The sequence below is a fragment of the Phocoena phocoena genome, chromosome 10, assembly GCF_963924675.1.
Source record: "Phocoena phocoena chromosome 10, mPhoPho1.1, whole genome shotgun sequence".
Taxonomy (NCBI): domain Eukaryota; kingdom Metazoa; phylum Chordata; class Mammalia; order Artiodactyla; family Phocoenidae; genus Phocoena; species Phocoena phocoena.
In genome coordinates, this window is record NC_089228.1 from 70,300,968 (window position 1) to 70,359,330 (window position 58,363).

Consider the following 58,363-nt stretch of genomic DNA (forward strand, 5'->3'; position numbering starts at 1 on the left):
ACTGGTTTAGTATGAAATTTCTGAGCCCCACCAAATGGCTAATCCTAAAAATGGAAGCGGTTGGCTTTCAGTTTGGATTGGGAACCCTGAGGGATGCTGAACCTAGCAATGTAGAATCAGGTGCTCCTAGAAATGTTATTCAAAGGGCTGTTTGCAGAATGCTGGGAGAGGGGGAAAATGAGAGTTCGGCCCTGGTCCCAGCCTGAGATCCTGTGGGGCTGGACCAGGTCTGGAGCTTGGTGTTTAAGAATGAAACAGATGCGCCTGAGGCATTTTGGAGAAAAGGTAAAAAATGCATTAACAGGATGGGGCGTTAGGGCGGGACGAAAAAGAACAACGGAAGGGGACTTGGAGCTTGGGAGACTATAGTTTTGTGAGGGCAGGAGCTATATCTGCGTAGTTTGCCCTTAAATCCCCAGCACCAGGAGCAGTGCTAGGCTTAGAGTAACTGCTGGAAACAGTGGAGGTGGAATGAATGAACAACTGAATGAAGGATGAACTCATGGAGCTCAGGGGATAGGATTCCATTCAACCAGCGTCATTTAGCACCTCGTGTGTTCTGTGGCACAGAGCCTAGTGTCTGGCGTGGAAGGAACTCTGGAAAGCGTGTGGTTTGACCTCCTCATTCACAGACAAGCCTCAGAGAAAAGATGCTCTTAGCCAAGGTCATTCCTGTCTTGCGCAGGTAACCTGCTGGGGCAGAGTTGGGACTCGAACCTGAGTCTCCTCATTTTTAGTCTACTGTTTATCTTCTTCTTTTAAAAATAATATTATCTTTTCTGATGAAAAGAATAAACGCTCATCGTAGGAAATTTGAAAAAATCCAGAAAAGGATAAGAAAAATAACCCTAAACTCCAGCAACCCAAAGATAATTACTTCAAGCTGTCATACGTGTGTGTGTGTCTGTCATCTATCTATCTATCTATCTATCTATCATCTATCTATCTATCTATCTATCTATCTATCTACATATCCACACTTTACGATGTTCATTTGAGTGTCTCCCTTCCCTGCCACATTGAACTCGTTCACCCTTGTATTTTTCCAGCTCTTATTAGCAGGGTACTTAGGTGCTCAACAAATATTTGTCAGAGTGAATGAATAGATGGGTGTAATTGTATGAACAAGAGTGAGGGGCAGGTGAGGGGTCCACCTGGGTCTGCCTTTTCAGTCACTTGCGTCCAGGAGTTAGCTCAGCCCCCCTCCCCCGCCCCTGTCCTCCCCTACTCTTCCCACCCTGGAGAGCTGGAAGGTGCCTGTGGTCCAGGATTCATGTCCAGCCAGGCCCCGACACACACGCAGGGCCTTTTCTGGTGTGAGTGCAGGACGCAGAGTGGGACTAGCAGGTCTGTAACGATGGCACTGCACCTGGGGAAGACACAGCCCAGGGTCCAGAGTGTGACCAGGTGCACAGGCCCAGCGAGGGTCCCAGGGCCGGCTTGCCTTGACGGGACCTCGAGGTCCCACCTTCATGAGTGACAGAATGCCTTTGTCTGGGACCCCAGGAGGAGTGGGCAGTAGGGAGCTTCTCCCAGGCCCCGGGTTGCCTAGAATGGTGTGAGTCCTCGGCACACTGGGCGCTCTGGTGGGAGACCTGGCAGGATGGCCCAGGAGGAAGCTGCGGGTAGTTTTCCCTGCAGCCCTTCAATAAAGCAGCCCCATTGGTGTGGGCCAGGGGAGGGGCTCGGCTTCCCGGAAGCAGAAGGGGGTGAGGATGGGTTGTCACGTGTTGGGTGGTTTCCCTTTGGCCGGGAGCCCCGGGCCTCTGGCTCTAATGGGTAGCAGAGACTTGGGTGTTGAAATTCCTTCATCCCTTTTACTTCACAGCTGTGGCCCAAAGAGCTCCCCACAGCTCCCTCCCCTTCTCAGCCCAAGTCCTTGCTTTCTGTGCCCAGTCTGTGTGTTGCCAAAGCCCCCTCATGCAGTCACACACGTGCGGGCATGCACGCCCCTCCGTGACATCCCCGGCATCTGTTCCCTCCTCTCCTCTTTGGCAGCTCAGGGCCTCATTAACTCTGAATCAAACAGAACTGCTTCCAGACTCTTCCCACTCTCCCGTCTCTCCTGTAATCCACCCTGATACGGTGCCACCAGAATTGTTTGTCCAAATCCCAGCTCGGATCACGCCTCACGGGCTCTCCTTTACTATAAGCCAATCAACGAATCAGCCAATAAACCAACCATCCTTGAGCTGCTTCCTCCTCCCCCTCCCCCTTGGCCTGCCGTTCAAAGCCTGCCTTTATCTGGTCCCCAGCCTGTGTTCCACTGCACCTCTTTGAGCCCTGCGTCCCAGCCTGGCAAAGCGACTTCCTTTGGCCCCTCACTCACCTGGATGCCGGGTCCTCACTCTCGCACGCCTTTGTCGTGAATGGGTTTCTTGGACCCTCCCACTGGCACGTGTTGACCTCTTTCCTCTGAGACCTAGCTTCAATGGCACTTCCTCTGGTGAATGTTCCAGACCACCCCGGCCAGAAGCCACTCTCCCCTCCTTGCAGTCCCAGAGCCTGGAACTCCCTCCCTCCTTCTCTCCCTTGCATCCTGGTGGTTTCTACACGTGCCTCCCCAGTAACACTGTAAACCCGGTTGAGGATGGGATTTGATGTTTGGCTCATCTAAAGCGCCCAGAAAATTGCTTTGTGAATGGCAGTCACTCAGGGAGTGAATAGACGGATGAATGAACGAGTGAGTGAACGAATGAATGAATGCATGCTTGACCATGGCCTTGGAGAGCTACTATCTGCTTGTTTTCTGTCCTGGTGAGACAAAGAAATCTGTTCTCTTTATCATTTCTCAAAATGAGAAAACCAATTGGAAAATCCACAACTTCCACACTCACCCCCAAGTCAGAGAAACGTCACTTTGGGGACTTTTTCAGTTTCACTTTACCAGCAAGACACCCCTTTCTCTCCTTCACCCACCCTGCAGCGGGGACCCTGGGGCTACAAGAGTTTACTTTTACTTTCTTGCCTTTCCCAGAGCAGAGGGGAAACCATAATTTAGGCGGCTGCTAAAAATAGCTCCCCAGTTCTGGAAAGAGAGCTTGCTTATTTTTGAAAGTGTTCCCCGCCCCCTCCCCAGCCCTGCCCGAGGCTCACAATACAAGTCAGATTGTTCTGAGTTCTGTCCTGAGAAGGACAGGGAAGTCACGACTGGGCCCTGTCCACCACGTGGCCGAGCGCTGTCTAGGAGTGCTCACAATCTCCATTTTTTTGTCCTAGTAAGAGGTGGATCTCATTCCCAGCAGCCTCTTAGACGGCACCCAGTGGGGACAGTATGGTAGACATGGGGTCTGGAGACCTGGTTTGAGTCCTAGGCTCACACTTTGCATCTTTCTGAGTCCCAAATTTCCCCACCTGTAAAGGAGGGGAGCAGGGCGGTGATCGCGTTTACCCTACAGGAGTGTGGTAAACGTTTGAGATAAACCTTGAACATGGTAGATGTTCAAAAACTGATCATTATAACTTTATTGTGATCAGAGTCACTGGATTTAAAGCGGGGCACTCCTGTTTTAATGGGTAAGACAGGATTCGTGGTGAGCTCGTATGCTATACTAAGTTGAAACATGAAATTGATGGTTTTGTAGATTAAAAAGAATTGGACACTGTCAGCTACATAGGATTCAGCCTAATAACATAGGGATCAGTACACTTTCTGTAGAGGGCCAGGGGGGCAATATTTTTGGCTTTGTGGGCCCTAGGGTCTCTGTTGCATGAAGCGGTCGTAGACGATGAATAGGTGGTGTAGCTGTGTTTTAATCACACTGTATTTACAAACACAGGCTGTGGGCTGGATTTCACCCCTGTGATATTTGCCAACCCCTGTAATAATATGTAAGACTCATTCACATAGAGAACCTTTCTGTAATACATACAGCCAACATTTTCAGGTTTTTTTCATAATTATAACAGTGGCTTATCTGTATAGCTATTAATAGTGTTTACTATTACTAGGCACTGTTCTAGGTACTTTACAAATATTAACTAATTTAATGCTTATGACAACCCTATGAAGGAAGTACTATTATTATTTCCCCATTTTACAGATGAGGAAACCGAGGTTCAGAGAGGCTAAGTAACTTATCTGAAGTCACATAGAGCTCATGGCAGCTGGACAGAACCCCACCAAGTCTGTGGGGTAGAGTTGGATGTTGGCAATTCGGGCAGCTTCAGGGTGGAAGCAGGGGCAAGCTTGTGAGGGGTCCCAAGCCTGTTTGCTGTCCACAGAGCATGAGGGGGAGGGTCTTCAGAGGCTTGAAGTGGGAGCAGGCGTGGTGTAGCTGGGTGGTGGAGGGAGGGGTAGGCAGAAGGCTCCGGAAGTATGGCCTGGGATGGAAAAAATATAGACGCTTGGGAAACCGGGTCCCGGATAAGGTGGGCCTGGGGCCATTTCCCAGGAGACGCCCAGTGGCACATGAAGGGTCAGTATGTAGGGAGGAATCTCCTGCCTGGGGAACTGGACATGGTTTACATTTCTTATGTAAAATTTCGTGCAGCATCTCTGGGCCCCATTCCCAGACCCGGACCCCGGGGGGACCTGGTCGGGAGAAGAAGGCAAAGGAGCAGGCTCCCCAGGGTGCCTGAGCTCTGCCGTCAAGTCAAGGTCCTTGGATACCCTGTTGATTCCCTTTGCATACTAGTGTAGCCACAGATTAACAGGACGCTGGCCTCACGCAGTCTTGTGCTGTTTCTCTCTCCGAGCCTTTGCTTATGCTGTTGCCTTGCCTGGAATGCCTTTTCCCACCCCTTGCACCCTTCCTTAATTCTCTTATCTCTTTCAAGACTAGGGGGCACGGGTTCGATCCCTGGTCAGGGAACTAAGTTCCCACAAGCTGCGGCCAAAAGAAGAAGAAGAAAAAAAAATTCCCTGGCAGTCCAGTGGTTAGGACTCCGTGCTTTCACTGCCGAGGGCCTGGGTTCAATCCCTGGTCAGGGAACTAAGATCCCACAAGCCGTGTGGCGCAGCCAAAAAATCCAAAAACCAAAACAAAAAAAACCCCTCTTCAGTATCACCTCCTCCTGGAAGCTTTCCCTGACTTCTTCTTTACCCCCCAGGCTGGTCCAGGTCCCCTTTCTCAGGCTCTCTCACCCCATCCTTCTGGATTGTCACTGCCTTGACTCCCTCAGCTCCCCCGCTAGAAGGGGACCTGCTCAAGGAAAGGGACCAGGCCTTGTTTACTCCTGCGTCCTCACCACCCAGGTCAGTGTCCAGCACACGGTCTAGAAACTGGTTAAAAGCGTGTATGTTCAAGGGTGACACCGCGGTCCTCAGAACCCAGCCCCTCACCCACAGGATGTGGTTGTTGGGCAAGCTGCCTGATCTTTGGGAGGCTTAAGGATCAGTAAGAAGGGATAGTCATGCTATTGGAGGGTTGGGGGCAATAAATGAGATAAAGCACAAAACTGTCAGCTCAGGGCCTGGCTCCTAGTTGGCACTTGAGAAGTGGCCAAGTAGAGATGCAGCAGCATATCCTTGCCCTGTTACCCCCACGTATGGAGCTCAGGAGAGGGGATAGGAAAAGGCAACTTGAACATCCCGAAGTCACAGCATCAATCCCAAGAGCTAAAGGAAGGGTTTATGAGTCAGCTTTGGTTCTGGGCCAAAAGCACTGAACTTGGAGTCAGAATATTTCGTTGCAGTTCCAGCTGTGTCCCTTAGCTGCTGGGTGTCGTTGATAAGCCATGTGACAGCTGCTGAAGCCTCAATCTCAACATCTGTAAGGGGGATAATAGTAATAACCACCTCACAGGGTCACTGTGAAGCTGAAATGAGATTGTGGAACCGTGAAAACACCTGGCCCAGCCCATAGGAAATGCTCAATCATGAATTATTGAGTCTGGATCTAAAGGACACTTGAGAAAGCTCTGAGCAGGTCTCAGATCAGGTATTCCTTGGACACATGCCCTATGGCTTAGTGTTTTGTAGCTTTAGAGTCAAACAGTCATGTGTTTGAATCCTAGCTATGCCATCACTAGCTGTGTGTCTTTAGGCAAGTTACTTAACTTCTCTGAACCACAGGATTTTGTTTTTGTTTTTTTCTTTAAATCACTTCTTTAAAACGGTGCCATCCATGTCACAGAATGAGAGGTAGCTATAGCCCAGTGTCTGGCAAATACCAAAGCCTCAAGTACTAACATTGTTCGGCTTTAACTTAAGACTTAGGAGTAAGCACTAATGATATGGGGATTTTGAAGCTTTAATTAATGTAAATAAAAACTGGTCTGTCGAGGAGCTGGGGCCAGGGTTTGGGGTTAAGGGTTAAGATTCTCATCTTTGCAAATCAAATGGGAGTTCTGGACTCAAGTAATAGGAAGTGCTTCCTGGCTTGGGGTGGAATGTGGGAGGAGTGCCCAGTGTAGGCTGAGGACAGCCCCTGAGGGGATCTTTGGGAAGGAGATTGAGCCAGGCAATGTGGATGGTTAGACCTGAAGGGGCCCTTGGAGGTCTTCAGTTGAACCCTGACACAGCATAGAGAGGTAACTGAGGCCCAGAGAGGATGACATTGTGGCCCCCGACCCACAGCTGCCTCGTGACTAGCCCTGTCCCCTGAGTTAAGGAGCTGTGTTTTCTCCACAGTGTGGAAGGATGAGACCTTGATGAGGTAAAGTCTGGCCGGACCCAGAGGACTGTAGACCCCGAGAGAGTTACAGGAGGGCTTATTGGTGGTGACCGGATGGTTTGGCGTCATGGGCCACTTGGTCTGGGTTTAGGGACTGATAGTCCTGGGAAGACCTTGTCCCAGTGGGGAGAAGGGGGGAGGGGGCAGGCAGACAGGAAATGGAGGGCTTGGAGCTGTTGGTGTTGGGGAAGTTTCCATAGAGAGAAAGGTGGGTGGTGGTGGTGGGGGGTGGGATCAATTTCCCAGGCCCAAGTTCAAGTCCACTGGCTTTTGTTTTGTTGTTGCTTCCTGTTTTTCCACGTCGCGTCTCAATTCTCCTTTGATGGGGAGACCCTCCATGGCTCCTCTTTGTAAAAGGATTTTGCAGAAATGAATCTCTCTGGCCACCTCCACAGTTCCACTCCCTGCCCAGGGTCAGTGACAGGGGTTTACTTTTCCAACTAGAGGTAGCTCAGAGCCCGAGGAAAAGCCCTGATCCTCTGGTTCAGACGTCCCAGTTACCAAAGACAAAGATGGGTGGCTTCTTAAATCTGGCTGAGCAAGTTCTTACAACGCCAGGCCTTGGTGGCCCCGTCTGTGCCCGGAGAAGGGCTCACGATTCAGGCTCTGGGCAGGGCAAGTCTCACTTTGCCGGTGATCGTGATATGAAGTCACAGCAGCAGTGGTGGCTTTCTTTATTGAACGCCTGTGGTGCTCCTGGCATTTTACTCACATTATATCGTTTATTCTTCACCAAAACCCAGTGAGGAAAATGCCCTTGTTACCTTGGTGTCACAGATGAGGAACCTGGGGTTCTCAGAGGTTAAGACCTCCTGCTCAGGGTTACCCAGATGGGAAGGCAAAGCCAGGAGTCAGATCCTAGTCCCTCTGACTTCAAAGCCTCTGCTGGAGTGAAGGGGGGTTAGAGCAGGAGAGAAATCAGGGCGGTGGGAGATGGAGATAGCTCCTCCCAGTGGAGGAGAAGCAGGCGGCCTTTGGAATCTCCATAACCCTCTCCTGGTCTACAGGGAACCTTGTTTATTGGAGCTATTTCTTTTTTTTAAAAAAAAATTTCTTTTTTTTTTAATACTATTTTGTTTTTTATTTTTTGGCCATACCATGTGGCTCGCGGGATCTTAGTTCCCTAACCAGGGATCGAACCCAGGGCCTGGCAGTGAAAGTGCTGAGTCCTAACCACTGGACCACTGGGGAATTTCCTGGAGCTGTTTCTAAACTGAGCTGTAGAGTCCGGTCTTCTCTGGTGGGGGAAGGCTGCAGGGGGTGCTGGGGCAAGATGGGGACAAGGGGCGTTAACATGGAAGGAGGAGCTCTGGTGAGGGTAGTGACCAGACCACAGTCTGAATGCTGGAGTCCTGGGTATCAACCCCAGCTCTGTCCCCGTAGCTGTGTGACCTCAGATAAGACGTTTCCTCCTTGGACCTCAATTTTCAGATCTCTACTGGGGTTTTAGCCTTGGATCTTCAGAAGGGGCCCCAAGAAAGGGAGGAAGGGACAGGCTTAAGAGGGGTTCCTGGGGAGGAGGGCATCCTCAGGAACATAAACACTGAGGAGCTGTGAGCAGCCCACCCTTAAAATGGCAAGTATGTGGCGCTCCCGGGGTGGGGTGCAGTTAGGGCCCTTCTCTGTGGGGATGGCACTTCCTGTTTGGAGGGTCTGTGTCTACTTCTTCCTCCTTCCCTCCTCCTGAGGCCACTCCACCTCATTTCTTGTACTCAGGGGAGACCTTATAAATATGTAAAGACAGTTATGGCCTGGCACCAACCAATCAGAGCAGTCAGAGCTGTGAACAGCTGGTGTAAGACTAACGGAGTAGGCCAGCTATATGCCAGCCCCCGGCCCCCGCCCTGACTGCCCTTGGTAAAGCCTGGCTCGGGGGCTGAAGGCAAAGAAGGGCAAGGAGGGAGAGTGAGGGAGCGAGAAGTCGAGGAAGTGAAGGCAGAAGAGAGTTCACAGGTCCTCCCAGACGTCAGCCCATCCCGCCGCAGAGCCCCGTCATGCCGTCCACCCAGCCTCACCACGCCTCAGGACCTGCCCTCCCATGCTTGTGCCCTCAACAAAGCAGTCTTGCCCGCCAGCTGCAGCTGCATTTTGGAGGCTGATGGAACCAAGGGGACCTTGTCTGGACTCTGCATCGTCATCCTAAACTGACGATGGGCAGAGGACCCAGGGGAGTCCACCCCTATCTACCTACAGAATTAGTGCTTTACTGAGCCTGACAGCGGGATGCCAGGGTTTCGTCCCACCCACTCTTTTTTTTTTTTTTTCCTCAGCCGTCAGCCTATTGCAGGCCTTTGTCAACATAAACCAGGATTCTGTGCTTGTCTGCCGGCTGCTTCCTCTACCCGCAGCCTCGAGACTGTCGCCTTGTTCCATTCAAGGGTTCCTGATAGCTTAACTACTAGGAATCAGAGATTTCAATCAGTATTTCTGGACTGATTGATAAAGACCCCTCTTCTCCTTTTCCACGAGCACAGGTTGTTTGCCAATTGACCAAAAAATATTTACTGAGCACCCACTAAGCACAAGGCATTTTATTAGCCATAAAGGGGGGAGATGTCAAAGAAGCAGGAGGCATGGCCCCTGCCCTCAAGGAGCCTTCACTGTAGCTGTGGAGAGGCAATACGTAAATCCAGAAAAGATGACCAGTAATACAAGGCAACCTTGGATAGTGTGTTATGTTGGGTATTCCTGGGTCTATTAAAAAAGTCTTGTTTTTAATTGAAGTACAGTTGATTTACAATGTGCTGTTAGTTTCAGGTGTACAGCAAAGTGATTCAGTTACACATACATAAATAGCTATTTTTTTTCAGATTCTTTTCCCTTATAGGTTATTACAAAATGTTGTGTATAGTTCCCTGTGCTCTACAGTCTGTCCTTGTTGGTTATCTATTTTATATATAGTAGTGTGTATATGTTAATCCCAAACTCCTAATTTAATAGATAGATAGATAAAGGGAAGGAAGGATCAATCCCTTTGCACGAATAACCTGAGGTTTGTATATATTGTAGAAAAGATGTGTAATTCTTGGATTGTATAGGGTAATATTTCTTAAAATATCTTTGGTAGAAAATAACTCTGTAGAAAATGTTTTGAAAGTTCTGTGTTCAGATACATTTAATAAATGCTAGCAAGCATTTTTTAAAAAGTATCACAAAGTTTATAAAGAAAGAAAAAGTGGAGCCAGTAAAAAAAAACTCTTGAGTGATGACTCAAATGCACCATGTCTTATAGGAGAGGCCAGCTCAGATGGCTAATTAATTAGCTAGATTGTTAGGGCTTAGGAAATAAAGCGGTGTTCTCCTTGAGTAACCTTGGGCTCACTAGGAACAAGTTACGCCACATTTATCTTTTTTTTGTTAAGGTTCTAGAACTTGGTTCAAGGGAATGCCTTGGATTTGGCGTTTTTGGAGGTGCACAAGGACTTAGGAAACAGTCTCCTGGGGTGTCTTTAGGAAATGAGGGCTAGGGCTTCCCTGGTGGCGCAGTGGTTGAGAGTCCGCCTGCCGATGCAGGGGACGCGGGTTCGTGCCCCGGTCCGGGAAGATCCCACGTGCCGCGGAGAGGCTGGGCCCGTGAGCCATGGCCGCTGAGCCTGTGCGTCCGGAGCCTGTGCTCCGCAACGGGAGAGGCCACAACAGTGAGAGGCCCGCGTACCGCAAAAAAAAAAAAAAAAAAAAAAAAAAGAAATGAAGGCTAGATAAGCACATGGGTTCATGGGTTCAGAGCTGGTTGAAGGACTATCCCCTGAGACTGTGAATGACTACTTCTTTGGCATTCCCAGACAAAGTAGCTACGTCATCTGGGCCTGTCGCCATCCTTGCTGTGGTCAACATTTTTCGCAACAGTGTAAGTACAGACCATGGAGACATTTTGATCATTCTGTTAATGAAGCAGCTAAGAATCATGACTGAAAAATACCTTGACCCCTTTGGGCGTGTTACCCCAGAGCACTGAAAGCAGGGACGCGGAAAGATAGCTGTACACATTCATAGCAGTATCATTCACGATAGCCAAAAGGAGATAGCAACCCAAGCGTCTGTCAAGAGATGAGTGGATAAACCAAGTGTGGTGTATCCACACAGTGGGATATCATTCAGCCTTAAAAAGACGGGATATTCTGCTACAACAAGTATGAACCTTGAGGACAGGATGCCAGGTGAAATACGCCAGGATAAATGCTGTAGGATTCTACTCACAGGAGGTACGTAGAGTAGACAAGTTCACAGGGACGGAAAGTAGAATGGTGGTTGCCAGGGGCTGGGGGGAGAGGGAGATGGGAAATGATTGTTTCGTGAATACAGGGTTTCTGTTTTACAAGATGGAAAAAAGTTCGGGAAGTGGCTGGTGGTGATGGTTACACAGCAATGTGAATGTATTTAGTGCCGCCGAACTGCATACGTACAAGTGGTAAAATGGTAAATTTTATGTTCTATGTATTTTGCCACAATTAAAAAAAAATCTTGACCCTAAACCTGGGATGTGATATTCAATAAGGATGAAGGCAGAATCTTATTTATATTCAAAAAATTAGGATATATTAATATGAGGAGAATATGGCTGGGCAGCAGGGGGGTGGATAAGCCATGGTCTCTCTAGTGAACCCGCCCAGATCTGAAGCCATGTGTAGGAACCATTGGTCAGGGGTCATTTGGCCCTTTCAGGAAGCCCATGTGCAGATAATTGGGCTCAGCCTACCTGGTAGCTGTGTGACGTCAATGACTAGGGCCAGCGTTCAGTCTCATGCTGGTCACCATAGAACTAGGCTCTCCCAGTGGCAAAGACTTAACCCTTTCTGTTCCAACAACCACCCAACTGTCGGGTGGCCCTCAGTCCTGATCTCTGGCCATAGTGGTGTCCTCTGTTCTTGGTCGGTACGGAAAGCAGACTTGACCAGATTCCCTTCACTCTTGGCTGAACACTGTTCCAATGATCAGCCCCATTTCCTTACTGAGGGTTCACTCTAATGGCTCCCCCAGCTCACCCCTCCTTCTGGATGGGTGGATGAACCCACGCCCTGTTGATATTTCACACCCATCCAAACATGCCTGGCTGCAACAGACTGGGCAGAAAGCTGTGCAAGCCTTCCATCCTCTGCTCCCATGGAGGCCCCCATTCCAGGAGCCATGCCATGTGATCAGCTCGGTGTCTCCCCTGCCAGCCGACGTCAGCCCTTCTCTCCCCACTGGATGACGCCTTTAAAGCGGGTATCCCCAGATCCTGGAGTGAATCAAGTGAGTAAGGGATCCCTGCTGGAAACTGGTCTGCAGGGGACCAGAGGACAGGGAACAGGGTTCCCGTCTGTACAGTCAGAGAGAGGGTAGGCTGAGTGCCAGCTCTGACCTCCTGGGAGTTACGTTCTGTGACAACAGCCCTCCTGTCTTCTCTAGGGGCACAGAGGGAGAATCTGAAAGTATTCATGGCTGTGGGAGAAGGAAGGGGCTTGGCTGTTGGGTTGAAGGCTCCTGACAGTTGGGCAACGAAGTCATGGTGGCAGAGTGGCCGCATCCCTGTCTACCTGGCCGCCATGCCTGACCACCCTGTGCTTTCTGTTCTACCCAGATCACCATGAGGACCTAGGGCATCTGCCTGCGGACTGTCCCCCCAGCCGGAAGTGACCATGGCCCCCCGCAAGAGGAGCCGCCATGGCCTGGGCTTCCTGTGCTGCTTTGGAGGCAGCGACCTCCCTGAGATCAACCTCCGGGACAGCCACCCCTTGCAGTACATGGAGTTCTCCAGTCCCATCCCCAACCCAGAGGAGCTGAACGTCCGCTTTGCAGAGCTGGTGGTGAGTGAGGGGGTGGGAAGGGAGGGGGGTTGGCAATGGGGAGGGCCACGGCTAGAGCAGGCAGAGCCAGACAGAGGGCAAGGGCCCATGTGCCGGCATCTTCACCTCCTGAAACTCTGCTTGGGGCTGAGGTGAGCCCCGAGGACATTTCAGCTATGGGGGAGAAACAGAGTTACTCGCCGGGGTTGGCACCATGAAAGGTGGACCTCCGTCATAGCTCCACTGGATTTTAGACCTCGCGGGGTAGCAGCAGGCTCCCATGAGAGGAGCAGGTCCACGCCTTTGTGAAATCAGGCAGTGAGGGGCCTTAGAGAACATCAGAGCACTTGTCAACTTTTTCTCTTCTGCTCGCTGGAATTTCCCTGGGATCCTTTTATCTCGAGCACAGAAAGAAGAGACAGGGTGGAATTCTGTAGGCGGACACTGGGTACCTCAGAACAGGGGGTGATTTTCTTCTTTTCATTGAAGTATAGTTGATTTACAATGTTGTGTTAATTTCTGCTGTACAGCTAAGTGATTCAGTCATACATATGTGTACATTTTTTATATTCTTTTCCATTATGGTTTGTCATAGGATATTGAATATGGTTCTCTGTGCTCTACAGTAGGACCTTGTTTATCCGTTCTATACATAATAGCTTACATCTGCTCATCCCAACCTCCCACTCCATCCCTCCCCCAGCCGCCTCCCCCTTGGCAACCACAAGTCTCAGAACAGGGGATGATTAACCAGAAACAGGAAGGTAGAGATGCCTGTATCACACCTGGAACGTGGGTAGGGTCTGGGATGATGACATCCCATGTCTAGCCTGGGGAAGACAGAAGCTCTCTCGTTTATACTGGTAGCAGCTCTTCCTGACCCTTTGTGATACCCATTCAGACCACAGCAGCACCCTGTGTGTGACATGTCATACTCTGACCGCAAGGAGACAGAACAGGAAAGAAGCATGATTCCTCCCTTGGGAGGTCTGATGGTGAGACAAAGCCTGCACACCAAAGAAAGTCCCGGATTGGGGAGCAGGACCCCTGCCCAGGACTCGGGCCTGAACCCTGGCAGAGGGCAGTAAGCACAGGGTCATCTACCATTAATTCCTGGTCACTCATTCTCACGGCTGGCCTGTAGAGAAACAAGGCAGTGTGATTGGGAACGGGGTTTCATACTTGGATTCGGTCACGGATGTATCTGATTAAGGCGATTCAGCTCTGCAAATCACAGGACCACTATAAGATGGGACCATGCACGTGATGAGAAACAGTGATCCGCCTTCCTCATCATATCAGCTTCAGGAAAACTCACGGTCCTGATTCATGCCTTTCCTCAGGGTGGGGCCGGAGGTGGGAGAGAACAAAGCCTTTACTAGCGTAGAATAGCCTTCGGAGCCTGAGCCGTGTTAGTCCTGCAAGATCTGTTTTTTATGCAGAATACTGCTGATGCCAAATATGTGGGTTTTCCCACATCAGGCAGTTCTCCAATTTTATACAGACATCAACTGGGCGTCCTACGATTTAACTCAATTCTGACATTTACTACCCAGAGTTAGCGCAGACCCCTCAGGTTAAGGGCTCAGATCCACGAGACAGCCCCCAACTTCAGACGCCCACCACAGGTGGTGGGTCCCAGCTCCCCGACATTTCTGTCCAATGTGGCTGCAAATCGGGGGTTCCCACCATCCCCTCCTCGGGTTTGATAATTTGCTGGAACCGCTCGCTCACAGAAGTCAGGGAAACACTTTATTTGCTATTACCAGTTTATTATAAAGGATATTCTAAAGAATACATGTGAACAGCCAGATGAAGGTGTACGTAGGGTTAGACCCAGAAGGGTAAGGCTCCTGTCCTGAGCGCAGGAGTCTGCCCGTGTGGAGTTTGGGCTTCCCCACCCTCGCATCCCGTGGATGCATCCACCCAGCCGGAAGCTCTCTGAGCCTTGCCATTTAGGGCCATTTATGGCAGTTTCGACATGATAGATTTTTTTAACTTGATCTTTAGCCCTTATCTCCCCAGAGTTTGGGAAGTGAGGGTGAATGTTCTAGGCTTCTAATCAAGGCCTGATCCTTCTGGCGACCAACCTCCACCTCGAAGCTATCTAGGGTCCACCAAGAGTCACTTCCCTAGGAGAAAAGAGGCTCCTATCACCCAGGAAATTCCAAGGGATTTAGGAGCTCTGTGTCAGGAACAAAAGATATTCCTATCACTTCTATCATTCATGAAATTCCAAGGGATTTAAGAGCTCTAGGATAGGAGCTGGGAATGAAGATAAAAAATATATTTCTTGCATTAATCCCGGGCAGGGACATCTTCTTGAGCAGAGCATGTGAGTTTTGAAAGGACATGTCAAGGGGTGTTCCTTCCTTTGGCCCTTTTAGTCACCAAGTATTTATTGAGCATTTTAAGTGGCAGGGTTTTTTTTTTTTTTTTTTTTTACAAGGTACTTTGGCAAAAAAGGATGAGTCAGACCCGTCTTGTCTGCAGGAAGACTAGCGTGAGGTATTGATCAAACAAATGAAGAATAGTTCTTGAGAGACTGCTGTGTGCCGGGCCCCGTGGGGCTGCCAGGGATTTAGTGACGAACCAACAGGAGTAGTTCCTGCCCCCAGGAACATGAAGCCGAACGGGAAGGCCGATCTTGAACAGTAGGGATAATGTGGTGGGTGTTTTGAAAGGAAATGTTTGGGGAGCTGTGGGAGTGTCTAGCAGGGAGCCTTCTTCTAGACCGGCAGTCATGGTGTCTCCTCTGAAGCAGTGACACTTCCATGGAGATCTGAAAGCACAGCGATGGTTAGATGAGTGAATGGAGGTGCAGAAGAGGGCCACGGAGTCCCCCGCAGAAGCAGCAGCAGATGTGAGAGTCTCAATTCAAGAAAGAGCTGGGTCCTTTCGGGGGGAGCACCATCACGATGAGAATAACCAAGGATTTTGGATTCGATCCAAAGGGTGACAGAAAGCCACCGAAGAGGTTAAGCAGGGTTTTGAGGTGTTCCTAAAAAAAAAGTAGGGTCCCTCCATCCAGGGTACCCAGGGTGGGAGAACGGACACATCCACTCACAGGAGAATCTCTTTACTCAGTAATGACACCTTACCTTTATAAGTTGTAACGGTTGTCTAATGTTTAATTTAAATATGTATGTCACAGAGCTAATAAATGAGATGACCAAGACTTTATAATTAAAACAAAACCCTTGAGTATTCTAGAAGTTACTGTTTTTTCCCCGGGAAAATGGAGAACTACTTTTTCTATGTGTATATTTTTATGTAATTAGCACTCTGTTCCTGGTTCAGGGAAAACATGCCCTAAAGCAATAATGTTAGATATTAAAGATTAAAATCCAGTGCAAAAAAAAAAAAAAAAAGGTCTGTGTAGACCATTGGGAGGCTCTTGGTGCACTCCGAGCTGGGGAGGATGGTGGCTTGGACTAAAGTGTTAGCAGTGAGGATGGGGAGAAGTGGACAGATTCAAGAGCTGCTGAGAAGGAAGTACAGGATTTGTTGGGATGGGTGAGTGAGCAGGAACTGGAGAACACCAAGTTTCTTACGTGAGGTTGTGGGTGGATGGTGGGACCCTGTACAGGATAGGATGTGCCAGTGGAGACCCAGACTTAGGGTCTGGGTCTGATGAACAAAGTTTGCGTATGTTCTCTATGCCTCAGTTTCCTCACCTGTAAAATGGGCTGTTGCAAGTTTAATGAGTAAACCTTAAGCACTGAGAACAGTGCCTGGCACATCCTGACACTGCATGAGTGTGGGAGGTACCTGAGGGTCACCAAAGTTGATCAGTATAGGAGGCACCTGGGTGCCAGGATCGGGAGCTCAGGACACTGGTGAGCTGGAGGTACAGGTTTGAGAGAGTTTAGGATCGTCACTGAGTCCTTGGAAATGGCTGCGAAGGCTTCACTCCGGGGAAGCATAGAGGGAGGGGAGGAGAGGACCCAGGATGGTGCCCTTTGGGACTTCAATGTTGGATGGTAGGAGAGAGGAGGAGAAGTCGGGGGTCCCAAGAGGAACATACAGTGAAGCAGGAGGGACTGCCCAAGAGTGTGGTTGTCCAGGAAACCAGGGAAGAGAGACTCAGTAAGGAGTGGATGGTCCGCAGAGTCATGGACTACCTGGGCTGAGCGAAATCGCCAAGAAAGGTCCTTCGATTTAGTGACAGAGACCACTGGTGAGAAAAGACCAGTGTGTACACAGCCGGAGTACAAGGTTGAACATAACTGCTCTGGAGTTCAGGAAGGGAGAGGTGTTCTTACCTGGGAGGGGCTGTGGAAGGCTTGTGGGAGGATGCTGACTTTGAGCTCGGGAATTAGACCAGGGTCCACAGGATGGGTGGGCCAGGAGGGCAGGCCGGGTGGAACTAACTGCATAAGCAAAAGTAGAAGAGATGGAGTCTGTGCTGGGCAGTGTCAGGTGCACAGAACTCTATCTTTTTCTTTTATTTCTGATTCTGACCATGGAAAGGAAATGCTTCAGAAACCTTGAGCAGGGTCTGGGGACATTCCTGGGATATGAAGAGAGTGGTTCTAGGGAAGAACCTTCCTTTAGCATTAGATCTGCTGGAGTCTTTAGTTTGAAAGGCAGGTGACCCGATGGGCATAGTTTCAAGTTCTCTTTGAATGTGCCATTGAGGATGGCAGCCACTGGTCACATGGGGCTGCTGACACTTGAAACATGGCTGGTCTGAACCAGCATGAACTGTAATGGGAAATCCACACCAGATTTTAATGACTTAGTTTGAACAAAAGAATGTAAAATACCTCATTGATCTTTTTTTTTTTTTACATTGATTATATTTTGAAATGACCATATTTTAGATATTTTTGGTTAAATACAGTGTATTATTAAAATTAAGTTCAACTATTCCTTCTTAATTTTTTAAAGTGACCAGAACAATTTTTTAAATACACGTGTCTCACATTATATTCCTCTTGGACAGTTCTGATCTATGTGAAGGAAAGTCTAAAATGTTCTCGTTGAATAAAAGTAAAGGACAAAAAGTGTAGATATTGATATTTAAGACCCTTGTACCTTCTTAGATAGTACTTTCACTATCACTTTAGAAAATGTAAAGATTAGTAATACTATGCTTTTTTTTGTCTTAATGTAAGTTTTGCTTTTATTTTTTTTTAAAAAACCTTACAAGGAAGAATTGAGCTGAAAAGCACATTATGTTCCCATGGCCCACTGACTATTTTTTTTTTTTTTTTGATGAGCCCCTGCATAACTCATGAATCACAGGAGAAGAATTTTCAATAAGAGAACTTTTTTAGGGGCCATTCAGCACAGCCAAACCTATAAAATCATCCCAAACTACCGAAAGAGTTACCCTAAATTTGATGATGTCAGAAACTACCCAGTCCTGCTCCTGGGGAGGCGTGGGCCAGCTGCTGGAGCCCAGCCTGCGTGTGTACAGCCTTGTCTTGGTGGTGGTGCAGCCGGAGGGCTATCCCTGGCAGGCACACCTCCATGGGAAGCAGACCTCCCGTGGCATGGCGTGCCCTTGTTGCCAGGAGAGATGCTCAGCTCATCATCTTTACCAGGTCTCTTCAGTTGTGCTGGGACCCATGCTGAGGTTGGGGGAACCAGAGAATTTCTGGGGGAGACACTCAAAAGGCACGGAGACTTGAAGGGTGAGGGCAAAAACTGGATCAGTAGACTGATTTCTTTCTTTGTCAAGCCTTGATTTATGGTGTTGACAAGCTTAAGAAGGACAAGGAAGGAAGACAGGACACTCCAGGCTAGAGGACTAGAGGCTAGCAAAGCAATACGGGAGATGGGCAGGGAACAGGGGACCTGGATAGGAGGAGCCAGGGACGGGGACAGGAAGTGAAAGATGCTTGGATAGAAGCTCAAGGGCTTGCTGCAAGGAGATGGGAGGATGGGGCTGAACTTCTAGAAAAAGAATTTCCCTATCATATCTTTGATGCTCTTTGGAGGAGGACAGCAGGCTGAGGGCTTTGAGGGAATTCGAGGGAACTGTAATTTCCTGTAGGACCGAATATTCGAAGGTCAACCATGTCTGGGTTTTAGATCTATTTCTTGTTGTCTTTGCAGGATGAATTGGATCTCACCGACAAAAACCGGGAGGCTGTGTTTGCACTGCCACCTGAGAAGAAATGGCAGATCTACTGCAGCAAGAAGAAGGTGCCCTCTCTGATTCCCTTCTGCTGTCCCTCAGGGTCCACAGCACAGCAGCCCTTGCCTCCATGCTTTGCTCATTCATTTAACCAGTATTTATTGTACACCTGTCCTGTTCTAGGTGTTGGAGGAGTGACAGTGAATAAATCAGGACAAAAATAATCCCTGCTCTCATGGAGCTTACACTCAGGGACATAGGATTCTGGTTTTCAAAAATCCTGTAAGCAGGTGCCCACTGGGTTCCAGGAGTTGGTGCTGGGTAAGGGAGCTGTACGATAACAGGTCTAGGGAATTCCCTGGTGGTCCAGTGGTTAGGACTCCGTGCTTTCACTGCTGTGGGCCCGGGTTCGATCCCTGGTCAGGGAACTAAGATCCCACAAGCTGCGCGGCCAAAAAAAAAAAAGTCTAGATTCCTTTCTTGTGCCTGTGCGTATGCGGAGAGGGTGTGTGCCCTGGGCCATACCTGGGGGCAGCTCTGTTGGAAGAACTCCATCTGGGGGGAAGTGAGTGGTCTCTTCTGGATCTTTAGCCCCACCCCCACCCCCCACCCCGTCCCAGGCTGTGTCCCTGTCCCAGGGCAGCGTGCACACCAGGGACACACACTGGTCTCCACTCTCCCCACCCTTTCCTCCCTTTCCTCCCTTTGCTCCTCTCCTTCATTAAAAGATGTCAGTCCCCTGCGCTTCCCTGGTGACGCAGTGGTTGAGAATCCGCCTGCCGATGCAGGGGACACAGGTTCGTGCCCCGGTCCGGGAGGATCCCACATGCTGCGGAGCGGCTGAGCCCATGAGCCATGGCCACTGAGCCTGCGCGTCCGGAGCCTGTGCTCCGCAACGGGAGAGGCCACAGCGGTGAGAGGCCTGCGTACCGCAAAAAAAAGAAAAGATGTCAGTCCCCTGAATATGATCCTCCCTAGAAGGATGTGCCGGGCCGCAGTCAGGTCTTAATTGGGTTTTATCTCCTCCCTTCTGCTTTTCCAGTGGCTGTGCTTTCTGCTCTCTTCCTCCATCTCTATGTCTCTTTCTTTCATCTCTTTCTCTCTACGTCTCTCTTGCCACCTTTCTATTTGAGCCTGTTTCTTTCATTCTATTTTTCTTTTCCTGGCCCACCTTCCTCCCCACCCCTCCACCCTCTCGTTTCTCAGGCCTGCAGCTCAAGAGTGTATAGGTGTTTGGGAGCTAGGACCTGGTTCTTCCCACACCTGAGGCTCAGAAGTCTCCCTTCTGGGAGAAGACGGGCAGGTCTGGGATGGTTTGGAGCTGTTTCTCCTTCGTGCTCCTTAGAGCCCATTCCTGGCTCTTTTATAACTCTTCTCGCTCAAGATATTTGTTCCGGGCTCCATACTGGGCCAGACCGAGCTCATAAAATTGGTCACTATTCTAGAGTTGGAAGGAACCGAGGAGCAACCCAATCTAGTCTTTCATTCTACACAGGAGGCCAGGAAGGCCTAGAGAGGCCTTCACGCAAAGTCACCAGCCAGTCGTGGCAAGTGCTGCAATGATGCTGGAATGCAGGCCTGCCAGAGCCTTGAGAACCTGCATGCACTGCAAGCCACTGTCTAGTAAACTCAGTGTGCATGTATTAAGCACCTGTAGAATACTGCGCTCTGTGTTTAGGAATCTCATTGGGAGGAAAGCAAGGTCTTTCAAAAGCTCGAGTCGTGGAAGGGAGGGAGGGAGAGAGGGAGGGAGGAGAAAATTAATTACAGGAGTAGCTCATCCTATCTCGTGCCTCTCCACTTTCCAAACTGATTTACTCTGGAGGTCCCTGACGTTGATCCCTTATGCAGCTAAAATTAAAAACGCACTAAAATGTAAGGACGTCTCTCACCACCTTCCAAACCACGTTGTGTGTCATCTCCCCACACACTTTCGCACCCCCCTCTCTTTCCACATGGTACTTCCTCTTGTCTCTAACACCCTCCCCCTTTCTTAGCTTCAGTAATCTTGAGTAACTCAGCCCAGTCCTCTCAGACCCCCTACCCCAGCCCCCGCATGAGCCTTGTGTGTTAGATGCCCCCCACCCTGGGTTTCCATGGCCCACAAATGGACGTAGAGCACCGGTCACCCTGCCTCTGGCACAAGACAGACTACTACGTGGATGACTTTTTGTTCAGTACTTTCAGGGTTCAGTGCAGTGATTGGCATGTAGTAGGTGCTCATTAAAGGCATGTGAAATGGCTAAATGGGGAGCCAGTAAAGGCAGGAAAGTATGTGTTTCATGATAACGTTCGTTTATGTTCTGTGATCTCCTCTCTAAGGCGGAAGCTAGAATTTGGGGACTTTGGTCATAGATACCCACGTGAAGTCACAAAGACCCGATCAAGCCAGGTTTCTCACTGATCTAAAATTTGGATTTTTTTTCTTTTTTTTTTTTTTTGCGGTATGCGGGTCTCTCACTGTTGTGGCCTCTCCCATTGCGGAGCACAGGCTCCGGACGCGCAGGCTCAGCGGCCATGGCTCACGGGCCCAGCCGCTCCGCGGCATGTGGGATCTTCCCGGACCGGGGCACGAACCCATGTCCCCTGCATCGGCAGGCGGACTCTCAACCACTGCGCCACCAGGGAAGCGCTAAAATTTGGATTTTAAGAAACAAAATCATGAAGCCAGAGTGGATGAGGCTGAGGGATGCAGGGCAAAGTCCAGGCTGGCTGGCAGGCAGGTGGCTCAACAGGAAGGTTCTGGAGGTGGTAAATGTTCATGCTAATTTGAAAGCAGGAAATTGGCAGAAAGCAGATGAGGGGGTACCTCCAGATGAAACAGGGACAGGAAGGAGGAGGGTGTGTGTAATGCTCAGAAGCAGACCCGCTGGCCGGAGGAGAGGACTGGATTTTCAGTCAGCATCAATTCTTGTCCAGCTCCCCTCATTCCTGCCCACACTTGGGGAGGACTTGAGGCTTTCTCTTGGGGCCCGAGGGCCATGTCTCATCTGGGCTCTACCTCCTAGCTGCACAGACCCTTCCTCCTTCCAAACCCAGGGCCTTGGGAGTGTCTTTTTCCCTCCTTTTTTAAAGTTACAGTTTACTGAGTACCTTCTATGTGCTAGGCGCTGCACCAAATGCTCTGTGTCAATCAGTGCTTCCCAAACTGTCTGAGAGAAAGACCAAGTTTTTAAATATCCAAACTGTCACCGACAAATACTTTTGTAAAATACAATGAGAATGATATTATCAGAAAACAATAAAATTTGAAAAAGGAGATGTACGAAATATAAGCACACATTTTCATTAGATTCAACAGACTTAAAATTGTATTTTATTAAATAGAGTCAGAACAGATATAACGGGGGAAAAAAATAATTTATTTTTAATTGTGTATATTGTTTGAAAGTGTATACACCTGTGTGGTTTCTGCCTCTGTCACTGGCTGGTCCTGAGATTCGATGTCCACGATCTGCCTTTTGCCAAGGAGGAAATGGAAACCTGGGGAGATTTTATAACTTCCTCGAAGTCACCTCGTCTAGGCTGGGCTAGGAGATGAATCTGAATGCTGACCTGGGACGAAGCTCAGGGTCTCAGACTGTGGGCCTGTCTTGCCGGGGGGTCCATCCAGTCCTTCATCTTGTTCCAGGAACAGGAGGATCCCAACAAGCTAGCGACCAGCTGGCCTGACTATTACATCGACCGCATCAACTCCATGGCCGCGGTGAGCCTCGCCTCTGTCCTGCCCCGGCCCTGCCTGGAAAGGCTCTGGGGAGAGTGGTCATGATCCTCCCCTGCACCCCACAGCCCACCCTCTCTGGGGATCAGCAGCTTTTCAGTTATTCTCAAGATTTTACCCTGATCCCTCTCTCCCCTGTGTGACTTTAGGTCCCCCCAAACCACTGAAACATTTATTATGTATATATCACACAGCCTTGGGAAATAGTCTGGGCTGGTCATTCTCCCCATTTTACAGATGAGGAAAGTGAAGCCTGGGAATGGCTCTTCTCAGAGTCTGTCACTCTGTCTTAGTAAACCATTCCCTGAGGCCTCACCATTCCTGAGGCGAGGGCGGCCCCCGGGTCACACTCGGGCTGGGAGCGGCAGGGAGCTGGGAGACAGGCAGTCCAGCGTGACCTCTGCCCCCTTCTCTGACCTCAGATGCAGAGTCTGTACGCGTTTGATGAGGAGGAGACGGAGATGAGGAACCAAGTCGTGGAAGACCTGAAGACGGCCCTCCGGACACAGCCCATGAGGTGATGTCCCCTTCCCTCACTTCCTTCCTCGTCCCCTCACCCAGTGGTCCCCTCAGCTTCCCGAAGCTTCACGCAGAGCTCTGCTCCCATCCCAGTCCCCTTGGCCAGCTCCACTCTCCAGCATCCCCTAGAGCTCATTTTACCTCCTTTCACATCCTGGCTCCTACACCCCCTCTGTGAGGAGCTGGGATGCTGCCAGAGGATGGGCATGTTGGGGAGGGGAGATGAACATGGGAAGATGAGATCAACCTCAGATCCTGAAGAGAAACTGAAGGCAGGTGCTTGTTTTATTGGGAAGACAGAACAGGATGGGGGGGGGGGGGGGTTGGGCATACGGACAGGTACACAAGAAAGAGCTGTGCACATGAGGGGCCCCGCGCCAGAGGGGTGAGTGTGGGTGAGAAGTACTCCAGCCACTAGGGGGCGATGTGGTGTCTCTGGATGAGATTTCTCCATCTAGAGTGGGAGCAGGCAAGGAAGGGGGGGATGGGTGTCCCAAGGGCTGAAAAGAGCCTCTCCCCACGTCCCAGTCCACATTGTGAAAGGGCCCAAGAGAGCCACAGGCTCCTCTTGTGTCTGGCAACTCATTCTGGCTTGTGGGAACCGACTCTCAACATATTCAGCAGTTTTGCAAGCTGGTTGTTAAACATAGCTATGATGAAAATGTAAATTACATCAACTCGTGATTAAATAAATGCTATCAAAAACAAAGGCAATTAAGTGCTTGAAACTTATCACTCCCTAATTACCTGATGATTTGACTACATTTTACTGTTATGTATGCTCTTTACTGTTACCTGTGCTCAGTGACTTTACACCCAGTGTGTGTGCCTGGTGGGAATATGTAAACGGTGCATCTCTTCCCAGCTCCATGTTCAATGACACACATTGACACTTTGAAATCAGATATGCTGGCGGTATTTATACTATGGAAATTGGCAAACACCACAATCAGGCCTTTTCTTTCTCTAGAGCTCCAGTTGTTACCAGTACAATGATCTTCATGTGTGTGTGTGTGTGCGCGCGCACGCACACGTGCACATACGCACGCGTGCACATGTGTGGTCTAGGTTGACCCAGGAGCCTGGAAATAGCCTCAAGGAGAAAGGGAGCCCCCTAATCCCTGCTTGTTGCTCAGGCGGGGTGGGGTGGGGGCCTGGTATGGGCAGGGGATGCAGGAAGGATGAGGAAGTCAGGAAGTAGAAGGGCTGAGGGGAGGTTGCCGGGTTCATCTCCCACTTCCATTTATTTTTTTTTTCCCCCATAATAAACTTCTGATTACAAAAGTCACACACAGTCATGGTGGAAATTTTGTGGAATACATAAAAGTATAAAATAGAAAATAAATAATACCTATTTTTAACAATTTTAAGAGTACATTCTATTTTTCTAGGCGTATTTCTTTAATCATGTAGAAATACAAACGCACTGGGGGTCAAATGTACTAATTATATGTAGTGCTTTCCTCACCTTCATTTATGACATTTCCTCAGATCATTAATTATTCTACTGAATCAAGGGTTTGAAGCCTCTGTGTGTGTGTGTATGTATGTATGTGTGTGTGTATGTGTGTGTGTATGTGTGTGTGCGCCATGGATGACTTTGCCACCCACGTGAAACCTTTTGAGTGCTTACCAGAGCGATGTCGTTAAACAGTAAAATAGATAGAAATAGATAAAGTTAAAAATGAGCCAATTAAATTGAAATACAGTTAGCAAAGTTTAAACATTTGTGAGATAGCAATAAATGTACTTCTTTATGCCTTAAATAATAAGAACCGGCAACCACCGTAATTCTGAAGCCCTGATGAGTGGAAATGATATTTTGAGATACTTGTAACAACTGTAATTAAAGATGAAAACAGCTGTGATTTCTTTGTGCGACAAAGTCACAGATCTGCTAATGCCACTATAGTTTATTGCCTACGTTCATCACTGAAGGAAATGCTAAATTTCAGGTAGAGGTTTTACCAAAACTAAAAGTGTAATTTTCTTTTCCCATCCAAGTTCATGGACCCCTGAATGTTAGCCGTAGACCCCTTAGGGGAACACAGATTCCAGGTTAAGAACCCCTGAACTAAAGGGTTTTTAATGTTTTTTTTGCTACCCTTCAAGATAACTCAGATGTTTTCTTAGGGATCCCTTGAAGAGTGCCTTCCCCAGCCTTGATCCCTTGTTGCAGTGACTCTGATGGCTCCCATGTCTGCAAGTCCTCCTTGTTTTCTGACTGTGATTCTCTTAATTCCCATCGTCGTTGGTGATGAGTCTTCGGGTTTAACAGCCATGATAATTATCCTAATAATTATCATGATCATCTCTTTCACATATACACCTTCATAGCTGTGTAACCCACAGTCAACGACGTGCAAATGCATGGTATTTAAAATGCAAATAAGATCTGAGTCTTGTGAGGTGATAGGATTTTAGCGCTTTAGGTAAATTTTACAAGTGAACCAAGGGGCTGCTGTCGGTGGGACACAGCGGTACCCAGGTAAGGGGTAGCTGTTTGCAAAATGCATACAGAATAATATGCAACTGCAGGATACCTGTTTTGCTGATGGCTCTGGTCTGGGCAGGTTTGTGACCCGCTTCATCGAGCTGGAGGGCTTGACCTGTCTGCTGAACTTCCTCCGGAGCATGGACCACGCCACCTGTGAAAGCCGCATCCACACCTCCCTCATCGGCTGCATCAAAGCTCTGATGAACAACTCCCAGGGGCGGGCACACGTGCTGGCACAGCCCGAGGCCATCAGCACCATCGCACAGAGCCTGCGCACGGAGAACAGCAAGACCAAGGTGGCCGTGCTGGAGATCCTGGGCGCCGTGTGCCTGGTGCCTGGCGGCCACAAGAAGGTGCTGCAGGCCATGCTACACTACCAGGTGTACGCGGCCGAGCGGACGCGCTTCCAGGTGCGGGGCTGGTGGAGGGCTTATGTAAAAAGAGCTGAGGAGCCTTAAGAGAGGGGCGGTTTGGCTGGGAAAATGGACTCCTCACTAGACCGTGGGTTCCTTGAGACTGGAATATTGGTCTGCTTCATTTTTGTGGCTCAGTGTCTCTGAACCCAGCACCTGGCTCATAAAGGGGCTCAGTCAAGAAATATTGACTTGAATGCCATTGCTGGAATGGAGATTTTAGGCCCGATGCCTGGGCCAGTGCCTACTATAGGGGCACTGGGACGAGTCCTGGGAACTCAGGCCATGCTATGCTCTTTTCTTCTCCCTGACCTGCTCCAGGTAAAGAGATAGACAATAAGTATAATGTCTTGGTACTGAGTCTTAATAGATATGAACGGTTATCACAAGCATTATGGTTTATCCACCACTATAGACTATATGTTTGTTCTGTCATCAAACATTTTAAAGCACCTACTCTGTTCAGAAAATGACCCCTGGCCTTTTGCAGAAGATGCAAAGGAGGTAAAAGGTAATATCCATGCTATCAAGGAGCTGGGCAGGGAATACAGTTACTCTCGGTATCCTTGGGGGATTGGTCCCAGGACCCTCGTGGATACCAAAATCTGTGGATACTTAAATGTCTTATATAAAATAGTGTAGTATTTGCATGTAACCTACGCACATCCTTCTGTGTACTTTAAATCATCTCTGGATTACTTATAGGACCTAATATAATGTAAATGCTCTGTAAATAACTGTTAGTACCATATAAATGCTATGTAAACAGTTACTGGTGTTCAGCAAATGCAAATTTTGCTTTTTGGAACTTTCTGAAATTTAAAAAACATGTATATTTTCAACCTGGCATTGGTTGAATCTGCACAAATGGGACCCACAGATACGGAGGGCTGAGGAGCTGTAAACAGCTGCAAAGTGCTAAAGCATCTTTTCAGCAACACCCAGCAAAATAAAGCAAGTCCCCAAGGCTGAGTGGACAGGAGAATAAGGTAGGACTGGGGCCGAGATGTAGAGAGGCAAAGGATGCTTCCTGGAAAAGGTGAGCTTTAGGGAAGGTCCAAGATGAGATTGGATAGATTGGGTAGAGAGAACAGATGGGGCATTCTGGGCGATTGGAAGGGCAGGAGCAAAGGCACAGAGGCTGGACTCATAGGATCCTGAGCCGTCCTCTCTTTTTCCATCCTGCCTTTCCATCCAGACACTGCTGAATGAGCTGGACCGCAGTTTGGGCCGGTACCGAGATGAAGTGAATCTGAAAACAGCCATCATGTCCTTTATCAACGCTGTCCTCAATGCTGGCGCTGGAGAGGTGAGGCATCTTCTCTGTGCCCTTGCTGGGCCCTGACTTTCCGGACCTGGGGAAGAGGGCGTGAGCGCTGCCTGGGGACGTGGCAGAGGGTCAGTGTGGCTGACACTACCATCACTGTCCTCAGATTACCTGTATCACCTCTTGCCTCCTTCACTTGGGGCCAAGAAAGAACAGCTTGTCATAAACCTCCCTGTCATGAGCGGTTCCTGGGGAGCTTCCTGCCTGGGTCGCGTCATGCATTATGTGTGTCATGGACAAACCCCAAGCTTGTCTGGCTGATGACTGTTTAGGATGGTGGGGGATCATTTATGGGAGGAGGGCAAGTGTTGGCCCTTCTTTCTAGAACTTTCTAAAGACCTGCTTCTGGACTGATTTCTGGGGTGGCCGGTCATTCTCTTCTAGCACCTTCTGTAAGGAGGTGTGACTTCTGATTTTCCTTCTTTTGGGGTCAGAATGGGATTCCCAGACCTTAAAAATAGCAACAGTCGAAGAAGAACTTGAAGAGCAGGTGAACCCCCCAAATGCTAAGGCAATCAGGTGCCCCAGTCACGGTCAGCTTGTTGAAGGTCGAAAGGGGCAACTTAATGATCTCTGCTTTTCCCTCTTTTCTGCCAGCATACTTTTTTTTGCGTCCCATCCTGATGACCTGAGTTAGGTGGGGTGGATTGGGGGAATTACCTGTCCCTAAGATGCTGATGTCACCTGAGTCAGTACTAGCTATTTATGCTGACATCTGTTCTGGTTAGTTGCTAACCATACCTCACCAAGCAGTTCTTATGAATATCATTCCTGTAGGTAAGTAATATCATGTCCATTTAACTGATGAGAAAACTAAGACTTTTGCAAAAGTCACAAAACCAGTAAGTGACAGAGCAGGGATTGGAACCAAGAAATGTCTGGTTCCAAAGTGTGTGCTCTGTATCACTCTTCAACTCTGCTGTTTGAGGCCAAAAACTTAGAGAAAACTGGTGAAGGACTTAAAGGAAGTGAGTCAGGAGAGCAAAAGGGAGTAAATAACAAGGTCAGAGGATGTCTCCTCCCACCCTTTCTTGCAACTCTGGGACTCGAAGCAGTTCTGATGAGTTTGCTGCAGGGTGGTGGGACTGGAGTGGCGGTGAGGGGGCCACTGGGGACTCCTGTGGAAATTGAGACCAGCCAGTGAGTCTGGTCCTCCTTTGGTGACCCCCAGGATAATCTGGAGTTCCGTCTCCATCTGCGGTACGAGTTCCTGATGCTGGGGATACAGCCTGTGATTGACAAACTCCGACAGCACGAGAACGCCATCCTGGACAAGTAAGGCCCAAGTCACCCGTCCCCATGCAAACCTACAGCGACAACGCCTCGGGGGGGGGGATGGTCAGGACTCCTGTGGAGGTTTCTGTTCCCCTGGAGACCGCCTGCCGCACCCAGCGTCGATTCAGAAGCAGCTCTGGGGGGCGGGAGGTGGACAGCTCCCCCACCTTCTTGTCCCACATCACCTATGCCCCTGCCTGTCCTCTTTGCTGACCTCCTGTCTGATCTCTGATGATATAGGCAGGTGGACCCAGTAGTCCTCCTCTGTGGCAGTACTGCCCGCTGGGGGGGGGATTTGGAACCATGTAGGGGTGTTCTTTGGTTTTCAAACTGGCCGGTGGGGGGCACTACTGGCATTGGTTGTAGGGAGCCAGGAATGTTAAACGTCCCGCAGCGCCCGGCTGCTCAGCCAAGAAATGCTCCCCGCCAAGGTGCAAGCAAGCCATCAAGGCCTTTGCTGACCAAAGGGCACAGTGGAGCTCCTGTGCATCACTAGTGAGCCTCTCTGGCTCCACCCGACTCGCACAGGCTATGTTATTACGTTAGGTCTGAAGGGAGAGAGAATGGGTCCTTTTGTGGTGGCGTGGAGGAGTGGATGGGGTAGAAGATGAGAGATTGGCTTTCAGTGGGGACACGGGACAGTACTGTTTGCAGGACAGGAATAGAGATGCCAGACGTAGAGAACAGACATGGAGGCACGGGAGGAAGGGGAGGGTGAGACAAATTGGGAGATTGGGATTGACATATATGCACTGCCATGTGTAAAATAGAGAGCTAGTGGGAACCTGCTGTATAGCACGGGGAGCTCAGCTCGGTGCTCTGCGGTGACCTAGATGGGTGGGATGGGGGGCGGGGAGGGAGGGAGGTCCAGGAGGGAGGGAAGTCCAAGTGGGAGGGGGTATATATATATATATAGCTGATTCACTTTGTTGTACAGCAGAAACTAACACAACATTGTAAAGCAATTATACTCCGATAAAAAAGAGAGAAAAGAACACTGGGGAAGGTAGATGTAGGGCAGTGGTCCTTGACTGCCCGTGCCAGGAGACTTCTGGCAGCTCCTGGAGACATTTTGTGGTTGTCACAAAGTGGGGGATTCTGCTGGCATCTGGTGGGTAGTCGTCAGGGATGCTGGTACACATCTTGGAACTCACACACCCACCTCCCAAAGCCAGGGATGACCCAGCCCCAAATGTCAGTAGTTCCGAACTTGTGAAAGCCCGATGGAAGGTGATAGGACCCTCGGTTGGCCTCCCTGAGGGATGGGCATGGGATTCTGTAAAGGAGGAGAGTGTTGACATACAGGCAGCTGGCTTCTTTCTGGCTTTGCCTTGGCCTCACCTGAATGAAGCCTTCAGATTGAGTCAGTGGGGGGCTTGGAAGGGCTGTAACCCTCACCCGGGGCTGGCCTGGAGGTGATGTCTACTCCCTGTATCCCCCCGTCCTGTCTAGGCATTTGGACTTCTTCGAGATGGTCCGGAACGAGGATGACCTGGAGCTAGCCAGGAGGTTTGACATGGTGAGGGGCCTGCAAGGATGGGGCGACTGCAGTGGGTCCCAGATGCCGTGCTGTGGTAGGTCCGGTGTTGGCTCGGTTCCCTGGTGGATGCCTCCACGGCCAGGTCCCGCTTCTGGAGCCCTGGCAGTATGGTGGCTCTGCCAGGCCTCACCAGCAGAGCCTAAGCGGGGAGAGCATCTCCCACTGCAACCCCCAAAGAAAAGAGAGACAATTCTTACACATGGTTACTCTCAAATGCCTCCCCTGGGATGACTTCCTCCGTGTCTTCTAGTAATTTCCTGAGATACCTTTCCCCATCACTGACCTGATCATGCTTAGCAAACAACATTCCCTTTTAGCCTTGGTAACCCTGAAAATCCACGCGTCTGCTGCTTAAATCTTGTGTTCTAAAATCCCTACCCACGTGGAGACCTCCTTTGGGGTGGTGCTTCAGTAGCCAAGCACCATCTCTTTATATTCTAAAAAAAAAAAGCCCTGAATTTAAAGAGAAGGAAACTGATGTTAGCAAAGGGCAAGCAGCTTGCTGTTGTCACTCAACGGCAGAGTCGGTCTGGAACTTGCACCCGTGAACCTATGCCATGTGCTCCTTGACTCATCCAGGCCCCTGCTTCCTTCCCTTAGTCTGAATCAGTAGTTCTCAACCAGGGGAGATTTTACTTCCCTTGGGGACACCTGCGATGTTTAGAGACATTCTTAGCTGTCGCAACAGGTGTGAGGAAGATGCCCCTGACGTCTGGTAGATATAGGGCCAGGATGCTGCCGAACAGCCCACAATGAACAGGACAGCCTCCCACAACAAAGAATCATCCAGTCCAAGATGCCGGTGGTGCCGAGGTTGGGAAACCCTGGTTTATATAATTAGCACAGCTCTCTCCTCCTTTTCTCTGCCCGTCTCTTTTTTCTTTCTTTTTGCGGTACACGGGCCTCTCACTGTTGTGGCCTTTCCCGCTGCGGAGCACAGGCTCCGGACGCGCAGGGTCAGCGGCCATGGCTCACGGGCCCAGCCGCTCCGCGACATGTGGGATCCTCCCGGACCGGGGCACGAACCCCTGTCCCCTGCATCGGCAGGCGGACTCTCAACCACTGTGCCACCAGGGAAGCCCATGCCCGTCTCTTTTTTAAGCCTGGACCAGAGGCAGGAAAGGAATGCTGCTGCCGGACGGGGCTCAGTGGATGAAAGCAGGGTCTTCTCCCTCCCCATTCTCTCCCTCTGCTGCCTTCCCCTCCCCTCTCCCCATTCACTATGCCCTCCACACCCTCAGGTCCACATCGACACCAAGAGTGCTTCCCAGATGTTTGAGCTGATCCACAAGAAACTGAAGCACACAGAGGCCTACCCCTGCCTGCTGTCTGTCCTGCACCACTGCCTGCAGATGCCCTGTGAGTAGCTCCCTCAGCCAGCCTGAGCCCCTGGCCCCGGGGCAGCTGGAGACAAGGTGTCAGAAGCTCCCAGGGTTGGGAAGTCTCCCCATGTCTCCCCCTGCACCCCAGTTCCCAGGAGGCCAGGCCATAGGACTCAGGCCCGTGCTCTTCCCTTCCTCCTGGGGGTCAGGACTTGCACTGTCCCCCAGCAGAGGAGCGGGGGAGTCAGCCCTGAGCAATGCCATCATCCTGGTCCAACAAGCGGGAGCTTGATCCCTGAAGGATCCAACAGCTCTGGCTGCCAGCTCGTGGCGGGGTCGTGATCATTCTCCTCAGGGCGTTCCAAAAAGGAGTTTTGTGCTTGCGGGGAGCAGCACAGCTGTGGGAAGAGTGTGCCTTGCCTTTTTTTTTTTTTTTTTTTTAAGATTTTATCAAGTCCTCTATCTAGCCCTTGCTGGCTCCCATCCTACCACCCTTGTTCCTGACTCACTTTACAAATACCAAATGTCAGTATCTATAGAAGCAGATGCTAAGCTCTTACGATCCAGGTGGGCCCGGTGACTGAGTAAATTATACATAATTACTAATAGCCACGCCAGCATGCAATTTGAAATGAGCTATAACTGCACCATTTGGTACTTAAGCTCTTCATAAAATAGAATATTTGGAAACTGGCATGGCCCAACATAATGGTCAGCCTAGACAGACTCTCTTTAGTGGTGATGATGTTGGTGTTGGTAATCGAGGTGGTGGTGACAACTACGATTTATTGTCGCCATCTCTGGGCTGGGTGTGATGGGAGGTCTATGAAGATAGCGTCTCTATACCTCAGAATGGCTTAAGGAGTGTATTATTATCTCCAATTTACAGTGAGTGAACCTGAGGCTCAGTGAGTCTGTACATATGAAGGAATTTTGTTTCTTTGGGGTAAGGGCTTTAGATGAAACACACTCTACTTCTGTGAACACATACTTTACCCTGTGTTCCTGGTTGAAAGGTAAATGGAAAACGATGGCCACTTTGCAATGCATGTGTCAGTGGAGTGATGGAAAGGAGGACAGGCACAGTGACCTGGAAGCTGCCAGCTCTCCAGAACTCAGTCTAGAAAGTCTTCGTGGAAGACTTCTGCTCACATGACTTCCTGTGTTTAGTGCTCCAAGGGCATTGTGAACGGGTCCCTCTGTTCTGCCTCAAAATGGGGCTATGCAGATGTGACCTTCCACTTTGTGGGCATTATGGCTTGCCTTTGAGGCCAGGATCATGCTGCTTGACCTCCCCTTGGTGGTCAGTAGAAACAAAGTACTTGGATCAAGAACCAAGGAAGAGGAGCTTGTGACCATCACGTGAAAAGAAAGTCCACGTCCAGCCAGACTACGATTAGAAGGGGATGCCCGTGGGGCCCTGTGCAGGCGCAACACACGATGCCTTTGCCTTCACAGTTCAGGGTCACCTTCACCACGAAATCTGCCAGGATTCCACAGCCACTTCTTCAGCCCATTCTGACCCCCTCTCAGTGTGCGCCTGTAATGAGTCTCCATTCATCTTCCTCTGTAGGACAATAGCACTGATAATCCTAAAACCTTTTCTTTCAAAAAATTTTTCCCTGGAGACTTCATTATTCAGCATGTAATGTTTGGAGCAGATTTACTTTCTTAAACGTGCTTTTTGAAGATAATTGTAAAAAAGCAATTTGCATTCCCCAGGTATAGGATACTCAGGGTACCAACAGGGAAGAAGACGGCCAGAAAGCATTTCAGGGAATAGAGAAATATATCTAGACGGTTGACACATTCATAAAAGGTCAGTTACAGATGAGCAAGAAATGATAGGATTTATGAGTCTTCATTATCAGTAGTTGCATTGCCTCCCCGGTCAGACGGGGAGCTTGTCGAGGGAGGGGAGGGACTCACCTTCCCAGCCTGGCCCCAGGGAGTGACGCTAGGGCAGGGCCCCAGGGGGTTCCAGGGCTCAGTAAAGATACGATGCCTGTCATCCCTCAGACAAGAGGAACTTCCAGCAGTGGCAGCTCCTGGACCGCATCCTCCAGCAGATCGTCCTCCAGGATGAGAGGGGTATGGATCCTGACCTGGCTCCCTTGGAGAACTTCAACGTCAAGAACATCGTCAACATGTGAGCAGTGGCCATCCCTCACCTGTCTTCCTCTTCCTTTCCCATCCCTCTCCTACTTGGGGTCTCACCAGCGAAACCTCAGCTCCCTCTCTCCAGCCCAGACACCTCCAATGGGCCTTGAGCAAAATCAACAGAACTCCCCGTGATCATGGAAATGTTCCACACATGCCACTGTCCAAATGCGGCTGCTGAGCCCTTGACGTGTGGCTAGCGTGACTGAGGAACTGAGTGTTACATTTCATTTAATTTTCATTAAATTCAAGTAGTCACGTGACATGGCTGGCGACCACCGTATTGGACAGCACAGGTTTAAAGGGGGTGTACGCAACTCGCCATGATCCACTGCATTCAGTGGGTTGAGGGGGAATTACACGTATCAACACGGAGGAGAAGTCAGCAAACTATGGCTACAGGCTAACCCCCGCCCTCCAGCTTGTTTCGTATGGTCCACGCGCCAAGAATAGTTTTACATTTTAAAAGAGTCGTTAAAAACACACACAAGAATATATGACAGAGACTGTACAGAGTATATAAAACCGAAAATAGTTACTCTGGCTCTTTAGAGAAGGTCTGCCAACCACTGAAAATAGAGCATGACAATTGAATCATGGGGCTGTTGGAAAACGATGTCAGAGCCTAAGGTCTCTGGCTTATCGTCTTTGACCGACCCTGGGTGTAGAGAAACACCGAGAAATGAGTTTAAAGTCGTGTCAGCCAATAATCAGGCCTCATGTTAGCACACGGACTTTTAATTTTAAACTTTTACTTTCAGTCTAAGCCTAAGTCAGCTGCCCTTAAGGAGATGAATTGGCTCTCAAGGATTCACTGTGCTGCATCGCAAAGCCAAGGGGAAAATGATTTCTGAACTATTCATGCTACTGTTTTCATTTGCACAAATAGCTGGGTGTTGGTGGAGTCAAAATCCTAACTGGTATCTTGGACAAGTACAACTAGGAAAGTAATCAAAAGGCAGCTTTATTTATTTTTTGAAGTTTTTTTTTTTTTTTTTTTTTGCGGTACGCGGGCCTCTCACCGCCGCGGCCCCTCCCGCTGCGGAGCACAGGCTCCGGACGCGCAGGCTCAGCGGCCATGGCCCACGGGCCCAGCCGCTCCACAGCACGCGGGATCCTCCCAGACCGGGGCACAAACCCGCGTCCCCTGCATTGGCAGGCGGACTCCCAACCACTGCACCACCAGGGAAGCCCTATTTTTTGAAGTTTTTAAATTTAATTTTTATTTTATATTGGAGTGTAGTTGATTTACAGTGGTGTGGTAGTTTCAGGTGTACAGCAAAGTGATTCAGTTATACATACACATAGATCCATTCTTTTTCAGATTCATATTTCCCGTATAGATTATTACAGAATATTGAGTAGAGTTCCCTGTGCTATACTGTAGGTCCTTGCTGATTATCTATTTTATATATAGTAGCGTGTACATTAATCCCAAACTCCTAACTTATCTCGCCCCCCCACCTTTCCCTTTGGGTAACCATAAGTTTGTTTTTGAAGTCTTCGAGTCTGTTTCTGTTTTGTAAATAAGTTCATCTGTATCATTTTTTAAATTAGATTACACATATGAGTGATATCATAAGGGATTTGTCTTTGTCTGACTTCCTTCACTTAGTATGATAATCTTTGTGTCCATCCATGTTGCTGCAAATGGCATTATTTCATTGGTTTTTTTATGGCTCAGTAATATTCCATTGTATCTATGTACCACATCTTCTCTATCCATTCCTCTGTCGATGGACATTTAGGTTGCTTCCATGTCTTGGCTATTGTAAATAGTGAAGGCAGCTTTATTTTCATCTTCTACTAATTCTTTACATTACTTAGTGGGGAAGCTTTTCGTCTGCCAGAGGATGACAACTCCTCGGGTGCAATGAAGTTTTTGCTGCTTCTTGGACAATGGGAGTCCTAAGCTCACTTTCAGCTGCCAACATAGCCTCAAATCTGCAAGTAGAAGGGCTAGTCTCAGACGTGAATCAATATTCTAGATTGGATTTAGCCTTGAGTCTCTCTCCGTGGACTGGGGCTGGAAGCTGCAGTGGGAAGAGAGTGTGAGAGTGTGTGAGAGAGAGTGAGTGAGTGTGATGGTTGGCTTCTTTTTCTGTGTTCTGTTTCTCTTCTAGCCCCTTCTACCCCACCCCCCCTTTCCTCTAGCTAACCGTTTTCTGACCCCCACCAGAGGCAGCATGGGGGCAGGAAGGAGAAAGGGAAAAGGCCCTACTTGATCAGGTAACTTAGTAAATAGGCTTCCTGCTCTCTGGGCTTGGCACATGGATAAAGATATGACATGTATTCCTGGGGTCTTCAGAAGTTCCTTGCTGGGGGCCTCTCGCTACAAAACCCTGGTCACTGGAGACACATGTTTTTCTTTTTTTCCCTCCAGGCCTGCTTGGCACCATCCCTTCCATCAGGTCCTGATTCACTGGCAATACAATACACGTAGACGTACACTGTTGAAGTGTCCAGATGGACTTTTTGGATGAGACTTAAAATAGCTTCAGCCGAATTCCTCCACGATGCTCTCTGGCTCATGAGAAACCCTCATGCAATCTCTCATACTAACAAATTCTTGGAGTGTCACGGGTCTCCGCCTACCCTCTGGACCTGCCTAGCCCCAGTCCACCGTGCCTCCCTCCCGGTGTCAGGGAACATGGGCCAGACCCTCTGGGTGGGCGCAAAGAAGTCACTTCACTAGATGGTGCTGAAGGAGGACCCCCACCCCCGCCCCCCCGCCAGAGAGGATGACAATGGCTCTCTCCAAAGAAATCTATTCGCAAATTATTTCCCCATCATACTTCACTCCCTCTTTATATCCTTGACCTGGTTGAGGAGGCCAAGAGTCATGGATCTAACTTCTCTGCGTTTTCAGATTTACAAAAGAAATGATTATTGAGATCTCACCTTGGAATTTCACCTCTCTTATACCTTGATGTCTGGGTAAAAGCTTCATTTTCACCGCTTGTAATGAGTTTGACAAGAATGAAGGGGCTTCCTGTGATTTAGACACATCACCTCTTTACCCTCTACCCACTTACTCTGTGTTACTGGGGTGGGTAATTTCTCTTGCTCTCACACATTGGTCATTGGAAGTCTGGACCATGGTAAGGCCGATATTTTGATCTCTCTCAGATGCGAGAACCTATTTGTACAGAGGGGTACAAATCATTGTACAACTAAGGGGAGCCTGGGATTTAGTCCTGGCTTTACCACGAGTTAGCGGTCATCTCCTTTTCTGGTCTTAGGATCTTCAACTCTATCCCAGAGGGGTTGGACTCTAAGGGTCCTTTCAGCTTTCTCAGACCATGGAGAGACAGGTAATGAGAACTTGTCAGGGATGGGACCTGGAGAGACATCTGGAGAGTCAAAATCCTAGCCTCCTTGATGTGGCTGGACAGATTGGAGATCAGGGTACCAATGTGGGGAACTGGAAGACGCCATGTCTTCTGGGAAGCTGTGAGCAAACAGTCAAGAGACCCTTCACTCCCCGCCAGGCTCATCAATGAGAACGAAGTGAAACAGTGGCGAGACCAAGCGGAGAAGTTCCGGAAAGGTGAGGGGGCTCTGCCCAAACCCGCTCCCTGCGCCCCACCCCTCCCCTGCCCAGCCGAGGACCCCATTTCCTCCTTTGGAGAGGGACACACACGCATTCACATCCTCTCTTCCCATTTCCCCTCCTGTCCTTCTTCCATCCCAGAACACGCGGAGCTGGTGAGCAGGCTGGAGAGGAAGGAGCGGGAATGCGAGACCAAGACGTTGGAGAGGGAAGAGATGATGCGGACACTGAACAAGATGAAGGACAAGCTGGCCCGAGAGTCCCAGGAGCTGCGCCAGGCTCGGGGACAAGTGGCAGAGCTGGTGGCCCAACTCAGTGAAATCTCAGTACGTGGCCCCTCCTCTGCTTTTACATAGTTGAGCCGAGACCTTCAGGCCAGTGGGGGGAAGAGCAGGCCTGGGGAGGAGGTGAGGACCCCAGCGTGGAGGAGACCTCAGACCAGGATAGAGGGGACCCTTGAGGCTGCAAAGTTGGCACCTGTGTGAGACAAAAATAGCGTTCCTTCCTCCGGGTGACACTGTCCCAGGAAACACACCGTGGAAAGCAGAGTGTGGGTGGGGTTTGGGCTCCCCTCCCCCTCTCAGCTGGGTGCCCGTGTGCAGGCCTGTCTGTATCAGTCGCGCTGTTGCATGTGATGACTATGACTGTCCACTATGTCTGTGTTTGCCTTGTGTGTACATCTGTGTGTTGGATGTTCAGGATGCAGAGGGAGAAAACGGGGCTTAATTGTGTGTGGGAGGTGAGAGCAGTCTTCGGGGTCTAGTCTAGGTGGAGAATAAGAGTAAGGGAAGGCACAGTGATGGGGGACTCGAAAGGCATCCTTGTTGATGCTTTGTCTTTTTGATGTCTCTGTCTCCCCACAGACAGGACCTGTATCTTCCCCACCTCCCCCTGGGGGCCCACTTACCTTGTCTTCCTCGATGACAACCAGTGACCTGCCTCCACCCCCGCCCCCTCTACCGTTCACCTGCTGTCCCCCACCGCCACCACCCCCCCTACCCCCCGGTGGGCCTCCCACTCCCCCCGGTGCCCCACCTTGCTTCAGTATGGGCCTGCCCCTCCCCCCAGACCCCTTCCCCAGCAGTGATGTCCCGCTCAGGAAGAAGTGTGTCCCCCAGCCTTCACACCCACTGAAGTCCTTCAACTGGGTCAAGCTGAATGAGGTGAGTAGCAAGGAAGAGGTCAGTGGATCCATTCTCCTACAGCCTGGGACAGTTAGCCCTATGGATTGATAGCCCGCTATTTGCAGATCTCCACCTTGGGTGCTTTCTTTGATGGGAGTGAGGGTAGGCACAGTGGATGTAGAAGATGGGGTTGCTGCTGCCAGAGCACAGGGAGGAGGTGGCTTGGCGTGCGGTGATGCTCACATTGGCAGAGCCACCTACAAATGGAATGTGAGTGTACTGAGGGTTACTGGAGTAACGTAGGGCCAAGCAGGGGTGCTTTCTAGACGAGACAAGGGCTTGGCTAGACTGTTAAGGATTGGGTTGATTTGAGGAAAAGGGTGGAACATACAGGTGAAGATCTTGGGCCCGGGTCTAGAGATGGACTGAAATGACGAAGCCATGACAGGGTCGCAGGGCAGGGCAATGAAGAGCTTGATATCAAGGTGTAGCCATTTTGACATCCTCCCAGGGGAAGGTGCGAACACTGGCTACTTTTCTAGACTGCTCAGCAGTGAGAGGCCTTCCTGAATATTATCCACTAAGAACCACCCATCCCGGGCCCACGTGTGGGAGTTGATTCCTCTATTGGATTCTCACGAGTGTAGAGTAGAGATGCCCTGGGTCACGTTGGACCCCTGGTAATTGAAGGCCAGTTCCAGCCTGGGCCAAGCACTGCTCTGGTTCTGTACTATAAGAGGACCAGTGGCTTCATCCCTGAGGTAAATAGATACAAGAGAAGTGGCCTCAGTTAGCCTGACTCACGTTCACCCTCCTAAAACGGTCTGGAGCTGGGACTGATGGATGCCCTCTGACCTTGTTGTATGGGGCCAGGGGACTAATTCTTGGGGAATTCATTACCATACCACTCTGTGAGCTTAACTTAGCTCCAGTGGAGACTTAGAGTGGGAGGAGACACAGATTGCTGAGTAGATGGTCAGCTAGTTTGCTAGGTGCCGTCTCCTGGTGGTAGACCAGTTAGCCGGTCAGTCTGAGGCCTGCTTTGTGTAAAGCTTTCTGCTGGGGGCTGTGATGGATAATAATAATAAAAGGTGAGACGTAACGTTGCCCTGAAAGAGCTTTGCATCTGGCAATTAGGAAGTGTGTCCAAGGAAACACCCTGAGGTCCTGGGGATGGGTTGCAGGAGAGGTTCTAACCTCTAACCAAATCAGGTTTGGCTCTAACGAACGGTGGGATCTGCAGAAATCATTCGTGTCATACCTGTTTGCTTGTCTGCGAGATGACCTCTGATTCCTTCTACCTCTGCTTTTGTTATCTAAGTGGAAAGACGAGGCGTGAGTATAGCCCATTCGTTGCAGAGCCACCTGCTAGCAGCATTTTGAAGGGACATTGTTAAGGTTGTAACAACTGCATCACACAGCTCTGCCCTGTGGATACTTCTCCGTGGTCACAAGGCCAGCCAGAAAGGCCAGCTGCACATGGGCAGGCAAGCAGCTCTGCAGAACCAAAGGTCGTAGGCGGCGTGGAAACATTCATTGTTCATGATCAGAAATAATATTTTTTAAATTGTGGTTTAAAAAAAGAAAGAATTTTGTTTTTGCGTCCTGTGCTCACAACTTATAATTTAAGGTTTTAAACATGTAATGAAGGGTTGCTTAGGCATTAGGCATCTCAACAATTAAGGGGGGCAAACAAGGCACCTAATGTTTTTGTAAGATTTTCATCTTGAAGAGCTTTGTGCTTAGGATTTTCTCTGGGGTCCAGTAATAATAAAGCCTATATCAATTCCTCAGGGGCCCGGAGCAGGCCGGAGTCTCATTCCTAGACTGGAAAGTCCAGGTTTGATGGAGCACATGTTGAGGAGCCCTTGTGGGAGATGTAGCAGCAGGGGTGAGGGAGGCGCGGCTTCGAGTCATATTAGTGAACGTATCATCCCATTCCCAGTCTTCGAGTTGAATGACTAAATTCAGGTCATTTCGTCGTTTGGGCTGCAGTTTCCCAATCTGCAAAATGGGGGTAATTACGATAACCAGCTCAAAGTGTTGTTGTGAGAATTGACTTAATACGTACAAATTACTTGGAACAGTGACTGACACGTAGAAGACCTTTAAAATAAGAATATTAGATGAGTTATTATTAGTGGGACTACCATGTGTGCTTTAAGTGTGTTCTCTCACTTAATCCTCACTCCAATTCAGCCAGGTAGATGTGACTGAGACTCAGTTTCCTTTCACGGGACATGGGAAGAGAAGAGAACCTCTCCGTTTGCCAACAGCTTCACTTAGGGGCTGTCTGACCCCAAACGCTCGAGGAGGGAAATGTAATGAAATGTGTTTTCGAGAAAGAGTTCCCTGGCTTGTAAAGGATGTCTCTAGAGGGGCGGAAGCCCCGGGAATCTAGACTGGGAGTGGTGAGGTCTCGGCCAGAGGGGTATAAAAATTGAAGAATGATTGTATGAGGTGGGCGCATCTTTAGGATGTAGCGGATGTTAGGGATGGATGTACATCTCTCTGGCCTCAGACCTCAACTGCACCTTCAAGAAGGGTCGCAGGTCCTTCTGGTGACCATGGCGAAGGGAGAGTGTTTGGGAGACAGTGAGGGGGATCCTGGGTTGTCTGTTGTCTCAGGGGAAACTCTTCCGGATGTTGAACATCCAGCTCTGTCGTTGCAGCCCTTTTCCTTCTCATCCTGGCCTCACTGAGAATAAGAGCAGTGGGAAGCTTTACCTCTACGGGCCTTCCCTCTCCACCCACCTCCACCCTGGGTCTAGATTTAGATGGAGAACGAGTTAGAAGTTCCCCCTCCCCGCCTGCCCCGATCCGATTCCCCTTCCCATCTTCTTTCTGTCCAGGAGTCTGGTTCCTCATCCCAGCCCCCTTCCCCTGACCCACACATGCTCCTGTACAACACACACACACACACACACACAACACACACACACACACACACACACACACGTTGTTTCTGCCATGAGAAGAATGCGTCTGTGTTGGGTTTGGCCGGTTGCCTGCATCCCTTGCTGCTCCGAGCTTCCCAGCCCAGCATTCCACGAGAGGGTCCCTGGCCTTAGGAAGGCCACAGGAATGTCCCCACCCGCCCTGCTCTGGCCTCGCCTCCCCTTTCCAGAGTTTAAGAAAATAAAAGTGAGTGAAGGATACGTTTCTCTCTCTGAGCCTTGCTGAGGGTGATGGAGGGAGGAGGCATCGGCATTAGGAAGGTCCCCGGCTGCCTCCAGGCAGAGGGGGGTGGGGAGGTTCTAATTTAAAGGACAGTGAAGCTCTGGACGAGGTGAGGGGTCCTGGGAGGGGGACTCTCATCTTGGCCCTCGAAGCCATTACTGGGATATTACAAGACCACTAGGGCATTCCTGGCGTGGACAACAGCTCTTCCCCAGATCCCTGGAGTGGGGTTCAGTGCAAGGATCCTACACAGAGGTGGGCAGTGCCTGAACTGAGAGGCCTTGTTATGTAACCCCTGGGTCCATTCCAGCTATGAGGGATGGGACACCCTCTGACCAATGGGAACTTGTGGAAGAGTCTTGCTGGCCCGAGCAGTCACTAAAAAGGGGCCAGGATGTCCCAGCCTTTGGCATTCGTCCACTTTCTGGGAATCTGGGAAAGTGGGAGGAAGACCACTGGGAGAGAAAATGACCACCTCAGATACAGGAAATACAGTCAGCCCTGAAGATCTGAGGATCCCAAGTGTGTGTGGGCACTCTTCCTCTGAGAACACTGGTTTGGTTTGGTTTCTCTGGAAGGAGTTTCATACTCTCCTTTCATACTTGCCCATCCATCACTCCAGCACTCCCTTGATTTCTGGAACGTGCTTACATGTAGCCCCAGGTGAAAAGGAGGAGAAGGAGATTGCCTGTGGCCTCTCCCCTGGAGCAGAGTATTGAAGAGGAGGGGAGGGGGAGGAATCGACCCCCTTCTGAAGGTCTGAGAGCCTGGCTATGGGCCTGTGTGCACCTGGAGGACAAGTGGGGTTAGGGAGGCATCGCGCATCTCCATCATGAAGGAGCTGAGTCGGCCACGGGGTCTCCTCCCTTCCCTGAATCTTAGGAACGTGTCCCTGGCACCATATGGAATGAGATTGATGACATGCAGGTGTTTCGGATTCTGGACCTCGCGGACTTTGAAAAAATGTTTTCAGCTTATCAGAGGCATCAGGTAACACCCTGCCCCCTCTAGCGTCTTGAGTCTTGACTTCACACACACCCTTTGAACTCAACCCTCAGCCCCTCCCTTCCTCTCTTCCTCCCTCCCTCTCCCTTCCACATATACTGAATTGATTTTATTCTTTATCAGGTACCATGTTCTTTCTGGGGACATAGATATGAGTTAGTGGGGTGCAGTGCATAGGGGGAAACATCCCATTGTATTAGTTTGTATTTGCACATCAAGTGGTGAAATAATACGTTGTCCATTTCTCTCTTTGGTCTTGGAGCACTGGAGGTGGAGTAGCAGGGCCAGGCCACTGTTGACCTTGCTCTTTTTTCTGGCCCTGGGACCTAGGAACTACACCTACAAGGCATTATAACTTTTCCACCACATTTTCTGCTATACTTTCATCTCCCAACACTCCCAGGAGTCGAGCAGAGGACGTTAATGTTTCAAGGAAGGTGGAGCTACTTCAGGTCACACTGCGGGGCTGGGGCTGAGGCTGGGGCTGAGGCTGGGGTTGGCCAAGAGAGGCCCTGGCTCTGCTCTGCAGACGCTGTGTACAGAGGCTGACCAGCAAGCCTGCTCCTCCCGAGGCAGGACAGGGCTTGGTGTCAGGCTTGGTGTCAGGACGCACGTGCTCTTGAGGCAGTACCTGCTGGGTTGGCCAAAAATGCCGATTCTCCAACCTCACCCTCCCATGAGTGTGAGGGCCCAGGAATCTGCATTGCAGAGCTGGGGGCCATCCTCCGAGGTCCAACCTGGGCATTAGCAGCCTAGAGGCCTCGGAGCGTTTGCTTCGTCTCTGGGCCGCCTCCCAGGAGTTGTTTCCTCTCCAGGCTGTGCTGTCTTCTTCCATGTTTTCTCCACTGACTTCAGGTTCCAGCCCTGAGGACTTCCCCAGGTGCCTGTGAGTGGGGTCTGGGCCCTCATGGCTCCTGGGCAGAGGCAGCACGTCATGGCCGGTCTCCCCACTGCTTTCTGCCAAGGCCAGAGCTGCGGATGACCCTTCCTGAGGGCGGGCAGGACCAAGAGCACGTGTGACTGCTCCTGGGAGACCAGCCAAAGGGGTGCAGGGAGGGCGGGGCTCTGGCCCTGCCTTAGGGGTCTAGGAAAACCAGATGGTTTGTTTAACTTAAATGTAGGTGCTCTAGGCCTCTGATCCTTTACCCCTAATTCCAGGAAGCCCTGTGCCCATGTCCAGCTGGCATGGTACAGGCAGCAGCTGTGGCCCGGCTGGGGCAGGAAGAAGTTCTCTGGAGCATTTGTTGTTCCTGTGATCAGTGCTCCCGAGCAGGGATGGAGGGAGTGTGTGCCGGGGGGATATCAGTCCTGGGCGAGCACACACCTCCCCCTATTTTGAGAGTCTTCCTCCGGGCCAGGGTTCCAGCCTGGCCCACCCAGTCTCCAGGGCCCTGAGGTAGGGCTATGGTGGGGGCTGGGGGGAAAGAGGGACTCCGGGGTTTAGGACAGGCTGGGCCTGGGGCCTCCCAGTTTGGGGAGTTGGAGGGGAGTGAAGACGGACAGCGCCCTGCTCTGTCTCCCCTCATCTCTCTGAGCCTGCTCGGTCCAGCACCCTGTTTCAGGGCTGGGCTCACCTGGACTACTGTCACTCTGCAGGTCGCCCGGACTCTGGGGTGTTGAATTCACAGCAGCAAGGCTGGAGACCCAGAGCTGTGCTGCCCTGGTCGCCTCCTCTTTCTGTCTTGGGGTCCGGGGTGCATGGGACAGGGACGGGCCTATGAGCGTGGTCTTCCCTCTGTGCTCTCTGCGTGTCCTGAGTTAGTGACTTCAACCTCACCCGGGTCAGGAAGGGAGGACCAGGGGTGGGCTCTGTCCCCTCTGTTCCCTTGGAGATCAAAAGACAGACAAGGGGCAGAGGGTAAGGAGCAAAGTTCAGGGACGCCTGCTTTTCTCTGTCTCAGTGAATGCAACTTTCACGTGCTTTCAGCTCAAGTTCGGTTGTGGTTGTGTCTCCTTCCCTATTTAGAAAGATGCAGGGGTGCAGGAACGCCCTCTGCCCTCTGGGCAGACTCCCAGCAGAGGAGCAGGAAGAACTGCAGCCAAGGCCTGGGGTGGGGCAGCTCGGGGGCCTGGTCCAACTGGGGAGTGATGGTCCCCCTGGGCACGGGGCACTCAGGAGAGGCTGCCTGTCCTCTGCTTGGCCTGGCTTCTCTGAGTGCATGTCTGCAGCTCCCGTTCAGTGCTACTTGCAGGTCTCCATCTCCAACCATGGGGGTCTCACTGGGATGGGGCAGACAGTAGATGCTGAGGGGTCCCCATGTCTTTCCTACTGTTCTTGGGTCCCCAAACCTCTTGGCTAACGTTGTGCATGTTTAATTCTCTACTGGCTGTGGCTGCTACCTGCCTAGGAGCTGATAACTAATCCTTGCCATCAGGTGAGTCACTCCTGGGGCTCTGGGCACTCCAACTTTTAACCGCTGTGCTGGGCTGCTGCCCTGTACTGGGCCCAAAGGAGAGGGCTTGTCAGTTCTACCTTCTGCCTTTTTACCCATCTTAACAGGGTGGCGTCAGGGAGTGTCCCCAAAGAAAAAGCAGAAATGTAGGGAAGGGAGCTAATGCAAGCAGACCCCTACCAGCAGTGGAGGTGAATGTCTACTGGGGTGAAGAGAAAGCTTCTAGGTCTCATGTCTTACCCACTAGGCCCAAGGCAAGGCCGTCCTGTGAGACTGCACAGGCTAGGCACTGAACAATTCCGGGGGCACAATTCACAAAGACAGTGATGTGAGTGGCAGCCCCTGGAGTCGTCCAACCTGGAGCGTGTGCTTGGAAGGACCTCCCAAAGGAAGAAACAGTCTCTTGTCTATCTCACCAGGGGCCAAGAGAAGGCCAGGGGATCTTTGATTTCTTGGGAACTGCCCACTGGAACCCCAGAGGAGATAACTTTGCAGGGAGTTGTGCCTCAGTTTCCCCACCTCTGAACTTGCAGATGCCCTCCACCCTGGGCACACCGGGCCGTGCCCGAAGTCCCCAGGGAGGGGTCCAGGAACTGTGACCTTACGGGGACTTGGAACTAGCTTCTCGTCATAAGACTGGGGAGGCTCTCTGGGTGGGCTGGGGTGGGGTAGGGGCTGATTGTCTGGAACACAGTGTAGATCACACTACACAGCCACAGGGGTCAGTCACTCCCCGTCTAGTTTGCCCACAGAGGGCAGTCTCGGATAAAGGGTCTTCTTATTGCCCCCGACCCAGTCTAGCCCAGGGTAAAGCCCCAGAGCCTCCTATTGGAGTCAGATATTAACCACCCTCCTCTCTCTCTCCTGCCTTTTTCTTTCCCTCTCTTTCTTCCGCTCACACCAGGAGCGTTCCCTGCTTGTCACGGGGGTGGCTCCTGGGTAGGGGGTAGGCAGAAAGAGGACTGGGGAAAACACACACTTCACCCTTTCTACTTGGCTTGTCGGTTGCAGAAAGAGTTGGGCTCCACGGAGGACATCTACCTGGCCTCGCGCAAGGTCAAAGAGCTTTCGGTCATCGACGGCCGGAGGGCGCAGAACTGCATCATCCTTCTCTCCAAGTAGGTGCTCGCCCTGCCTCTACGGCCCCTGCCCCACAGTAGGTTGCAGGTGGGAGGGACTGGGTCCCCAGGAAGCAGAGGCCTGAGCTGGGGCTAGAGACAAATATGATGGAGCTGAGTGCCTGGGGGAGAGAGGTGCCTGGCAGAGGAGTGGGGTGATAGCAGTATCTGCCCCCCCACACCCCCGTCTCCTGGCTGTCCCCTGGGGCGGCACGGGGCCCCTGATCTCGAACCCTCTCCCGGGAGCCCGTGTTGAGCAGCAGTGAGGGGCTCTGCAGACGGGAAACTGCCCCATCACGAGGCCCCTGACCAGCCTGGTCAGCGTCTGGCAGCGGAGTTGCTCTAAGCCCATGGAGGGCCCCGCTCGGCTCAGGTCACAGAGCAGCATGATCTCAGCCCCCAAGCATTTCCCGCGGCTGCAGAACAAACAGGGCAGTATCTGCAGTAACACCATAGCTTCTGTGCGGGGCCTCCCGCCAGAGCCGGGGTCAGAGGTCCCCGCCTCGCCTCCCATACTATTCTTAGCACTGCCCCAGCTGCCCCGGGCCGTCCATCCCCGCTTTCCTCCCCACAAGGTCCTAAGCCTCAGTTTCTCCCCCTTAATGCTTCCCCAGGGCCTCCCAATGGGTGTGCATCTGGAGGGGCTGTGTGTGTGTGTCTGTGGTTGTGAGTGTGTGTGTGTGTATGCACGTGTGTGTAGGGGGTTGCTTCTCCCTCTCCCAGACAGCAAGACGTGTTGGAACAGCTGTGCGGGACCCGAGGAGCTGTCAGAAGACTGAGACCTGTTCTGTCTTGAAGGAAACAGGAAACTGCCCCCTTAGTGACCTGCCCATATTCCCATCCTCCCGTGGAGATGCCGTGGGTATTTCCGGCACGGGGAGAGGGATCAGAAACCCCTCGCCCTGTCTCAGTCTACACTGAAGATGGCCCTTTTTCTCCCAAATGTCCCTATCCATTAGGATGGAGACTCGAGAAAGAAACCAGAGACTCACGTCTCTAGAGACTAAAGTATCTCAGGATTGAGTTATAGAGTGAACCATGTGAGTTTAGTCTGAGAAGGCTTTGCAGAGGAGGGAGTGCTATCAAATGTAAGCGAGAGAGAGAAGGCCCGGGCACTGGCTTCTGAAGGAGAAGGTCTGGGGTCTGTCCTGAGCAGAGGGGCCGGGCCAGGCTGCTCAAGGTGGGGTTTTTGCCTTAGGTTGAAGCTGTCTAACGAGGAGATCCGGCAGGCCGTCTTGATGATGGATGAGCAGGAGGACCTTGCTAAGGACATGCTGGAGCAGGTGAGGCCCCTGAAACTAGGGGGTGGCCAGACCCCTTCCTGACGGCCCCCAGGGAGGCCGAGTCTCTTAGGTCAAGGAAAAATCGGGCTGGGGGCTGGAGGAGTGAGGGAGAGGTTTATAGAAACTTCCCTGGGCCAACCTTTCTGAGGAGAGACCAGAAAAGGCTGCATCTTTTTTCAGGGGATTGAGGCCCCCAGAAAGGAGATATTGAGGAGTGACCCCCCCCACCCCGCCATGGGCCTCAGGGCAAAGGCAGTGACCCATAACCATATCTCCCCCAAATCTCTTCCACATCAGTCTGTTGTGTCCTTTAATCTGGATGGTGGTTCAGTGGGTGGATGGTTTTGTCGAAATTCATTGAATTGCACATTTAAAATGGATGCATTTTATTTTATGTAAATTATACCTTAATAAAGTTGGTTTAAAAAGAAAAAAATCGGGCTTCCCTGGTGGCGCAGTGGTTGAGCGTCCGCCTGCCGACGCAGGGGACACGGGTTCGTGCCCCGGTCCGGGAGGATCCCACATGCCGCAGAGCGGCTGGGCCCGTGGGCCATGGCCGCTGAGCCTGCGCGTCCAGAGCCTGTGCTCCTCAACGGGAGAGGCCACAACAGTGAGAGGCCCGCGTACCGCAAAAAAAAAATTAAAAAAGTAAAAGAAAAAAATCATTGAGCTGTACACTTAAGAACAAGTACACTTTACTGTAGGTAAGTTATATCTCAATTTTAAAAAGTCAAAAAAATAAAATAAAAAGAACGAAGTCTAGAGCTGGGTGTCCTGTGTCCCCTTGGGGCAGGTGAAACATAAACCACCCCCGTGAGGATGCACCTCTCTTTTATGGGGGGCCCTCCCCGTCTTGAGCCTGGTCAGTGTGTGGGCTTCCATGGGCTGCCCACCCCCCATGTCAGCTTCTCACCTGTTTCCTGTCTGACCTTCACGTGCTCTTTGCAGCTTCTCAAGTTCATCCCGGAGAAGAGTGACATTGACCTCCTGGAGGAGCACAAACATGAGATAGAGCGGATGGCCCGTGCGGACCGCTTCCTCTATGAGATGAGCAGGTCCGGGGGGCAGCAGGCGTGGCCAGGAGGGGGCAGCGGTGGGCGGGCCAAGGAGGGGCTGGAGCTGCTCTGGGGCTGGTTGCGGGGAGCGGGGGTGCTGCCTCACGATGCAGCCCGCCCTGTCCACAGGATCGACCACTACCAGCAGCGGCTGCAGGCCCTCTTCTTCAAAAAGAAGTTCCAGGAGCGGCTGGCCGAGGCCAAGCCCAAAGTGGAAGGTATGGCTGAGGGCTGGGGAGGAGACCTGGGGGTGGGAGGCAATGGACAGGCACAGAGGAAAACTCCTTCCTTATTCTTGATTGCCCCCAGAAAACCGAGGTCAAGGACAAGATATAAGTCTATGAGTTTTGTAGATGTATGCGCTTGTGTATGTGTGCACACGTGCCGGCCACGCACCCCATTCTCCGTGCCTCAGCGTGCAGGCTTTCCAAGGCGGGGAGTCTGTTGACATCGGCCCCAGCCTGGAACAGAAATGCTGAAAAAATGACGATGACTTTAAGCACCTAGAACACTTCTTGGCACAGATTGCTCCGCTTGAGAGGTCCTAGGTGCAGAGAAGACCTTGGACACGTTCTTTTAAGTGTGAGCTACTAAGGAAGTAGGAAATTGGGCAGCGGGACCCCAGAGGTATCTGATTTGCTGGGGTGGGGAACCCCTCCCACCTTTTTCAGGTGAGAACTTTGTAATTAAACGAGAACCACATGCCAAGTACTGTGTGGAACACTCCACGTGGATGGTCTCATTTGGTCCTCGCAACGCTACGGGGGCCATTCACTCATCTCTAAGATGAGGCTATGTTAGTGGCCCAAGGCTGTGTTGCTGGTAGGTGGTGGAGCCAGGATAGGAACGCAGATGTCGTTCTTCAGAATCCATCCCTTCCCTCTTGTCCTGTAGTACTTCCCAGAGGGCATGTCCCTGGAACTGCCTGGGGATGGCAGAGGACAGAGGCACAGGGAGCTGGGGAGAAAGGCAGGTGGTCAGGAGGGTGGGCAGCCGTGAGGACCCCAGAGGGAAGAAGCAGGAGAGGCTGTGAGGCTCATCTGCGGTGAGAACAGGATCAGCAGATTGGAATGGGAGAGCCAGTGTCCAGGATGCTGGGGGGCAGGCTGGGGGCAGAGCAGAGCATGGGCCCCCTCTGCTGGACACCAAGCTGCCTGCACTCCCTGGGAGGCCCAGGCCAGAGAATGGTCCTTCCTGGAGTTTGATGAGCTGCTTCAGGAGGATTCCCGGGGTAAGGTGGAGCGTGGCAGGGTTAGAGGCAGACGTTTTCTGTAATCTGGACGGACACACGCACACCCACGCACATGCATGCACGCAACAAGGGGTCCGGAGGCTGTGTGATCGTAGATAACGGGTCTGAGGGGGAAGGAAAGGGTTCATCAGTGACTCTGCAGGTCTGAAGGCACCTCCTTCCCTGGTGACGGGTGAGTCCTGCTGCTGACTGCCTTGGGGGCATGAGTCACAGATAAAGGGGTTCAGCCCAAGGCATGTGTTCAACTATTTGTGTCTCTTGGGTCAGTGAAGCAAAAGTGAGCAATCGCCTGTCATTTGGATCTGTGGAACCAGAGCAGTTTAGCCGCCAGGTAGATTTTGGCTCAGATTTTTCCTGCTCCTAGGAGCTCACTCCTAAACTCTCCCTAAGAGGTCATCAGTGCACGCTCAGCAAAGAGCTTCCCTTTAATATCGAGCTAAGCAGAGTGAGACGCGTTTGGGATGGCAAAGCCTGCTGAGGAAGGTCGCTCTGCTATCGCCATGGCTACCGTTCTAGAATGGTCTGGAGGTCTCTTCTGTCCCAGACTTGGGAGCAGGTGGCTGAAGTGGTATTTGACAGAATCAGGTCAGTGGGCTTGACTGGGGGCAGAGAGGTGAGGATCGTGCAGGGGTTGGGGTCCATGCTCCTCCCTCCGGTTCTCCCAGGAAATATTCCTGGAAGAGCTAAGATTTGGCCTATCCCAACTGGTTGATGAGCTGTTGACCCCTGTCCCCAGCATCCCTCCCTCCCCAGGCAGGGCCTCTGGGTCAATTTGCCGAAAGCCAATTCATCAAATCTGACAAATTTACCAATTCTTCTATGAATATATCCATGAACATATTCTTGAATATATTCTATGAATATGTTCATTGCTGAATAGACCAAATTTACCGGTGCTCATTATGGACATATGCCCTGAGTACAGTCAGGATGAATACGGCTTCACATGTAAACATTCTTACGAATATATTCATGAATATATTATGACTATATCTAAAATGTCCGCATTGCATTATGGGAGTTTTCCCATTTACACTGATTCCCTTTGAACTCTTGTCAGTTTCTGTTTTTGCCAACATTTTAGCATTTTTAGGATTCCTCTGCAGATTTTCCAAATAGCAGCCTATCAGCCTTAGAAAAACTATCCCAACCGGAAACTCTGAAGTAGTTTACTTAAAAAAAAAACAAAAAATTGTTATTGAAATATGCACCTAGAAAAGTACACAGATCCTAAGAGTCCTAATAGATGAATCATCGGAAAGTGAATGCACCTGTGTGATCAGCAGGCGGGTCAAGAAATGGAATGTTTCCAGTCCCCCAGAGCCCTTCTTCATGTCCCCCTCTCAAACATTACTTCCTCCAAATCCTCTGAAGGTTTGTCTATCTTGAACTTTCTGTAAATGGAATAACATAGTACAAATAATTTTATGCTGGTCTTTTGTTCAGCATTATGTTGTAAGTTATCCCTGTTATTACAGGGAGCGGTGGGTTATTTATTTTCAGTGCTGCGTTTTATTCCATTGTATGAATATACCATAATTTACTTAACCAATCTAGATGGAATTTTTTAAAAACACAAACTAGAAACCATTCAATTATTCATCAAGAGTATTGCCACTGTTAGGTCACAGAATAGGCAGATGTTTCAGTTGAGAAGCCACTGACCAACCTTACCTTTTACTCATTTTTTTTTTTTTTTTTTTTGTGGTACGTGGGCCTCTCACTGTTGTGGCCTCTCCTGTTGCGGAGCACAGGCTCCGGACGCACAGGCCCAGCGGCCATGGCTCACGGGCCCAGCCGCTCCGCGGCATGTGGGATCCTCCCGGACCGGGGCACGAACCCGCGTCCCCTGTATCGGCAGGCGGACCCCCAACCACTGCGCCACCAGGGAAGCCCTCTTACTCATTTTTTTACAGCTTTTTTTTTTACAGTTACTTTAACTGCTTTTGAAGAGTTTTGCAAACTTTTAGTCAAATGGTTTGCATTTAATCTTCATGGCAGCGTCTTAAGGAACGTTCAATTTGGCAGAAGCCAAAGATCATAATACAATGGTTTGATCTTCTCAGCACCACATTTAATAATCCAAAATCATATGCTATAACTGGCAGCCAAATTTTCAGTGTAGGTTTTGTATCCTAATTCTGCACATCCACCATTAAATACAGAATAACTGAGGAAGGGCCAGAGTACCCACATCAGAATGAAATACTGAAGTTTTGGTTACTGGTAGTCTTAGTTTGTATTTCCAAGAAAGGTATCATTTAAGGAATTGGAGGGAAATTTTTAAATGCCTAAAGGTTGGAAAATTCTTTTAAATGATATTCAATAGGCTGTCTAGTAACCTATTTAATCAAATCTAAGACACCATCAACTGCAAAGCACACCATTATCTTATAAAACAAAAATATGAAAATACTGCAATTGATGATGTTATAATTTAATTGACAGGGATGTTTTTCTTTCCAAAAAGATCAACAAAATTCAGCACTTCAAAAGAGGCAGAAACAGTCCCATAGTATGTAAAATGCTGAAGTTAAAAATTTTAATCACTAGGTTTAGAAAAGTAAAAGTATTATATATATATATATTTTTTAAAATAAATTTATTTTTGTCTGCGTGGGTCTTCGTTGCTGTGTGCGGGCTTTCTCTAGTTGCGGCGAGCGAGGGCTTCTCACTGCAGTGGCTTCTCTTGTTGCGGAACATGGGCTCTAGGCACATAGGCTCCAGTAGTTGTGGCACACAGGCTCAGTAGGTGTGGCTTGCGGGCTCTAGAGTGCAGGCTCAGTCGTTGCGGTGCACGGGCTTAGTTGCTCTGCGGCATGTGGGATGTTCCCGGACCAGGGCTCGAACCTGTGTCCCCTGTATTGGCAGGTGGATTCTCAACCGCTGTGCCACCAGGGAAGCCCAAAGTATTATATTCTTGCATATATCCACAGAAAGAATATGTTAAGAGTCTAAATATATGCAAGGAAAGATGATACATTCTCCAACGTGGTCTTAGGAAGAGTTGGCACATTTTGAGAAAGGGTTATTTGGTGAATTGGCTTTTGGCGAGTTTGCTTCCCCCGGAGGCAGGTATACGTGGAGAAGATCTTCTGCCGGGCTGTGGGCATAGCCTCTGCCCCTCTGAAGCTGACACTTAACGGCGCCTTTTCTGGACTTTGTGGTGGCATCGTCCTAGGGTTCAAGGGCCTGGTGTATGTGGGGCTCTCACCTGTCCCTCCTCCCCCAGCCATCCTGCTGGCCTCCCGGGAGCTGATCCGCAGCAAGCGTCTAGCGCAGATGCTAGAGGTCGTCCTGGCCATCGGCAACTTCATGAACAAAGGGCAGCGTGGGAGCGCCTACGGGTTCCGGGTGGCCAGCCTCAACAAGATCGCCGACACCAAGTCCAGCATCGACAGGTGCGACCTGCCGGCTTCTGGAGCCTCCGTCTCACCCCACCCTGGCCTCTCCCCTCCTCCCCGTCACCCTCCCAAAATATGCCACAACTTCCCCTTAACACCTCACCCTGGTGTCCGCCGGACCCTCATTCCCAATGCCCTTGGCCCCGTACCCCTGACCCGACTTTCACCCACAGAAACATCTCTCTGCTCCATTATCTGATCATGATCCTGGAGAAGCATTTCCCCGACATCCTGAATATGCCCTCTGAGCTGCAGCACCTTCCAGAAGCCGCCAAAGTCAAGTAAGGGGTCCTCTGGAGGCTGCCTTCTCCCTGTGATCCCGCCCTCTCTCATCTCAACTTCCTCCTTCGGGGCTGCTCTGAGCTGGCTCAGAATGAACAGCATCCCGGGCTCTGCTCTGGGAGAACCCGATGAAAGACACTCTTTGCTCTCAAATCCTCATTTCAGAGATTCTCTCAGGAAACAAAGCGGGAGTGGGGAGTTGCAACAGGGATGGGGAGAATGCCGGCAATGGGGTTGTTGTGAAGCCACTTAACCACTGCAGGCGATCAGAGCTTAATCCTGCCTCTGCAGAGTGTGGGAGACAGTGTAGGACACTCGCTCCATTATCCCCACAAGGGGTAAGATGGGCATCACCTACCATCTCCTGTCACTCACTGGCTGGGGGTGGGGAGTAATGCTCTGGCCCGCAGAAAAAGCGCTCAGTGGTTGGAGGTCAGGGCTGTCCACTACAACGGAAGGTCCAAGGAGATGGTGGGGGTGGGGTGGCGGGCTCCAGGGGTATCTGCTACAGGCGAGAAGTCAGACCTGAACGTATATAGGCTGATAGAAGCATCTCCGATAGAAGCAGAAACGCAGAGATAAATAGCTAATACACATCAAAGGTATGCTGCATGCAAGGTACCATGTTAAGAGCTTATGAGCATTACCTGATGGTAGTAAAAATAAATCCAAGCCAGAGGCCATGTGTTGGAAACCTTCCAATATGCAGCATGACATTTCCGGTCTAGAAGGATCTATAGGACATAAGTTTCACCCGTCATTTTATAGAAGCACAGACAGAGCACAGAGGGGAGGTGATTTGCCAGGGCAACATGTTAATAGTCAAAGCAGCGCTGGAACCCGGGTGCACTGACTCCCAAAGCCATCGGGGTTTGCTCTGCCTTGTACTAACCCCAGCTCCTCTCCCTCCCTCTGTGTCCCCCTGCCCCCCATAGCCTGGCAGAGCTGGAGAAGGAGGTGGGCAACCTCAGGAGGGGCCTCAGAGCAGTCGAGGTGGTGAGTACATCATCTATGCCTGCCTGGGTTTGAGGGGATGCTGCCCATGCTGCCTGTGTTTGCTGCCTGTCACTGGGCCAGAGGGTGGACTCCCCCACCCCCACCCCAGAGGCAGACCCTGTCTGATGCATCTCTGTGACCCAAAGCTCCTGGCTGGGGCGACAGAACAGCTGGCACAGCAGGTACAGCCTGTAGCATAGATGAGTGCTCAGGAAAGGATAACTGAATTACCCAAGGCTTCAATTTAGACTCCTGAAGAGGGGACACCCCTCGGAGACTGTAGCCTGTCACTGTACAGTGGAGGGGAGTGAATGAGAAACCTGCCACGTTTAAGATTGATTCAAATCGATGGGACAGAGGATCTCCATGCCTTGGAAGCTGACTTAGGGCCGGTAACACCTAGAGTGACACTGGGGACCACTGTCCCCAGAAGTTCTTTCCTTATGTCTCTTCACCTCCTGCCTGGGCCAGTAGAGGACCCAGGGGCTATACTTTTTTTTTTTTTTTTTTGCTGGCGACCCAGATCTCTACTATTCCTGATCTAAGGGCTTCTCAGATGATACTGTCTGTAGCCCGGTGTGGAGGCGGCCCACTCCTTTGTTCCGATCTAGGAACTAGAGAGCCTTCTCATCTTCACTGGGCGTATGTGGGGAGGCGGCTAAGGGGATAATGGGCTTAGAGAAAGGAGTGTGAGAAGGAACCTTTTGTTGCCATTATGGCAGTGGGGGGACGGGGCAGGGGGCTGCTTTCTAATTTACAGCCCTTTAAAGTGCTACCCAAAATGTGGTCTGTGGTCCATGAACCAGCAGCATCGCATCAACTGGGAGATTTGGAAATGCATCTCACGCTTTAATCGGCACACAGATCACCCAAGGTTCTTGTTAAAATGCAGGTTCTAATTCTGAGTGGGGCCTGAGAGCCTGCTTCTTAAAATTTCACGCTGCTGGTCCCAGACCACGCTTTGGGTAGCAGGATCTAGAGAAAGAAATACGGCAGCGGGGACGAGGGAAGCATAGAGGCAGGGGGGACTGGTTGATACCTCACAATCTTTGCCACCCTTAGAATTTGAGACCCAGGGTATTCCCTCTTCCAAAGGCAGGCTCAGTGTCCTGCGATTGGCAAGGAGGGTGGAGGATGTGGTGAGTCCCAGCATTCCTGACTCTCGTCCTGGCACTGCTCTCCCTCCTCAGGAGCTGGAATATCAGAAACGCCAGGCGTGGGATCCGAAGGACAGGTTTGTCCCGGTCATGAGCGACTTCATCACGGTCTCCAGCTTCAGCTTCTCAGAGCTGGAGGACCAGCTCAATGAAGCCAGGGCCAAGGTAAGGGCGCCCCAAGCCCCCAGGCTGACCCCGCCCCCACCCCTCTCTGTCTTCACCGGTCCTACCACAGGTGGCCCAGAAGGGACACACCCAGAGGCACAGAGCTTTGAGGAGAAAGGGTTTCCTCACTCCTACAAGAAAAGCGACAGCAACGCTGTTGCAAAGTTCACAGTCCCTTGACCAGATGTCAGGCGCCCCATGAAGTGTTCTCCATCCTCTGTCTCACCGCCTACCTTCTGGGTTCGTTGGAAGGCTCTTATCCCATTCCACAGATACGTGCCCTGAGATGCACAGACGTTAAGCAACTTGCCCAGGGGTGCCCCGCTGTGACACACACAGCTGGGTTAGAAGCCCGACTCCGGAGCCTAGCTTTGCTCTGCCTCTTCCTGCTTTGCACTCTGACATGCCTCTGGACCCCAACTGTGGGAGTCTTATTGAGATGTGCGTCCTCATTCGGGAGGTCGGGGGTGGGGCCTGAGATTCAGTCCTTCGAACCAGCTCCCGGGAAACACCCATGCCGCTGGTCCAGGGAGCACACTTAGAGTAGTGAGGGCTTTCTTAGAGGGTTTTCAGTAGGTTGAATCAGAGATGGTAGTTCTCAGTAACAGGGCCAGGTATGTAGCTAGCACTCTGCATCAGTAACTCATTTAACCCCACCCCCAACACTATAAAGTAGGTCCTATTATTATCCCCATCTTACAGATGAAGAAACTGAGGCACAGAGGGGTTAAATAAGTAGCCCGATAACTAGATGATCTGACATCCTTGTGGTCCTGACCTTAGGAAGTGCTTCCCAAGGTCTGCAGCTCCTGGTCCTGTACCTACACCCTAACAGACCCAGAGGTCACTCTGGGCAGCCTCTGTCAGCCAGCCTGGGTCTCCCACCTCCCCACGTGTCAGCCTCAAGCCTTTCCTTCCTTCAGCCTCGTCCTTACCCTGATGACGTGTGGGGGGGGGCTCCCCTCTCTAGCCCTGCCCGCCCCAAGTCCCCCCACCTGGATGAGCTCTGCTCTGGCTGGAATTCAACTGCCCACCAGGCTTGGGGGGGACTCTCCACCAACCCTTCTCTTCAACAGTTCTCCAAGGCCCTGATGCACTTTGGGGAGCAGGACAGCAAGATGCAGCCGGATGAATTCTTCGGCATCTTCGACACCTTCCTGCAGGCCTTCTCGGAGGCCCGGCAGGACCTGGAGGCCATGCGGAGAAGGAAGGAGGAGGAGGAACGACGGGCGCGCATGGAGGCCATGGTGAGGGTGCTGCTGGGGCCTGGGCCTGAGCAAGGCTGAGGGAGTGGAGAGCGCGTGGGCGGCGGGAGGCTCAGGGTGCCCTAGCAAGGAGGAAAGTGGGGCCAGTTGGTAGACCCAGCCCAGGCGTCAACCCGTGAAGGAGGGCAGGTGTCCGTGGCCTGGACCGCGGTGGATGTGCTGGGCCGCGGCCTCTCACCCGCCCTCCTCGCCCCTCCAGCTGAAGGAGCAGCGAGAGCGGGAGCGGTGGCAGCGCCAGCGGAAGGTACACGCGGGCAGCGCGCTGGACGAGGGCGGCGAGTTTGATGACCTGGTGTCAGCCCTGCGCTCGGGCGAAGTTTTCGACAAGGACTTGTGCAAACTCAAACGCAGCCGCAAGCGATCAGGGAGCCAGGCCCTGGAAGCCACCCGGGAGCGGGCCATAAACAGGCTAAATTATTGACCTGGGGGACTGGCCGCAGCGGGAGGCTGGGAGACAGGGATGGGCCCAGGGCGCCGGAGTGGAGGAGGCCGTGCTAGTGATACTTACACAATTCGGTGCTGGATTTAGAGCCCTGGGCTGGGTCCTGGGGGGCGGGGCTGCGTGGCAGGACCCGGTGTCTCCCCACCTGAAGGGTCTCCCCTCATCTCCTCTTCCCATTATTCTTCCTGCACCCTGGCCCCAGGGGTCACTCTCTGAGGCGGACTTGGCCAGCCCTGCTCCCTGACCCCCAGCATGGACACCCAAATGTTGGCATATCTAGCCTGGAGAGAGGTCCACGGACCTTGTCTAGATTTCACGTGCCGTGGGGAGTAACGGGCGGGGGCATCCAGGCTCCCATCTCTCAAGAGTAGGTTTAATGGAACGTTGATCTGGAGCGAAGTTTCCTATCGAAAGGAAGAGGCATGACATATGCTAGCTAGATGTGTTCCAGGAAAAAAAAAAGGTGCTGGGAGGACGATGCAGGGACCAAGTCATCAGGACAGGGTGACAGTGCCTGTTTCCTACATCACGAGCCCTCTGGCCCCTCTCTTGCATGTCTTAAGTCTCTCTCCCTTCCCTCCTGCCATCTCCATCCTATACTAATCCAGAATCCCGGGAAACTCACCTTTGGGTTCCCACGACTAGGGCTATCAGGTACTTGATTGATCTGGTAAGGGAAGGGGTTCAAGAAAGAAGACCCCATTCGTCACCACGCCTCGTACGTTGGGCACAGGGACCCTAGAATGAAACTGTCCTTCCCCACCCTGTACAACCTGAGCATTGTCTTGAAGCGAGACAGTGCCCTCACACGTTGGCTAGGGGTTCCAGAGGGCCAGATCCACCCAGAGTGCCTAGGTTACCACTGAACGTTACTCGGACCCCGTACTCGTCTGACACCTGCCGCTGAGCAGTAGGCACAGTGACCTCCTGCTCTGTCCAGCCTGCAGGAGACACTTCCAACTGCATTCGTCTGGCTGAGGTTGGCCCTGGGGCATCGGTTCCGAGGGCTCCAAGGGCAAGAGCTGCCCTCTGCAGTTACGTGCCACCTCTAAGGGAGTAAGGGGACCGCCTCAGGGGTATTCAGATGGGGGGGTGGGGCGGGCCCAGAGCAGGCAGGGGTGGAAAGCTGAGGGGGTCCCACCCCCCCCCCAGCTCTGGGACCCGACTTGGTTCAGCCGACTTTCATTCTGGTTCTCCTGTCCATTCTCACCTTCATTCTGTCCACCAGGAGCTGTCCTTGTGGGGCAGGATGATGGCTGGTATCTACACAAATTTTCTAAAAGGACAGAGGTGAGCTGAACTCCATCAAGGCTCATTTTTAATACATTTCCAACCCCCCAGAGTTAACCCCTCATCCTCTGTATCTGTGAGAACTGCCTGACCCTCCCTACAACCCCACATCAACAGGCTCCCTGCCCTTCTATCCTCCTGCCCTTCCCTTTTAT

General features: G+C 51.1%; 1 protein-coding gene across 4 annotated transcripts; it reads left to right on the forward strand.

Annotated features, from left to right (window-relative positions):
* Positions 1–12,235: 12,235 nt before the first annotated feature.
* Positions 12,236–56,897, forward strand: DAAM2 (dishevelled associated activator of morphogenesis 2). Of its 4 annotated transcripts, none has more exons than XM_065885224.1 (24): positions 12,236–12,403; positions 18,449–18,538; positions 22,102–22,176; positions 22,614–22,708; positions 25,284–25,617; positions 26,819–26,929; positions 28,119–28,222; positions 29,675–29,741; positions 31,004–31,121; positions 33,104–33,233; positions 36,736–36,794; positions 36,939–37,127; positions 37,665–37,960; positions 41,984–42,091; positions 45,460–45,617; positions 46,816–46,900; positions 47,849–47,955; positions 48,085–48,173; positions 52,440–52,608; positions 52,785–52,892; positions 53,829–53,889; positions 55,080–55,211; positions 56,288–56,458; positions 56,676–56,897. In XM_065885224.1, the coding sequence occupies exons 1-24, from the start codon at positions 12,236–12,238 to the stop codon at positions 56,895–56,897; spliced, it is 3,246 nt and encodes a 1,081-aa protein (XP_065741296.1). The 4 variants fall into 4 exon arrangements, with proteins under 4 accessions (XP_065741296.1, XP_065741297.1, XP_065741298.1 ...); XM_065885225.1 differs by having other exon boundaries at positions 45,511–45,617; XM_065885226.1 differs by having other exon boundaries at positions 36,939–37,123; positions 37,661–37,960; positions 45,511–45,617.
* Positions 56,898–58,363: the final 1,466 nt, after the last annotated feature.

What these genes read in the sequence shown, in the direction of transcription:
- DAAM2 (XM_065885224.1), top strand. Translation starts at nt 12,236, where the DNA reads ATGGCCCCCCGCAAGAGGAGCCGCCATGGCCTGGGCTTCCTGTGCTGC. An exon ending in GAGAACGCCATCCTGGACAA is followed by an intron (nt 28,223 to 29,674) that starts GTAAGGCCCAAG and finishes CGTCCTGTCTAG; the next exon opens with GCATTTGGACTTCTTCGAGA. An exon ending in CCAGAAGCCGCCAAAGTCAA is followed by an intron (nt 52,893 to 53,828) that starts GTAAGGGGTCCT and finishes TGCCCCCCATAG; the next exon opens with CCTGGCAGAGCTGGAGAAGG.